Raw genomic sequence first — 71,824 nt, 5'->3', positions numbered from 1 at the left:
GAACAAAATGGTCTTGTTGAGAGGAAAAATAGAACCTTGATTGATATGGCAAGATCAATGCTCTCCGAGTATAATGTTTCGGATAGTTTTTGGGCCGAAGCAATCAACACGGCTTGTCATGCCTCAAATAGATTGTATTGCCATAGATTTCATAACAAGACCCCATATGAGTTGCTCATTGGAAGGAAGCCAAATATATCATATTTTAGAGTGTTTGGTTGCAAATGCTATATTCTCAAGAAGGGAACTCGGTTATCAAAGTTTCAAAGCAAATGTGATGAGGGTTTTCTTCTTGGATATTCATCTAGTAGCAAGGCTTATCGGGTCTATAACAAAACACATGGCATTGTTGAAGAAGCATATGATGTTGAGTTTGATGAAACCAATGGGTCTCACAATGAACAAGAAAATCTTGATGATGTGAGAAGTGATGGTTTGAGAAATGCAATGAAAAATATGTCAATTGGTGATGTTAGACCAAGAGAAGAAGATGAAGATGAAGTTGGTCCTTCTATCTCTATTAGAGTTAATCCTTCAACTTCTATCTCAAATGATCAAGCACAACAAAATATACAAGATTCAAGTAATGATGATTCTCAAGTACAAGATCAAGTTGGTTCATCTAGTGCACCTTCTTCATCAACTCAAGAACCCATTATTCCTCAAAGAATTCATCATGTTCTTGCAAAGGATCATCCGGTGGATCAAATCATGGGTGACATTAATAAGGGTGTCCAAACTCGATCTCGCATTGCTTCATTTTGTGAACATTATTCTTTTGTATCTTTTCTTGAACCTAACCGTGTAGATGAAGCATTGAGAGATCCGGATTGGGTGAATGCTATGCATGAAGAATTAAATAATTTCACCCGGAATCAAGTTTGGGATTTAGTTGAGAGGCCCAAGAATTATAATGTTATTGGCACTAAATGGGTCTTTAGAAACAAGCAAAATGAAGATGGAATGGTTGTGAGGAACAAGGCAAGATTGGTCGCTCAAGGCTTCACTCAAGTCGAAGGTTTGGATTTCGGTGAAACTTTTGCTCCCGTTGCTAGATTAGAAGCTATTAGAATTTTATTAGCTTATGCTTGCTCTCACAACATTAAACTTTTTCAAATGGATGTGAAAAGTGCTTTCTTGAATGGCAAAATTAGTGAACTTGTTTTTGTTGAGCAACCTCCCGGTTTTGAAGATCCCAAGAAGCCAAATCATGTATACAAGCTCTCTAAAGCTCTTTATGGTCTTAAGCAAGCTCCACGAGCTTGGTATGAAAGATTGAGGGATTTTCTTATCTCTAAGGGCTTCAAAATTGGTAAGGTTGATACTACCTTGTTCACTAAAGATATTGGTAAAGACTTGTTTGTTTGTCAAATTTACGTCGATGATATTATCTTTGGTTCAACTAACCCAAGTTTTTGTGAGGAATTTGGTGAAATGATGTCTAGGGAATTTGAGATGTCCATGATTGGTGAATTGAGTTTCTTTCTTGGACTTCAAATCAAGCAACTCAAGGAAGGCACCTTTGTGTGTCAATCAAAATATGTGAAGGATATCTTGAAGAAATTTGGAATGGAAGATGCAAAACCAATCAAAACTCCTATGGCCACAAATGGGCATCTCGACCTAGATGAGGGAGGTAACCCGGTTGACCAAAAGCTTTACCGTTCTATGATTGGTAGTTTGCTTTATTTGACCGCATCTAGGCCCGACATCATGTTTAGTGTTTGCATGTGTGCACGATTTCAAGCCGCACCTAGAGAATGTCATTTGACCGCCGTCAAGAGGATCTTGAGATACTTGAAATATTCTCCTAATATTGGCTTATGGTATCCCAAGGGTGCTCATTTTAATTTGGTTGGATTCTCGGATTCGGATTATGCGGGGTGCAAGGTTGATAGGAAGAGCACTTCCGGTGGTTGTCAATTTCTTGGAAGATCTCTTGTATCATGGTCATCAAAGAAGCAAAATTCCGTGGCTCTTTCAACCGCCGAAGCGGAATATATCTCGGCCGGAAGTTGTTGTGCTCAATTATTATGGATGAAGCAAACTCTTCTAGATTATGGTGTGAAATTTGATGAAATTCTCTTGTTGTGTGATAATGAAAGTGCCGTGAAGATTGCCTCTAATCCGGTTCAACATTCAAGAACCAAGCATATTGATATCCGCCATCATTTTCTTAGAGATCATGTGAACAAGGGTGATATCAAGATTGATGGTATTGGCACGGATGATCAATTAGCCGATATCTTTACCAAGCCTTTGGATGAATCTCGGTTTTGCAAGTTGAGAAATGAGTTAAATATCATTGACTTCTCAAACATGGCTTGAAAACTAGCACATGTGGCATATGGTTCTTTCATGCACTTCTTGTTTCATTTTTATGAATTTTTGAGGTATTTTTGAGCCATTTATGAGTTTTCATGATTCTACTCGATTTATTTTTGAATTCTTGTTGAAACTTGCTCATATAAGTCGTTTGAAGGTTTTCATGCAATATTTGAGATTTTTGGATTTTTATATGAGCAATGATCCCAAATTGGAGTTGGAATTGAGAAAATTGGCAGAATTCAGACTTGTCAGATTTTTGGTAGCGCGGACGGTCCGCGGGTAATAGGCGGACAGTCCGCCGTTAATTGGACTTGTTCACCAGAGGCTCTGCAGAGAAGTTGTCAACCGCAGAAATTCATTGCGGACAGTCCGCAAAAGGACCGCGGACGGTCCGCGCATGTTGGGTAGAGGAAGTTCAGTCAGTTGCAGTGTAAAAAATTTCAAAGGCGGACGGTCCGCCAAAGGACCGCGGACAGTCCGCGACTGGATAGAATTGTGGGGTCGGCCAGACTTGACTTATATTGGATGTCCCCCTCACCTCCCCCACCAAACCGAACACATACTCCAAAAGTGTCTCTCTCTTTCTCTCTCAAGCACGTGGGGAAGACGACAAGGTCAAGCCCTTTTGGAGTGGTTCCCGGACGGTCCGAGCACATCCCCGGACTCTTCTCAAGATAGTGCATCATGTCCTCGCGGTATTTCAATGAATCCCTAACTCTTGTTCTTGGATTTCTTTATTGGAAAGAGTTAGGGTTAGATGCTCCGATCTATTTTTTGGCCATGGATTCTTGAAAATACTTGGGGGATCTTATTCCTAGTGATGAGGAGATGCTATAGTTTATTTTTGGTTGATGGATTTGAATCGAAACTCAAAATGTGGATGAATCAAAGATGAGGGCGATTTTGTGTTCCTGCGCAGAACAGATGGGTCGCGGACAGTCCGCCTGCTGGACGCGGACGGTCCGCCGTGGTAGTTCATGAACCGCGGACGGTCCGCGTTCAGAAGTGCGGACGGTCCGCTAGTATCAGATTTTTCAGATCAGTGCTGAATTGAGTTATATCATTAAGGATTCATTCTATTGCTTTAGTAATTGTTCTTATGGTTAAATCTTGATCTCAGGCCACCCCGGAAGATCATCAAGGTAGCTTCTAAAATCAAGAAGGCTATGTCTTCCAAAAGACAAAGAGACAGTGATGACTCGGATGATGTGGACTATGCTCCAAATGTCAGTGAGATGGCTGCAGCTTCTTCAGTAGGAGATGCAGGTGATGAGTCTTCAGAGGAAGAGACTGAAGGGGTTGATGATGATATTACAGATTTAATGGGGCTAGATCTACCTAGCCGTCAGTGGACTGCAGAGAGCTATGCCAATGCAAGAGCAGTGGATCAATTCAGCTTACCTCGTGACACCAACATTCTTTTCTTCAAAACCGAGGTACAAAAAGATGTTTACTTTGGTCATCTAGTTAAGAAAAATGTATTCAAACATCAGACCATTGACATAGGCTACATGAGACAACAACAAGTCATGACTGATCTAGTAGATAGATTTCAGCAAATGGGGTTAGCTAATTTTCTGCAGCATAGGTGTGATTGGAATGAAACTGTGATACGCCAGTTCTATGCCACCCTAGAGATCAACATGGTTGAGGAAACTTTTAGGTGGACAACTGGGAAAAGAACCTATGGTGCTACATTTGCACAGTTTGCTGAGGCAAATCAATTGGATTATAATTTCATCAATAGTGAGCAAAGCATGAATGTTGTGTTAGAAAACCCACTAGATGAAAATGACTACCCCATGTTCTATGAGCCTGCACATCTTGGAATTGCTAGAACTTTTGGGGGCACTCAGGGTCTGAGGCATCATCCTGCAGTGATCAATAAGATTGCTAGAGTCACATTCATGCCTAAGAGTGGCAACAAGGACAAGATTAGAGGACACTATTGGAATGTGATATCTCATGTCATGAATGGAAATAGAATCAATGTCATTGCTCTTATCATGGATCAGCTTGCAGACTTGAGGCTTAACATGGAGATGAACTTGTACTTTGCTCCATACATTATGTCCATCATCAAGGTTAAGACTAGCTTCAGAGGGTTATGTGAAAGCAAGCACACTCCTTTCAGGCCATTCAAGAATGACAATGCTTTTCTCTTGAGGCCTTTGACTCCCTTCCCTGGAGATGATATGGATGCCGAAGCACAGGGGCAAGATGATAGTGATGATGATGCTCATATGGGAGCAGCTGCAGCTCAGCATGCCATGCCACCACCGCATCCTCCAGCACAGCAGCAGTGGGCTCCTCCAGCTGGCTACTTTGATCCATACTTTGCATCCATGCAGGAGAGCATGTCCTCTCAGATTGCGGGGTTGGCTAGTCAGATGCAGAATCAAATGAACCTCAACTTTCAGAACATGCAGCAGCAGATGTTCCAGCCCATGATGACTCAGATGCAGGGGTTTCATGAGAGCTTACACTCAGATATAGCAGCCCTTGACTCACGTTTTGAGGATTTGCCCTCCTCTGAGCAGTTTGAGCAGCTTGAGCAGAGACAGGAGCAGCTAGAGCAGCGCTTTGATGCTTTCAGCACAGCCTTCACAGGGTTTTCTGATCATTTCTACTCAGTGTTTCCAGCTCCAGTGCCGCCTCCAGAGTTCTACCCGCACCAGCCGTTCTACCCACCGCCACCTCCTCCACCAGCCGTTTGACTTTCTTGGCAATTGATGCCAAAGGGGGAGAAGAAGCTTTGGAGTGCTTGGCTTTGGAGTGCTTGGATCTAGGGGGAGCTCATGGACATCTCATGGAGATCATTCGCTTTTGGCTTCCGCTTGCTACTCATGCCTATTTGTGTCTTGTTTGATCTCTATTTAAGACTTGTGTTTGGATTTGAACTTTTGGGTTGTATTGTGTGATGAACTATGTTGGTTTGTGCTACTCTTATCTATTTATGTTCATCTTGTGGTTGTGAGGTTGTGCTAACCATGTTAAAGTTCATATCATATATATCTTGTATCTTGTATGCCTCGATTTCCACTTGTAGGGAAAACTCCGTCAAAAGTTTCAAATATATATATGTGTGCTTGGTATTCATGAAAATTTATATGCACATATCAAGGGGGAGTTCTCTCTACTCTTCGAACTTGGGAAATTTATTCATACCATATTCTGAAATTTTTCAAGAAAATGAGTAAGTTCTTCCAAAGTTCAATTCCAAGTCCACCTTATGCCTAGTGTATAAAGTTGACTTGAAAACTTCTATCACTCCAAAATTTAGTGTTGTCATCAATTACCAAAAAGGGGGAGATTGAAAGCATCTAGGCCCCTAATTCGAGTTTTGGTAATTAATGACAACGGTTTGTGGATTAACGATTTCATTTGAGATAATGAGTATAGGTTGATCCACGGATAAAAGAGATTCGGTTGTGTACGTATGGAATTTTGGAGATGATGAGCAAAGCTCGGGCTCAAGGCAAAGGTATAAAATAGGGCCTTTGTATTTTACCGGTCACAAGGCGTTTAGTGGTTGAAAAGTGATCGGATTTGTTGGATAGTTAGCCGTTCTATCAAGAGGGGTTGTGTACTCATGCTTGACGGGTCTTTAGTGCCATTTTGCTCAAAATGTCTAGTTGCATGCATGAGGGCTAACGGCGTTTTGAAAAGATTTGAAATAGACTAAGTTCGAGAGCTCACTGAGTAACGGCGGACAGTCCGCACCTGAGGGGCGGACAGTCCGCGCCCGTTCCAGAGAGCTTGCAGAGGCTCTGGTGGGCTGGCGGACAGTCCGGCCCAGAGGGGCGGACGGTCCGCTACTGTATTTCATTTTTGTACCAGAAAGGGTGTCTCTCTGGTGTGGGCTTCAAAGTTGAATGGCGGACAGTCCGGCCATGGGGCGCGGACGGTCCGCCGGCTAATTTCAAATTTGTACCAGAGACGTTGTTTCTCTGGTTTAGGCTGAAAAGTTAAACTGCGGACGGTCCGCTCCTGAGGCGCGGACGGTCCGCAGGCTAATCTCAAAGTTGTTCCAGAGACGATGTTAGTCTCTGGTGGGTTGGAACTCTTAACTGCGGACGGTCCGCCACTGGGGAGCGGACGGTCCGCCAGGGCTTAACGGCTAGTTCTGACATGCATTAAATGCACTCTGACTCACTGGTTTATAATGGCGGACAGTCCGGTTTTTGAACCGCGGACGGTCCGCGACTTCGCAGAAAAGAGTGTAACGGCTAGTTTTTGGAGGGATGTCTATATATACCCAATGCCCGGCCATTGGGTGACTGTCTTGGCCATTTGGATAGCATTCTTGACACATTAGAGCTAAGGCATCCCTCTCTCACACACACTTGCTTAGAGATTGCATTTTTAAGAGTGTGAGAGCTTCCTAGTGCATTGCATCAAGAGTTTGAGCTTTGTGGCATTAGGGAAACTTCAAGCAAGCGTCATCAACTTGTTACTCTTGGGAGTTGCCGCTCCCTAGACGGCTTGGAGAAGTGGATTTCGTGGAGCACCTCCAAGGAGATTGTTGAGGAGCCCCGATTTCGGTTGTGAGAGGTCTTGTGCTCACCTCACCGGAGTGGTGAAGAGCAACTCTAGTGGAATCGAGGTGTGGAGCGGTTCCTTGATTCAAGCCGGCTCAAGATCAAGAGGTTCTTGATAGAGGAGCGGTTGATTCTTGGAATCCACCTCAACGTGGATTAGGGGTGACCGGCAAGTCATCGACACCACGGGATATATTCTTGTGTCAAGCTCGGTTACTACTCTTGCTCTCTTTTATTCTTGTCTTTACTTTGAGCAATTTACTTTACTAGAGCTTGATTCGTGTCTTGTCACCCTAGGTTGCAAACCCATCTAGAGATTGTAATAGCTTGACATAGGGCTTTCCTTTGTTACTAATTAAATTTCTCTAGTGTTGTTGGTTTTAGATTTTAAACCGCCTATTCACCCCCCCTCTAGTCGGTGTTCTTGATCCTACAGTTCCCCACTGGGAGATCTTAGGTGTACCCTTGAGTGCAAAGGGGTGAGGATCATGATACAAGGAATGCCTTTCGTGGCTGACCTGACTGTGCTAACATCAGAAGGGATAGATGTAATTTTGGGAATGGATTGGCTAACCAAACATAAGGGAGTCATCTCATGCTCACCTCGTCTTGTAACCTTAGAACACCCCAGTGGAAGGAAAATAGAGGTAGAACCCCTAAAATCCCGAGAGGTACCTCGGATGTGCCACCTAGATAGTTCAGAAGAGCAAAAACTACATGATGTACCAGTAGTATGTGAGTACCCGGATGTGTTTCCGGAAGAGTTGCCAGGACTACCGCCTGACAGGGACATCGAGTTTGCGATCGACCTAGTACCAGGTACAGCTCCGATCGATAAACGGCCCTATCAGATGTCGGTGGAAGAACTGGTAGAACTAAAGAAGCAGCTGAAGGATTTGCTAGATAAGTGTTATATCCGACCAAGCGCTTCACCATGGGGATCACCATTCTTGTTCGTAAGGAAGAAGGATGGGTCCATGAGAATGTGCATTGATTACCGCTCCTTGAATGCGGTAACCATCAAGAACAAGTATCCGTTGCCAAGAATTGATGATCTGTTAGATCAACTCAAGAGGGCCAAGTTCTTTAGCAAGATAGACTTGAGGTCCGGTTACCACTAGATGAAGATTCACCCCAAAGACATTCCGAAGACAGCTTTCGTGACCAGATACGGCCATTATGAGTTCACTGTTGTGTCCTTTGGGCTGACCAATGCCCCGGCCTACTTCATGAACATGATGAACAAGGTGTTTATGGAGGAATTGGATAAGTTTGTTGTGGTCTTCATTGACGACATTCTAATCTATTCCGAGACCACAGAAGAACACGCAGAGCACCTGCGGATTGTACTCGAGAAGCTAAGGCAGAACCAGCTATACGCCAAGTTCAGCAAGTGTGAGTTTTGGCTAGAGAAGGTTGCATTTCTGGGACATGTCCTGACAGCCGAGGGTGTTGCAGTGGACCCCGCTAAAATAGAAGCCGTAACAGAGTGGCAGCAACGAAGGAACATCACTGACATCAGAAGTTTTCTCAGATTGGCCGGATACTACCGCCGATTCATTGAAAACTTCTCAAAGATAGCGAAGCCAATGACAGAATTGCTCAAGAATGGTGTACCTTTCGTTTGGTCAGAAAAATGTGAAGCCAGCTTTCGAGAACTCAAGTCCAAGCTTACTACTACCCCGGTCCTTACACTCCCGGATATCCGGAAGGACTTCGTGGTGTATTGTGATGCTTCTCGCCAAGGTCTTGGATGTGTACTGATGCAAGAAGGCAAGGTGGTTGCCTATGCTTCGCGCCAGCTTAGAAAGCATGAAGAGAACTACCCGACGCATGACCTTGAGCTCGCAGCAGTTGTGCACGCGTTAAAAATTTGGAGGCATTACCTGATTGGCAACAAATGTGACATCTACACCGATCACAAGAGCTTGAAATACTTCTTCACCCAGTCAGAACTGAATATGAGGCAGAGAAGATGGCTAGAGCTGATCAAGGACTATGATCTCAATATCCAGTACCATCCCGGCAAAGCCAACGTAGTGGCAGATGCGCTCAGCAGAATAAGTTATTGCAATAACGTGAAGGTTCGTGAAGAATAACCTGACTTGTGTGATGAGCTAGATAAGCTGAAGCTAGAGATAATCAAGCAAGGGCAGCTGAACAAAATGATCATCAAATATGATTTCGAGGACAGGATTCGTGAAGCCCAGAAGTAGTGTCCCGAGATTCTCGAGATACAAGAACTAATGAAGGAGGGAAAAGCAGTCGACTACAGAGTTGACGAGCAGGGAACCTTATGGTTGAAAGATCGCATATGCGTACCCAAGGATGAACAGATTAGGGGAGAGATCCTAAGGGAGGGACATGATTCCAAGTATTCCATAAACTCGAGGAGTACGAAGATGTATCAAGACCTCAAAGACCGATTCTGGTGGAAAGATATGAGGACAGATATAGCCGAGTATGTGGCTAAGTGTGACACGTGCAGAAGAATCAAGGCCGAGCACCAACGTCCGCCAGGACTGCTCAAGCCTTTAGATATTCTAGTATGGAAGTGGGACGACATCAGCATGGATTTCATCGTGGGATTACCCCGTACCCAGAACGGACATTATGCTATATGGGTGATAGTTGATCGGTTGACCAAGGTGGCTCACTTTATACCCATTAAAGAAACATGGGAAAATTCGATTCATGCCACCACAACTCCGTGAAATTGGGTGTCATGTTGAAAATCATGCCACTCAATGGCATGATTTTCAACATGAGATCCAATTTCAAGAAATTGGAGTGGCATGGATCCAAGAAACATACAGAGTCGCCAAGTTATCAGAATTGTACATCGACAACATTCTGCGACTGCATGGGGCACCCAAGAGTATAGTATCAGATAGAGGGCCACAGTTCACCGCCCGGTTCTGGCAGAGCTTGCATGAATCCATTGGAACCACACTAAAGTACAGTTCTGCATACGACCCCCAGACAGATGGTCAGACGGAAAGAGTCAACCAAATACTCGAAGATTTGCTGAGAGCATGTGTTCTGACCTACGGCACAGACTGGGAAAAGAGCCTATCATATGCAGAGTTCACCTACAATAACAGCTTCCAAGCTAGTCTCAAGATGTCACCTTTCGAGGCATTATATGGCAGAAAGTGCAAGACACCACTGATGTGGTCAGAGGTCGGAGAACGACCCTTCTTCGGACTAGAGGCGATCGAAGAAGTAGCCGAGAATGTGACCAAGGTTTGGGAGAACTTGAAGACAGCCCAGAGCCGACAGAAGAGTTACGCAGACAAAAGGCGGTACGACCTTGCCTTTGAAGCTGGAGATCATGTGTACCTGAAAGTATCACCACTTCGTGGAACTCGAAGGTTCCAAGTGAAAGGGAAGCTTGCACCAAGATACATTGGCCCATATCCAGTAATTCAGAGGATCGGAGAACTAGCGTACAAGCTACAGCTACCAGAAGAACTTGCCGGTGTACACCCAGTTTTTCATGTGTCTCAGCTACGCAAGTGCTTACGAGTCCCAGATGAAGCTATACCGGCAGAAGCAGTGGATTTGCAAGATACTCTAGAGTATATGGAATACCCGGAGAAAATATTAGACAGAGCCATCAAAGAGACAAGGAGGACCTCTATAACCTACTGCAAGGTTCTGTGGAGCAATCACACAGAATGAGAGGCCACTTGGGAGAAGGAGGCCGACCTGAAGGAGAAGTAACCGCACCAGTTCGAAACCCAGGTAAATCCTTAATCTCGGGGACGAGATTCTCGTGAGGGGGGAAGACTATAACATCCCGTAATTTTACAGAATGTTATGATCTTCAAAAGTACGAAATTTCAAAAACTTTTTGCGTGGAAGTGTTAGCAGCTAGGATCACTTAAGGGATAATGCTATTCTTTCCCCAAATTCTTAGAATTTAAACTATAACTCTAACACAAGGACCTAAATGATAGTGTGCCACATTTAGATTTGGAGTTTATTGCCTCTACTTGTTTCAAATTCGTTTGAATGGTTTTTTCTGAATTGTGTGGTATTTGATTTGAATTAAAACCATTCAAATCAAATACAAAAAGCTAACCTAACTCCCTAACTAAGCCGGGCCTAAACCCATCAACCCAGCTGACCCCGCCGGCCCGACCAGCCTGCTCCGCCCGGCCCGAAGCCCCCACGCGCGGACGCGCACGTCCGCGAGACCGCCCCGGCCCGCTTTACCTCCGTCCAGCACCGGCCCGGCTAATCCCGCACACCCGTTCGCTGCCGATAGCCACTGACAGGCGGGCCCCGCCTGTCAGCTTTACCCCTCACCTCACACCCGCCGCGCCTACCCAGCTTTTCCCCCGCGGCGCATCGCGACAGCGTGCGGAGCGCGACTCCCGCCGGCCAACTGCCCTGCTGACGCCCGCGTCTGCCCCCGTGGTCAGCCCCATTTCCTTGCCGCCCGCGTTTCCCCCTTTCCCCTCACGCACGAAAGCCCGCCGTGGAGTCCTGATGCTGCCAAGCGTCCGCCCGGCGAGCCCATCACATCCGCACCGTTCCATGGCGTCCGGGCCACCCCTAACCCTAGTGCCTCGCCTATAAAACCCCCACGGCCGCACCCTGAAAACCCTAGCCACCTAGGGGTTTTCCCCTTCGCCGCAGCCGCCAAGAGAGAGAGGAAAACAGAGGAGGCTAGGAGGAGAGGAAGGGAGAAGAGAAAGGAAGGAGAAGGACCCGCCACCAGAGCTTCCCCACGCCGGCGACCCGTACCCCTGCAACGAAGTTGCAGCTCGGCATGGCACTGCCTCGGCCCGCCTGCACCGAATCGCCGCCACACCGAGCACATCTTTCTCATACCCGACGGGTGAGCGCCGTTCGCCCTTTGCCCAAATCCCAGCTCCGGTGAGCCTTGGCCGCCGTTGAGCCGCCGGTAGCAAGCCCTAGGAACCCCGTTCTCCTTGTTTGTGCGCCTGCAGGAGCCTGACGAGCCGCGTCGCCGTTCACCCCGCAACCTGCCGTTCCCCTGTCCTAGCGCCGCCGTGCCTAGCGCGCGGCCACGCCGCGGCTCGGGTAAACCTGATGCCCGCGCGCGTGCGCACAGCCACGGCCAGACCACCAGGGCGACGCCCTTGCTCGCCCTGGAAGGGTCCTCGCCGATTCGCCCCGCTGGCATGCCATGGCGCCGCCGCGGAGGTCACTCGCCTTGACCCGCTCCGCCGCCATGGGCCCGCCATGGCCTTGCCTGGTGTCTGCTGCATGTGCGCGCATACAAGGGAACCCGAGGGCTGGATCTTGCCCGCCTCGGCGCTGCAATCCCCGCCGTCGCCTGACCATGCCGCCGCCGGCCCGCCATGGTCTCTCAATGACCTCGCCGGCGTGCGAGCGTACGAGATCGGCCTAGAGCACCCTTGGCCCTCCTAACCTGCGCGCGTTCACGCCCGAGCCAAGGTGGAGCTTCTCTCGCCTGGACGTCAAACCGCAGCCGCGTGGCGCCATTGCCATCGCGCTGCCGATGCGCCGTCGCCCTGCCCACGCCACGACGTCGCGTTCGCGACGTGGCGAGCCTGCCCAGCACACACAAGACACACACACACACACGCAGACACGCACTAGAGTTCGCACTGGATCGAGAGGAGGCCGCACGGGATCCCAGAGACGTCAACAAGTGGGACCAAGGTGTCAGCCGTAGCGGGAAGAGAAGAAAAAACAGGACGGGACCGGCCCAGCAAGCCCAAGGACGAGAAGAGCCCACAAGGACTTTCGGCCCGAAGACGCGATCCCTTTTTCCTTTTTCTTTTTGCATGGTAGTGACACGCGGGTCCCACCTGTCGGTGAGACCCGCTGACTGACCAGGGGGCCCCCTGAGACCGACGACCGCTGACCGTTGACTGGGTCAATGTTGACCTGGACAACGATGACGTCAGCATGGGCCATGCTGACGTCATCAAACCCGACCCCCATGCTGATGTCATGCTGACGTCAGCATGCCACGTGGCATGCCCAGAGGCTACCACGTGTCACTGATTTTCTTTTATGTTTTCCGAAATCCTTTTATTATTTCCAGAAATGCTTTTTGGCTTAGAAAATTGATAATAAATCAATCGTAACTCCAAAAATTATGAAACTAATTTCATAATTCTTCTAAAATCATGACCTACACGTTAGAATTGGAGTTGCTATGTTTTGGATCTTCTTTTGAGGAGTTTTGTGCATCTTTGCACTTAGACCCTTATACTTTCCCGTAATTACGATTAGGACCTGACGCCGAGGAGCAGACCGGAGGCTACGACTACCCCGACTTCCAGGAGCACTACGAGGAGACCCTAGGTTCACGCACATCCATGTTTTGAATACCTATTAGGCATTGCTTGCTAGACACGCTACGCCCCCAAATCGAGTGTTGAGATGAGCTTGCATAACCATTTATTACCGTATTCCTTGTTTCTCATGTTTATCATTTGTTGATGTATGCTATTGCTACTATATGTGTGTGAGATTGAGGTATGGGAATATATATATGGTATAGTCCTTGCGTGCTGGAAGATGCCTCCACCTATACAGGAGTTGGGGATAGGTTACAGCGGGGCGAGCGGACCCTTTCTCCAACCTTAGGGTCGGGAGCTGGGGGTTGTGAGTTGGGCACAACCCTGTGAGCACCTGTGATGGGTGACGAGCACCTGTGGCGGGTGCAAGGCTGTTCCCGTGGGAACATGAGTTGAGGAGTTGAGGTGGCGATACTTGTAATGGGTGTCGATCGCGAACCGTGTTTACAGAACGCAAACTGTGGACGAAGACGCTCGCCCTTGCGGGATTAAGGACTTGACTTTGTGGCCCTGGTGATGGAACTATGTCAAACGTGCACACCACTTATCCTTTATGAGGGGGGACCCAGCCCGAGCTAGCTACGCGCGGCACCATTACTGCAGGAGGAGAGTGTTTCATTGTCAGGGGGAGTGGGCAGGACCCTTTAGCCCCGATCGCAGGATCCATGGAGATTCCATTCTAGATAGCTTCACAGCCCCGGGCGACCTACTGCGGGAGGACGCGCCCTAGACCAGGAGTAGGATGGTGCCGTAGCCGTTAGTTTCATTGACTGGTGCCTCAGAGATAGTCGGAGTTGCTTGCCGGCTGGATTCAGGGCGAGTGGGTACATGTGTACAACCCCTGCAGGGTGAAAACTATATATATAGCCGCGTATTCGGTCATGTACAACTCTTGATCTGGCACCACATTGTAGTTAGATCCACATATACTCTTCTACCTTCCTCTAGTCCACTTTCCTGCTCGGATAGCAGTTGAGGTGCGGGGAGAGGGAGTTCCCGCACCGAACTTGGGTAGTTGTTGTAGTGGAAGTTAGTTGACTGGGAGTCCGGGTGACGGAGCTTCCCGCGTCTGAAGGTGAATGGATGACTTGTTATAAATGCTTGCATAGGAAACCATAGCCTTTTCCTTGGCATTGTTTTTACCTTAATGCATCCACATATTGCTTCATGCAGATGGTGACGTGGACCTATCCCATCCTTGGGGATAGACTGGATAGATGCAGGGTATGACTCGAAGTACGATAACAACGACGACGGGTGGTACGACTGAGGGCGTGCTACACTCAAGGATGCTTGTGGAGAAGAAGATTCTCGGAGAAGGACCAGCATGAAGACCTAGTTACCATTACGCTTTCTGTTTGCTCATCATTTAGCCCAGCGGGCTTGTACTCGGAGATTATTACTGTTATCCCGAATGTTGTAATAAGTCAAACACATGAATGTTCTGTAATCGCTGGTATGACTGTGATTTCTGCCTGAAATGAGTTCTGTATGTGATAGCGACTGATCCAAGGACTATCACGACGATACAGGGAGTCGGGTTGCCCTTTCGGGAACTTGGTCCATTTCAATGCACCTCTTCTGGCTTGATATCCCCAATGGACATCTTCTTCAAAGCTTCTTCAATCTCCTCATCACCTACATTGTCATAGCCAACAACCTCCTCTTGGGAGCCATTAGATTCATCAAACTCCACATCACATGTTTCTTCAACTAACCCGGAGGTTTGATTGAATACTCTATATGCTTTGGAGTTTGATGCATAACTACGAAAGATTCCTTCATCACATCTACTCTCAAACTTACCGAGCCTTTTCTTCTTATAAATGAAGCATTTGCAACCAAAGACTCGAAAGTAGGATATGTTTGGTTTCTTCCCGTAGATGAGTTCATATGGCGTTTTCTTGAGGAGTCGGTGGGGATACACTCGGTTGGATGCATGGCAAGCCGTATTGATTGCTTCCGCCCAAAACTTCTCGGACGTGCCATAATCATCCAACATTGCTCTTGCTAGAATGATTAGTGTCTTGTTCTTTCTCTCCACCACTCCATTTTGTTGAGGCGTGTAGGTGGAGGAGAACTCATGCTTGATGCCTTCTTCATCACACCATTCTTCAATCTTCATATTCTTGAACTCGGTGCTGTTGTCACTCCGGATCTTCACAATTGGGGAATTATACTCCCTTTGAGCTCTTCTTGCAAATGTCTTGAAGACTTCCGGAGTTTCACCCTTATCACCTAGAAACATGACCCAAGTATAACGTGAAAAATCATCAACGATTACTAGGCAATAGAGGTTACCACCAATGCTCTTGTATGTGGTTGGACCAAAAAGATCCATGTGTAGTAGCTCGAGCGGCTTGGAGGTAGACAACATCGTCTTGATGGGATGATGTGTTGTAACTTGCTTTCCATCTTGACATGCTTTACATAATTTGTTCTTATCAAAGGTGACATCCCTCAAGCCGGTGATCATCCCTCTCTTGTGGGCTTTCTTGAGGTTGCTCATGCCAATATGAGCAATTCTTCTATGCCAAAGCCACCCAAGAGACGACTTGGTGAAGAGGCATGTCATGGAGCTTGTTTGCTTTGAAGAGAAATCCACCAAGTAAATGTTGCCATGCCTAAACCCCGTGAATACCAGTGAGTTGTCTTCTTCAAGAGTTACTACAACACCATTCTTGTCAAAGGTACACGTTAGTCCAAGATCACATAATTGAGCAATTGAAATAAGATTAAAACTAAGTGCTTCTACAAACAAGACATTAGAAATAGATAAATCTTTAGAAATTGCTATTCTACCCAAACCTAAGACTTTCCCCCTTGAGTTATCACCATAGGTGACATGTTCATGATTGCCGGGGTCTTCAAGAGAGATGAACATGCTATCATTGCCGGTCATGTGTTGAGAGCAACCGCTATCAAGTACCCAATGTTTTCCACCGGCTTTGTAGTTCACCTACACACATGAGAATTCACTTTTGAGTTTTTGGAACCCAAACAAGCTTTGGGCCTTGCACATGTGTGACAAGAGCTTTTGGGAACCAAAGTTGCTTGGGTAGCTTCTTCTTTGACTCCTTAGTGATTTTGCCAATGAATTTGGCCTTCACCTTGCCCTTCACTTTACTCAAAAGAAAATGGTTATTTTGAAACATTGATGAGTAATTCTTTGGTAAAGTGGGAAAAGGGCATGATGGTAAGGTGCACTCCCTAGTGTGGTGCCCGGTGACTTGGCAATGTTGGCAATATGAACCAACTTCCTTGATGAAGCTAGTCTTGATCTCCGGAGAAGGAGTAGTGCCTTGATTTGGCTCCAGAAATGAACCAACACCTCTCTTGCCATAGTCACGAGCATTGTTGAAGAGAATTTCCTTGTGGATGTATTCTCCTCGTGAGAGTTTCTCCACACTACCCTTGAGGCTTGCTACTTGATCCATTAATTCCTTTTCCCTAGAAGGAGCAAGCTCGGGCACAACATTAGTAGCACTTGCATCAATGAGTAGGTCATCACATGAAGTAGAAGCATTGACCTTTTCAATATTTTCATTGAAAGAGTTCTCAAGACTTGGGTCAATTGCTTCATAGGCAAACTCAAGCTCTTGATATTTGTGAGCCAACTCCCTATGCTCTTGTTTAAGCTTTTTGTGGCTCTCTTCAACTTGTTTATCAAGTACAAGTGACTCATTGTGCTTTTTGAGCAAGTCATTGTACTTGCCAAGCAAATCGGAGTGGGCAAGCTCTAACTTGGCATGAGTGCTCTCAAGAAGCTTGACTTTGCCCTTTTCCCTCTTGATAACGGATGTATGCTCATTAATGAGGTTAGTAAACTCATAAGGGTCAAGCTCATTATCACTATCTTCTTCACTCTCACATACCTTAGAGTTACCTTTGGCCATGAGGCACATGGGATGTGGAGGTAGTGATGGTTCTTCATTGGTGAGAGCAATGGTGATAATGTTTTCTTCATCACTTGAATCTTCACTTGATGAGACATCGGTCACCCATTCTTGTTTTTCCATCAAGAAGCTTCTCTTGGTGTGGCCTTTCTTCTTTGGGAAGAGCTTGGTTTTCTTGTCATGGCTCTTCTTCTTCCCAAGCTTCTTGTTCTTCTTTTCATCTTCATCATCATCGCTTGAATCATGGCGATGCTTACTCTTGTTGTCCTTCTTTCTCTTGTCCGGCCTGGGGCAATCGGGAGAGATGTGACCTTTTTCTCCACAATTGTAGCATGTTTTGTTCTTGACATCTTCCCTTGGCCGGAACATTCTTCTTTTAGGGTCAAAGTTGTAATCCTTCTTGTTTATCTTGTCGCTCAAGCGTGTGAACTTTCTCATCATGAGAGCAAGTTCTCCATCTTCTTCATCATCGGATGAGCTTTCATAATGATCTTCTTCTTCATTGCTTGAGCTTGATTCTTGCTTGATCATCTTGAGCTTGCGGTGCTTGCTGGCCTTGGTTTTGAGAGCGATTATTTTGCTTGTAGTTGGTCTTCGGACATACCAAGGATAACCATTTCATGAGTGCGAATTTCGCCCACAAGCTCTCCCACTTCTATCGTATTAAGATTCTCCTTTTGAAGCATAGCATTGATGATGTTGTATTTGGGCTTCGGAAGGAGCATGAGAATCTTGCGGTTGATGGATCCACTGTCAATTTTAGATACTTCAAGAGCATTAATGTCCTTGACAATGACATTCAAGTGAGAATACATATCATTGCAATTTTCATGAGCTAGCATTTTAAAAGAATCATACTTAGCTCTAAACAAGTGATATTTTTGCTCACGAATTTTTGTGGAGCCTTCATGAATTTCAATGAGCTCTTTCCAAATATCACTTGCCAAGTCCATGCCATTAACTCTAGCAAAGACTTCCTCACTAATAGCTTCGAAAATTGCATTTCTATCCTTAGCATTCCACTTTAATTGTTCGGGAGTGGGATTTCCGGTGAACCCGGTCTTTGTTGCTAACCACACTTCGGGGGCAATCGCATCAAGATATGCGGCCATGCGAACTTTCCAAAAGGCAAAGTTCTTGCCCTCGAAGTGAGGCAGCGAACCACCCATCTTGGCCATAGCTCTAGGCGGTGAAGCCTAATGATCCAAATGAGCAACGTGGCTCTGATACCAATTGTAAGGATTGATGGACCAAGAAGGGGGGTGAATTGGTCCTTTTTCAAATTTCTAAGACAAAGTAAAGCAACCTTAACCTATGCAATCCTAGTAAGGCTCAATTCACCAACCGGCTAAGTAAGCAAACTACACAAGCTATAAAGGATATAACAAGATATGAAAACTAAGCAAGGTAGAGCTAAGTTACGATCTCTAAGGTCAAGCACATGAATAATTGCATGAAAGTAAGTGCTTGAAAGTAAAGAGTGGGCAAGAGACAACCGGATTTTTTCCCGTGGTGTCGATGTGTTGGCACACACCCCTAATCCACGTTGTGACACTCACTAAGAGTCTTGTCACCTCCCAAGTCACCGAGACTAAGGCGCTCACTAAGAGTCTCCGTTCACCATCCTGGTGTGGTGGAGCTCAAGCCACGTACATAACTTCTTCGGGCTCCAACAATCCTTGGCAAGCTCCGGATGAAACACCTAAATCACCAAGATCGCCTAGGTGCTACCAATCACCAAGAGTAACAATTTAGGGCCTTCACTTGAGCAAGAACCGATCACCAAGAACGGGTGCACACAAGCTTCTCTCTACTCAAGTCCTTAGTCTTGCTTTTTGAATGATTGAATGAACAAGTGTGTGAAAGATGAAGCTCAAGGTGGCTCTCAACAATAGTATGAGTGTATGAATGTTGCCTGGTATCAAGAGAGAGCAAAATGACCCATTGGAGGGGTATATATAGGCAGCTCACACGAATAGAGCCGTTGGAGAAAAGCTGCCAGAAAAGTACACAACGCCAGTTAATTCGACGGTCCTCCAATTTCCATCGTCGGTTTAACCGATGAATGTAAACTGCCCATTTGGAAAACTAGCCGTTACAACTCGGGCAGATTAACCGACGTATCATCGGTTTAACCGGTGAGTGTAGTTGTCCACTGATCAACTGAAAACCAATTCTCTGGACAACTGCACAGACGTTAACTCAAATACATCGTCGGTTTAACCGTTGAGTATAACTTCTGAAATCCCTGGAAAAACCAACTCTTTGGACAATTGCACCGACATTAATTTCAAAAATCGTCGGTTTAACCGGTGCATGTACCTGTCCAGACTTTGACAACTGCGTTTAACTGACGTATAGAAAACTGGAGTCGTCGGTTAAACCGGTGTATAGACTTTTTCTGATTTTTGCCTTTTCTGATTTGAGTCTTGAATGAAATCCAAATATTCTTGAGATATAAGTTGAAAACCACTTATTTGAACTTCTAGGAACCTGAGTGACCATAGTGTGCATCCATTTTTGATTGACCATGTCCATGCTCAAGTTACTTTAGCCTTAACCCCTCTTAATAGTGCGACCTCTACAAAACTATAAAACCTATACTAATCTAAGTGTCCTTCTCAACCTTACGACACTTAGGACTAGAAAGATCCTTAGTCTTGTTATATATATGAGTTGAATACCGAGATCGCCTTTTTGAATAATGAAATTGAGGGGCCTCTTTAACAAATGACCAAATGAGCGATAATGTTTCATTAAGCTGCACAAACTCATTAGTCACAATAATGGTTGTCATTAATCACCGAAACAAACCTTGAGGGCCTAGATGCTTATGCCATGCCTGTCGTGCTAGAAGGGCAAGATTAAACATCTCGATGTCTCTGAACCCCAAACCTCTAGCATATTTTGGCTTTGTCATGTCATCCCATGCTACCTAGCATGTCTTACGCTTCCCTTCTTTGCTCCCCCACCAAAAGTTCCTGAGTAGGCTGTCTATATGTTTGCAAAGCCCACGCGGGAGCTTGAAACATGACATCGAATAAGTTGGGATAGCCTGGCCTACCGCCTTGATGAGTACCTCTTTTCCTCCTGCTGAAAGTGTTTTCTGCATCCATCCTTGAACTCTAGCCCACACCCGGTCCTTTAAATACTTGAAAGCCCCATTTGATGAGCTCCCGACATTAGTGGGCATGCCTAGGTATTTCTCGCTCAAGGCCTCATTGTCCACCCCCAGAATTCCTTTGATTTCCTCTCTTAAACTGCTTGGGCATCCCTTTGCAAAGTGAATGGATGACTTGTCCATGTTGACTTGTTGTCCTGATGCCTCGCAGTAAACATGTAGAATGTCTTTCACTTCCTCTGCACTCACCCTGTTAGCTTTGAACAACAACAGTCTGTCATCCGCAAAGAGCAGGTGACTCACCGGCGGGGCCGATGGAGCCACTTTGATACCATTGAGCTGCGAAGACTGAACTCTTGAGTTTATAAGGCACGAAAGGCCCTCTGCTGCTAACAAAAAAAGATAGGGTGAGATAGGATCTCCCTGGCGAATACCTCTTGATGGTTTGAAAGGTTCTATACGCTCGCCATTAAAAAGCACCGAAAAAGAGACTATGGATGCAAGACGCATGACAGTCTGCACCCACATCCTATGAAAACCAAGCCGATTCATTACCGCTTCCAAATATGTCCACTCGACTCGATCATAGGCTTTCCTCATGTCCAGCTTGAGAGCACAAAATATGTTATTGAGTCCCCTCTTCTTCTTCATAAAATGCATACACTCGTAAGCTGTAATAATATTATCCATGATCAAGCGACCCGGCACAAAGGCAGATTGCTCCTCAGCTATAATTTCGGGTAGTATAAGCTTCAATCTATTAGCCACCGCCTTGGGCGCAATCTTATATATCACATTACAGAGGCTTATTGGCCTGAACTGGCCAAGCTCCTCCGGTTGCTCCACTTTGGGGATTAACACAATGCATGTGTTGTTGATAGCCGATGGGTCATCCTCTCCCTGCAGTAACCGTAGCACCACCCCTGTTACTTCATCTCCACAAAACTCCCAGTGTCGCTGAAAGAAGTGAGCTAGAAAGCCATCCGGACCCGGTGCCTTGGTTGGGAACATCTGAAAAAGTGCTGCCTTCACTTCTTCCTTTGTATACGGGCGCAACAGTTGAGAATGCATCTCTGCTGTAACTTTGGACAGTATAGTATCAAGAACCCGCTACATACCTATTGTGCCCTCTGTTGTGTAAAGCTTTTGGTAAAAAAGCATTGCCATTTCACTCATCTCCCTCTCAACTTCTGTGAACTGACCATCAGCTTTCTTTAATTTTGTAATCTTTTTTCTCCTCTTACGTTGGCTGGCCCTTAAATGGAAGAACTTTGTGTTCTTATCACCCGCCGTCAGCCACATTACTCTTGATCGTTGCTGCCACATTATTTCTTCTCTATGCTGCAACTCAACAATTCTATCCACCACCTTTATTTCCTCATGCGAGGGTGCCGTGCGAGCCAGTGCAGACCGTAGCTGCTCCAATCGCGCGTTAAGGTGTCAAAGCTCTTTCCGTACATTTCCGAAAGTATCAGATTCCCACTCTCCTAGACGTCTTGACACAGTCATGAGTTTTGAGAGTAGCTCCTCCATCGTGCTCGCCTTTCCTTCATCCTGCCACATCTGTGCTAGCATTGGGAAGAAATCCTCATGAGATTCCCACATTAGCTCATACTTGAACACCTTCTTTCTCTTCTGTTTCCGAAGGTGATCCAAGTTCTCTCCCCACTGTAAAACAATGGGTCCATGGTCTGATGATGCCGCGGTAAGGTGAGACACACTCGCCGATGGAAAGCGCAAACACCAGTCCGCCGTCGGGAGGGCTCGGTCAAGTCGCACTCGGCAAAAACCACCTCCTGCCACCTTCTTTTCAAAGGTCCAGTTGCGACCCTCAAAACCAAGATCATAAAGCCCGCAAACATCAACCATCTCCTGAAAGCCTTCGATTTGGGCCAAGCTCCGATCCTGAACACTGACATGTTCAGATCTGTGCAAGACTTCATTAAAGTCACCTATACAAACCCAACTTAAAGGAGACGTCGCCTTAACGAATTTTAGCACATCCCATGTTTTATGACGCTCTGCAACCTGTGCCTCGCCATAAACACACGTCAACCTCCAGGGGTCACGCCCATTCTCCGTAACAATAGCATCGATATGGTACTGGGAGAATGGTAAGATCTCAACTCTAGTATTATTATTCCAGTAGATACTGAGTCCACCACTGCGGCCAACACTACTTATAGCAAAAGCATTATCATACCCTAGAGTATTCTTCAAACCCTCTACTCGTGCCTTGTGCACCTGAGTTTCGAGCACACACAACACGGTTGGGGCAACCTTCTTCGCGAGATCGCGAAGTTCCTTTACTGTCGAGGCGTTGCCCAGTCCTCAATAGTTCCAACTTAGACAATTCATTGCTCCTGGCGGCGTTCTGACATGGAGCCCATCTCATCATGTGAAAACTCACCCACAGCGCTCTTCATGCTCTTCTTCCTGTCTCCCGACGAGACGTACACTGCAGTCATCCACTTGATCGCCAGTAAAACCGTGCTGTCAGCCTTCTTCAGCAACACCCCCTCTCGATCCGTCTCACTGAGGCGGAGTTTCTGCTCATCCACCTCGACGTCCTGCTTCCCCGCCTTCGTGTGCGGTAGTCCGGCTACCATGGTCACCCTCGTCCTCACAGATTGAAACTGAAACCACCAAGGCCGGGCAGCTGAGTCAGATCAGCCCCTTGGTCAGCCCGAGTAGGAACAGATCGAACCCAGGTGAGGAGGAGGTGCGGCGTCGGTGGAAATCCTTCGCCAGCGGGGATCGCCAATGGAGTCACCTAGGACCCTAGCGGTGCACGAGAAGGTTCAATTAATATTGCTTACGCACCACATATGTCTTGAGTGGCCCAGGCCCCTCAAGACTGTTGGACCGGCGCTGTGTCAAGGGCCGAACCCCGCACTTGTATATGAGGGCTGGACGGGCTCGCCCTTGGTAGCTCAATGAGACAGTGATGTCTCAAATTCTCATCTACGCCGCCGCCCACCGCCGCCCGCCGGTCCTCTGCCTCAACCTCATCGTAGGCTGCCGGCGGCTAGGTGAGGACGTCTCCCAGCGAGAGGCGACACCTGCGCACTCCTATTCCCGTTGCTTCCACCACCCTTCATCGCCTAACGGTTTCATGTCCTCCCACAGGCCACAGCGTGCATCGACGCCCGTGGACTGTTCGACAGAATGCCTCGAAGGAGAGGAGGGAGCAGTGGCAAGAAAGCGCCGACGTTGGCGCGCCGTGAGGAAGGCTTCGACGCCCTGCCGGACGTCATCCTCCAACACATCCTCGGCCAGACGTGCGTGCTCGCCCGGCGCTGGCGGCTGTGCAGACGTGCGTGCTCGCTCGGCGCTGGCGGGAGCAGTGGAAATCCGTGGTGAGGCTGCTTGTCAATGGCGACGATTTCGACGAAGTTGAGGAGCTCCGGATCTTCATGGAACACCTCCTGCTCCTCCGTGGCGGCGCGCCTCTCGAGACCTGCGAGCTCAGGTTCGGTGATATCACCGATGAATACGACGACATCGTCCGTGCAAATCTCTGGTTCAGGCATGCTATAAGGTGCCAGGCTGGGGTGGTCCGGCTAGTAAACAGTTCGCCTGACGAAGTCATTGAGTCGGATAATCTCCGCCTCGTCTCCCAGCACTTGATGGAGCTCGAGCTTGCTGGCGTAGAGGTGCTGAAATGTGCCCTAGACTTATCGCGCTGCCCGGCACTGGAAAAACTAAAGATGGATAACTGTGACTTGTCCCGTGCCATGAATATCTCGTCTGCGTCCCTAAAGCGCCTGAGCATTACTGGTTGTGAGTTCAGTCCAAGTTTCCGCGCTTAGATTTATGCCCCGTCCCTGGTTTCTTTGCAGCTACATGACAACACTTGGTTCGACACTCCTGTGTTTGAGAGAATGCTATCGTTAGTGGATGCATCTGTCAGAGTCGCCGATGAGGATGTCACAATCCAAGGAAAAAAAGAAGGAAAAGAAAAGAAAAATCCCCGCCAGGCCCCACCTGTCAGCCTCTCACTCTCCTCTCTTTGTTTTCCTCCACGCGCCGCGCGCACGCGTCGCCTTTGCTGGTTAACCTTGGCTTCCGTGCCACGTGCCGGCCATCCTCGCGAGCCATGCCAACCCCTCCCTCCTCTCATCGCCTCAAGAGCTAGCCCCGACCCCGTTCCCCTCCAACCCTAACCCTAGCCCGATCGCCCTTGTCCATTAACGCCGCCACCCCCGAGCTCCGCCCGCCGCCGCGATTCGGCCGCTCCAGTGAGCCGCGGCTCAATCCCTCGCGCGGGGAGTGTCTCCTCCCTTCCCTCGTTCGACTTCGCCCCTAACCCGGCCCGTTCCCCTCCCCTGCAGGGCCGCCGCCGCGCCGGTTCGCCGCGCCGCCGCCCCTGCTCGTCGCGCCGCCCCTCCGCTGCCGCTCCTCGCTTGCGCCACCCCCGGTGAGACTCGTCACCACCTCCTTCTCCCCGTGCGCGCATCCCCCTGGCCGCTCCGGCCCCGCCTCGCGGCGCCGCCGTCCGCCGGCGCCGCTGCGTCACGCCGCGCGCGCGGGCTGCGCGGTGGCCGCGCCCACGACGCGCCCTGGCTGCGCCCCGCCGCGGGTCAAGACCACTGGTTGGCCTTGACTCGGGCCGGTGGGCCGCTGGCCAGCGGGCCCCACCCGTCAGCGCCTGCGGGTGTGGGTTCCGGGTGTACCTAGCGTTTTGGTTAGGGCTTCTTTAGGGTTCATTTAAGCAGCAACCTTGTAAAATCCCTAGAAATTCATGTTTAGCTCCAAAATTTATGAAACTTGTTTTGTTGGATTCATCTAGCTGAGATCTACTTAGGAAAAATATTGTTTTGCATGTTACTTTGCTTTATATTAATCTATATTTTTATTTTACAAAAGTGAGTTTAATGCTTATTTATTTGTATGCTGCTCTAAAAATGTCAAACTAAATTTTGTTAGACTCCTTGTGAGGTGTAGATTTCAGTGGTGCAACTTGTTCACATGGTTCCTTGCTGTTTATCAAAGTTTTAGTTTGTTTTCTTATACTTTGTCTGAAAATGGTTTAATATAGAACTTTTTTCTGGAAAATGGTAAAATGGCAAAACCAGTTTTGTTAGCCTTGTGTTCCTGCCTAGTTTCTAAGATAATTTTCTTGGATTTGTTTAGATAAGTTTGCATGCCTTTTTCGATTTATCTTGCTTAGAGTAGCTGAAAATTGATCTATTTATGGTTATTTATAGGAAAATGCTTTTGCTGTAAAACCAGTTTTCTTGAGTTCTTTGCATTGTCATCTGCATGGTCAAATTGTTTCTTGATTTATGCTTGTTGTTTAGTTTGTTTCTTAATTCTTGCATCGCATTCATGCATTTTAGTGACCGAGCCGTCGGAGAACGAACCCGTGGAGGCCGCCGAGTCCGTTGAGCCCGAGCCTGGAGTCCCGTTCGTGGTCGAGCCCGAAGTTAACCAAGGCAAGCAGCTAAGCATTTTCCTTGCACCTATTTAATCTGATTTAGTTAGCTATCTCACCGGGTACTGTTGGGTTATATATTATGTATGTATTGCATGCTTGTACCTACTTTGATGCATTCTCCTTCCTTGATTCATTTATTCATATCCTTGGCACTAGTTAGACAGTTAATAACTTAATCTGACTAGATGCTTAGCCCTACTTAGAATACTCATTTTGCTTGCTAGAAAGGATTGGTTTGGAGTATCACACTTACCCGTTTATCCTTGATCGCACTTGAGCATCTGGGGCAAGTGGAGTGCAGTATCGAGATTCGAGCGGAATGTTAGGGCCTAGAGAATGAAGTCACATGGGCATAGTCCGCTTGGATCGATTAAGGACCGAGTGGACGACGTCGGTTTTGAGCACCTTTCCGTGCTACCACATATCCAATATAATGGAACGGATAAGACAATTACCTTCCTTGACTTGATCATTGATGTGCAGTCTTAGATACGTGGCTACGGGCTATGCAGAGAGGCTTAGTGTGTCCCCAGGTGGACCTATGTGTAGGAAAGTTTAGAGATGTCCCTGGTGGAACTAAGTCTCTACTCGTAATCTAGGTGTGAAGTTCAATGATTGAGCCATGTTGGGAACGGTTGTCGCGAGTGCCCCCTTATCCAACTTTGGCCGGTTGGGTGAGTCGCATGGTCCTTGCGTCGTGTGGGTAAAGTAGTACACCCTTGCAAGGTTATAACCAATTCGAATTACCACGCTCTCGGTTATGAGCACGCTCTTTAACCCATGAACTCCTCATAGATTATCGTTTATGATGAGAATGGTTCATGTTATAGCTATGAACAGTTATAGTTTATATTACTCTCTTAATCAACTAAAATGGTTTGGGGTTGGGCAAGATTAATTAATTCTGCTAGGTGATAGTGTAGAGAGCTAATGCTTATGCAATAATTACTTAACCTTAAAGCTTTTACTAGAGCCATTGCATGATCCTTGTATATGTAAACGCGTAAGTCTTGCGAGTACCTTTTGTACTCAGGTTGCTTTCTAAACCTAGTTGCAGGTGAGCCCGAAGTGGTGTTCGGCCACTTCTACCCAGCTGATCCAAACGCGGGGAAGGAGTAGGTCGTGGTGGCTGTAGTGATGTCCTTGAGCAAGGCATCATTACTTTAGTAAGTGCTTATCGTATCTGAGCTTCGTGAGAGTATGTGAATGCAATAAACTTTACGTTTCTGTTTAATATGATTTTCGTGAGCCCAAGGCTTGTAATGGAACTTATTTGAACCCTCCTATATTGAATTTGTAATGTTAAGCTATGAACTCTGGTAATGTAAAATTGCTCTTTGTGGAATAATGGCAATGTATTCGATTGTAAACGGTATGTGCATATGCTGATTCTGGGCGTATGTTGGAGCACATACCGGGACTACCGGATTTGATATTATTTTGGATGAATGACGTGTCGGTTATTCGTGTCTCTAGATGTGGGATAACACGCGTCATGCTCTCCGGCAAGCACGTGTTAACTCTCATCTGGATAATAATGACCGGCAGTTCGTTTAAAATAGTATCAAATTGGGCGGTTCTCACAGAGGATGTGGGCAATTGTGGTAACTGTGACTCAGGGGATTGTGATGTTTGTCTTGGTATCATACGCCGTAGGAGCAATTGTGTTCTTCTCGAAGATTTATCAAAAGTCAAGAACTTGGCCTTGATGTCCGAATCCAAGGCGGTATGCCCTCACTCCTAATTTACCTCAATTATAATTATGCCATCGTTTCTGTTGCAGTACCAATATCAATATTTGATATTAATTAAACATTTAGACCAGATTTTTTGTATGCATTGCTAACATGGTGCATGGCGTCATTGCGAACATAGGCTGTGAATTTGCTAGCATCGGCTGAGTACCAATATCAATGAGATATAATTAAGACATTTAGACATAATTTTTGTTTGCATTTTAGTAATGATGTCATGGATACTTTATTTAGCAGTACATAACTTAAGTCAGAAGAAGCATATGGAAAAACTCATATTCTGTTAGTTTGCTTCAGCCGCAGCATCTTCCACTCTGATCTTCCATGTGAAGGGTATTTATTGTTTAGGGGATGATAATTGGATTTGCCAATGTTGATGGGTTTGCATTCGGTGTTCAAGCAAGAAATAAATATTATATTTTTATTTCCATTACATTGATATATCCTGAGACCGGCACACCAGGAGATATAGGATATTGGTACGGATACCATTTTAAAGTATGAGTGACACATAGGCTCATATTTTAAGTTCTTTAAATAAATCACACATTTGGACTGAACCTTATTTTTATTTTTCTGTGTACATGTTATGGCTGTTGTTGGATAGAGGGATTGGGGAGCCAGAGAGGGGTTGATGTGCTACAGTGCCCACGGAACTGTTCACAGCAGTGCTACAGCGGCGGATAGGGTTGTGGGGGCGCTAGGAACGCTGGCCGCGGGATTTTGCCCATGGCCGGCAAGAGAGAAGGGATTTTCTTCTAATCTTTTACTTGATTAGATTGATACATCTCCTCTTCTTATATAGAGAGATTTGACTTTGCCCCTAAACAAACAACTAATTAACCCTAATGGGCTAAGGCCCAACATGCCCTCGATCCCTCTAACACTACTCTCCACCCGGACATGCAGCTCGTCCTCGAGCTGCAACCTAATGATGACGTTGATGATTCGACTCGATATAAACCTAACACCTAAAAATAAGCCTTTTACATCTCGGCTTATTTTATTATTCTCAACCTGAAATAGTTTGGGACTCTTGGCCTCCTGAACAGAAGGTGGACACCATCTACGAACCGGATCTATACGTCTACAGCCACCTAGATCCCAGGGAGACCATCGCAACGAGAGGGGAGGACAAGTATGGCCACCGAAAATTAGTCGCAACAGCAACCAGCGGAGACGTCCTCGTGGCGGCCGATGACGGAACATGATGGCGCTAGGTAATGTGCCTCCGCTGATGACAAGGAGGAAAGCGCCTCCCCTATTGCTGCTGTAGAATTGGAGCTCGCTACCATACGAGCGCTTGAAGATAGCGGCGAGTTGGCGTGAGCGCTGGTGGCCGTCCGATGGGGCGAGGTCGCGCCCCCATTCGCCGAGGTCGATCGCCGTCAAAGCCGCCTCGTGCATCTCCAAGCACATCTTCTGCAGCCGGCGCCGCGCTAGGAGGCCGCGTGCTGCAGCTGCAGCCGCACCGCCGCCGATGCCTGGATGACATCCACGCCCTCGAAGAAAGCGCGTGCGCAGTGCTGTTGCGGTGGCGCGGGGCTAGTGGCGGTGAACGGAGGGATTAGCGCAGGAGGGAAGGACAACGGCGCCGGATTGCTGCTCTCCGCGGCAGCCAGGAGCCCGTAGGCTGGTTGCGGGACTTGCGGCGCGAAGAAATCCTCCGGGATAACCGGATCTAACGGCCGAGGTGGCTGCGCTGAGGGTGATGGCGTGCCTTTGACCGCCGCCAGCCGCGTCAACTGGTGTGAGGTCGCCGCGATGGAGGAAGGCGGCAGGCACTCACCCGGCGCAAGGACTGCTGTCGGCGGCCACCCGGGTGTGGATGGCGGGCACACGGGCATCGAGGGCGGCAACCAGACGGGCGGCGATGGCGGAGACCACACGGGTGTCGAGGGTGGCAACCAGACGGGCGGCGACGGCGGCGACCATACGGGCTTCGAGGGCGGCCATGCGACTGGGGCCAGGGCCGCCATCCGTGCGGAGAAGTCGTCCACCTGACGCTGCAGGCCGTAGATTGCCGCTGCCAACGCCGCCAAAGCGTCCGTGGGCGGCGCAGACTGCTGTACAGGCAGCGGCGGCGTGGTGACTGTGTCGGTGTTGAAAACTGGCGGCGCGGCGGGTGAACAAGGGCCGGCCATGGCCGCTGTGGTGGGGAACATGGACGTTGCAGTAGAGTGGCAGATCGGGGCCTGAGCTCTGATACCAGATGTTATGGTTGTTGTTGGATAGAGGGATTGGGGGGGGGAGAGAGGGGCTGCTGTGCTACGGTACCCGTGGTACTGTTCACAGCAGTGCTACGGCGGCGGCTAGGGTTGTGGGGGTGCTAGGAATGCCGGCCACGGGGCTTTGCCCACGGCCGGTAAGAGAGAAGGGATTTCCTTCTAATCTCTTATTTGATTAGATTGATACATCTCCTCTCCTTATATAGAAAGGTTTGACTTTGCCCCTAAGCAAACAACTAATTAACTCTAATGGGCTAAGGCCAACATGCCCTCGACTCCTCTAACAATACATTTATCTAGTTTATTTCTCAAGAGGATTTGAAACGCTGCCCAACATTTACCAATTTGAAGACACTGTTACTCAGCGACTATTGGTGTGTGACTCTCAACATGGACGCACTAACTCGGATTCTCAATCAGTCACCACGTTGAGAGAAGCTAACGCTCGAACTTTTCTCGGAGGTATATATTTTATGACTGGAAATTGCTCTGTTTCACAGCTATTATACATTATATATTCATCTTAGTGGAATTATTTATGTACTACAGGGACCTTATCATCAAGTGGAAATGAAAGGAAGCTACAGTTCAATACAGAGATCAGCTGGAATATCTGAACATCTTAGGATAGTGGAGGTCAAATTTGAACAGATTGATGCGAGAGTTCTCAAAGTTTTGAAGCTCTTGTGTACATTTAACATACGTAAGATAACTAGCCCACTACTCATTATTTCAGTATTTCTTTAGTTGATCTTCACCTTCATACTAATGGATGGAAACATAGAAACAGCTACGTTTGTTAGAACATCATATATTGGGAATATCAAATTAATGAGAAATTGAAACCACATACTTCATTTCGTGGGGATAAGGGACACATTTTCACCTGTTCTGTTGTTGGGGTACTATCTACAAAGCTATCAAGAGAGCTGTTGTGCTAGTCCAATTGAATCGCATGGTCATATGTACAGCAGTCTTACATTCTGATTTGTTCTGAATACTCTACTAGTTCATTTTTCATTTGTTCTTAGAGTTAGCACAAATAATTCAGTTTAATATTTATGAAAAAGAATGTTATCTTGCTGATTAGTTCTGAACAGTAGCCCAAATGTGTAAATTTATAATTCTAAGAAATAGTATAATATGATTACTTGTTGCCGTATTGCGTCACTTTTTTGTTTGAAGGCTAACTGCTCTTATTGACCGTATTATTCATGGCCCAGTTCCTCATAAAGTTGATTGCATGTATTAAAATAGACAGCATGGCCAGGGCCATACATTAGCATGGCATCATTACATTGAAGCTCTTTCTTGAATATTCTGTTTGTTGCTTGATATCTGTACATTGACTTCATAATCAGCTTGTATTATTTGTTTTTCTACAACAACAACATAGCCTTTTGTCCCAAGCGAGCTGGGGTAGGCTAGAGATGAAACCCAAAAGACACAAAGGTCACGGTTCAGGCATGTTGATAGCTAGTCTCCAAGCGCTCATATCCAAACCTATCTCTTTAGAGATATTCCAATCCTTAAGGTCTCTCTTAACCGACTCGTCCCAAGTCAGTTTAGGTCTACCTCTACCCCTCTTTACCTTATCGACACGCTTTAGAACTCCACTACGCACCGGCGCCCCAGGAGGCCTCCGTTGTGTTGGTCCAGTGATAAAGCCCCCCTCTCCCCCACTCTAACACCTGGGTTTTAGGGTCGGAGTGGCTAGAGGGGGTGGTCTAAGTTGGTACCAGAGCCAGGTCCCGGGTTCGAAACCCACCGGCCACACATTTCTTCCGCTGCGTGATTTCCCCTGCGGGGTTTGCTGAGACCAGCAGCCAGTAGCTAGCAGCCAGCAGCCACAGGCGCGGCGCGGCGTGGCACGGCGCGGCTCGCTCGCCGTAGGGGGAATGTTGGTCCAGTGATAAAGCCCCCCCTCTCCCCCATTCTAACACCTGGATTTTAGGATCGGAGTGGCTAGAGGGGGTGGTCTAAGTCGTTGGACATATCCAAACTATCTCAACCGATGTGTTAGTTAAGTTTCTCCTCAATTGGTGCCACCCCTACCCTTTCCTGAATAACTTCGTTCCCGCAAAACCACCGCTACATCCGCATCTCTGCTACACTCAGTTGCTAGATATGTCGCCTTTTTTTACCGCAACATCCGCATTATTTGTTTTTCTATTCCTCGTATTTCTGTTTTTTTTCCTGGAACTGACTGCCATTTTTGTTACCTGATTATGTTGCAATAGTTTTTGAAACCTATACTCTGACGAGTTTAATTCTTTGATTTCATTTTTCTTTGTACTTGTCCAGTTTACATTTGCTAGCTAGTTTGCTCTCATATGAATGAAAAATCTTAACTGTTATATTGAAACTTGAAGATCTAATTTGATGAGAAATCATTGGTGCTCACATTCTTGTTAGGGTGCTGTTTACCCAGCTTCATTAATTGTAAGATGTAGGTGGTAGACGATATAGTCAGTAAACTAAGATTTTTCTAACAAACATCGAAATAATCAGATTAAGATGCAGCCTGGTAAGGTGAATTCCTTTTTTGGCTGAAGTCTGTCCCAGTATCTTAAGTTATTTTGTCAAGTAAATTCGATGTTTTTATTTTTACAAATAACTTAATACACCTTCAATTTTTTTCACAGGTTTCAGTTTCTGAGTAGGTTGGGAAAATATGTGCTGGCTTTGGAGTTTGGATTTACTCACTCTTGACTACTCACAAGGGAATGTCTAAGTTTGGTTTGGCGAGGCTATAGTTATCTTTCATAAGTTATAGTCAGGGAAACATTTTAGATTTGGCAGCGCACTTGTAGAGAATTTTAAATTATCTTGTCGGAGCATTGTTGCAATGGTAAGGTGAATTCCTTGTTGACTGAAGTGTGTGTCCCACTATTTTGTCAAGTAAATTCGATGTTTTTATTTCTACAAATAACTTAATACACCTTCAATTTTTTCACAGTTTTTTTCGAGTAGGGTGGGAAATATGTGCTGCCTCTGGAGTCCCTGGGTCTACTTTCTCTTGACTACTCCGAAGCATATGGCTAAGTATGGTTTGGCTAGGCTTTAGTTATCTTTCGTAACTTCCAGTCAGAGAAACACTGCAGATTTGGCAGCATCACTTGTATAGACCTTTAAATCATCTGGTCGGAGCATTGTCGGACCAGGTTTATGATCAAGTCGTCATTACATTTGTGTCACACTTTTGGTTCATGCGGATGTATTTGGCTATCACGACTTGGACATACATGCATTCTTAAGCGAATTTTTCATCAGCGAAGAACTGGTACTTTGGCGGCCGCAAGTATGAACTTGGGTCTAATCTACTATATTCTCTATTCCTGTGTACCAATTCTGTACCCTTGTGCGGCCACGTCATCGGCAAAAAACTGCCTGATCGTACATCCAAAGGCTAGCTGTGGTTGCTTGGATCAGCTTCCACCCGAGGCGGCTTCTCCGAACTCTTCCTAACTTATCCTGCTTCTGCCCTCTCTCCGCGCCCGACATGTCTCGCAGACCCGATGCTTCTTCAGTTTTTCTCCCACCTCCGCCACTCCTACCCAGCGGAGCGCCGCTGCTTGGCGCCACCGACGCCGCCGTGCCGTGGCTCAGCCTTCTCCGTCTTGGCTTCGCGACGTGCCCCGCCTCTCCCAGCAACTCCCAGCAACAGCGCTCCACCCCCTCCCTCTTCCTGGCTCTGTCAGCCCGACGTTGCCAAGCCAGCACGGGAGCCTTGGCGCGGCCAAACCCTAGCGGCGCAGCCGGGCTCCATCACGCCCGCGCCGCTCGACCCTCTGCCGCCTCTGCCCAACACCGGCCTCCTAGCCGGACGGCCGACACTCACGCCGGACGCGCCGCCGTAAGTATGTCCTTCATTTTCGCCTGCCCTGACCTGTTTGCATCTACCATTGCTTCTATTTTTGATGTCTCCTGTACATGAATCGTCGTCATCCGGTCTTCTAGCTGCTGCAGAAGAAGGCCAGAGCCGGAGCCATTCGCCGGCCACGTGCCACCCCGTCAAGAGACGGACCAACAACCGCACTACCATGGCACGGTGCGACGAGGTCATCCGCCGCGCTGTCTACGTCTCCGATATCTATCACCAGGTCCTGATCCATTCCCTCCCATGTGTCGGCGTTTACTCGCGTTAATTGTGAATTTTTTCCCCTGTGAATTTTTTTGGTAAGCCCTGCTCCACACCTTGATGAAAATCAGTTTTACAACACGGCTGATGTACATTTGTGAATTACCAACAACTAAGTACTGTTGCTCCATCTACGTCATCTTCAGGTTTAGGAAAGCCAGCCTTAGAACCCCTGCTTCCACCACAGTGAGTGTTCCGACGACAGCTTTGTGATTCCATATCTATATGTTTATTCCCCTGTGATATTGTGTGCTGCTATGTATACTACATCTTATACTTTTTCTGCCTCTGATGATATCAAATTTCCAGTATTCGTAAACCGTTAATTACCATCCAACAAAAGGACAACAGTACCCAAGAGATTTTGTATGCTTGCAATTACATTCCCTATTACTATAACACTGCACCTTTAAAAAGGTACCACATAGATCAGATATGTGGACAGCAGCAGCCCAGCCTGCTAATGATAGTTCCCTACAAATGTTAAAAATGGATCAACACATCAACAACAACATAGCCTTTTTTCCAAGCAAGTTGGGGTAGGCTAGAGATGAAACCCGAAAGAAATAAGTTCAAAGTTCAGGTACATTGATAGCTAGTCTCCAAGCACTCCTATCCAAAGCTATCTCTTTAGAGATATTCCAATCCTTAAGGTCTCTCTTAACCAACTCATCCCACGTCAGTTTAGGTCTACCTCCACCCCTCTTTACATTATCGACCCGCTCAAGAACCCCATTACGCACCGGCGCCTCAGGAGGCCTTCGTTGGACATGTCCAAACCATCTCAGCCGATGCTGGATAAGTTTCTCCTCAATTGGTGCCACCCCGACCCTATCCTGAATAACTTCGTTCCAGACTCTATCCCTCCTTGTGTGCCCACAAAACCACCGCAACATCCGCATCTCTGCTACACTCAGTTGCTGGACATGTCGCCTTTTTTAGGCCAACATTCAGCACCGTATAACATCGCCGGACGAATTGCTGTCCTATAGAATTTGCCTTTTAACTTTTGTGGCACCCTCTTGTCACAAAGGATGCCAGAAGCTTGCCGCCATTTCAACCAGCCAGCTGAAATTCTATGCCTAACATCTTCATCAATGTCGCCATCCTTTTGTAGCACCGATACTAAATACTGAAAAGTATCCTTCTGGACCACCACTTGCCCATCTAGACTAACGTCTCCCCCCTCATGCCTAGTCGCGCTGAAATCGCACATCATGTACTCGGTCTTGGTCCTACTAAATCTGAACCCTTTCGACTCTAACGTGCGTCTCCACAGCTCTAACTTCCTATTAACTCCTGCCCTAGTCTCGTCAACTAGCACCACATCATCAGCAAAGAGCATACACCAAGGGATCTCACCTTGTATATCCCTTGTGACCTCATCCATCACTAAAGCAAATAAATAAGGGCTCAATGCTGACCCCTGGTGTAGGCCTATGTTAATAGGAAAGTCAGTGGTGTTGCCATCACATGTCCGGACAAACGTCGTCGCATCCTTGTACATATCCTTAATGAGGGTAATGTACTTAGTTGGGACTTTGTGCTTCTCCAAAGCCCACCACATAACATTTCTCGGTACTTTGTCATATGCCTTCTCAAGGTCAATGAAGACCATGTGCAAGTCCTTCTTCTGTTCCCAATATCTCTCCATCAATTGTCGTATTAAGAAAATCGCCTCCATGGTTGACCTTCCAGGCATGAACCCAAATTGGTTTTGGGTCACAGTTGTCACTCTTCTTAGGCGATGCTCGATAACCCTCTCCCAAAGCTTCATCATATGACTCATTAGCTTAATCCCACGGTAGTTAGTACAACTTTGAACATCGCCCTTATTTTTGAAGATAGGTACTAATATACTTCTCCTCAAAAATGGATCAACACATGCATGAAAAAAAAATTCTGCTTCTTGCCCCAGCTGTTACATTGCCACTGCTTTACCCACTTCAGGTCTCTATCTCCAGATATGGAATACCTGCTTTTCCTATGATTAGTAAAATTCATCCATCTATGCCTGCCCAAACTATGTTTGACATCATACTGACAAGTCTCTGTTCTTTGCCTGCAACACACTGGGGTATATATCCGCTCGGGCTTATTTGGAGGCACTACAGGTGAGAACAATATGGTGGATCTATTGATTATGTCAGGTGTATTCTTCTCTATTCATTTTGAATGGTTGGATTGTGGATGTGTTGTTGCAGATGCATGTATTTTAGTGGTGCCCTTTGTGTTGTTTCCTCCTGTTGAGATTCGGCAAGCACTTCCTTCTTGGCTAAATCATCTTGCTCTCCCCCCCACTGTGGTTGGACTGACAACCTTTTAGGAAGATAAACAAATATCGTGCTCTATATGTATTCCTTTTACATTTCCTTGCTGCAGTGGAGCTGATCTATGCGGACGGAAGCGTAGATTTCTGATGCTTCACCTACTCAGTCAGCATTTGCCAATATGTATTTCCTTGCTGCAGCAACACGTACTCATCAACCAGGTGCTTAATTAGACGTAAACTACATCTCCATGAATCAAGCCAAGTAGTACTTTCTTTTTAATATTCACAGACATTGCTCACTGTCCTTGCTCCTTTGTTAAGAGATATGGACCTTTGGTGTATAGGTTCCTGCTAATATTGAGAGGAGAGATCCAAATGTTTCTTCATGTAGCTTTTTTTTTTGAAATTTTTCATGTACCTTTGTTGCTTGGAATTTTTGGCGACACATATCCAGTTTCTTAGATTTTAAAACATTTCATATCAGGTAGCTTATTTCATTGGGTGAATACGGGAATAAACACCTGCTCTAATAGCTTACATTTGTAAGTGCCGATCAGAGGCCTGCGGAAAGTTCCTGAGATCTTCAGCTCAAATTTGTTGCTGTGGTTGTGTGATATCCAAGGGAAAGAGGAACTTCAGATGCTACATATAATTTGCTCCTCATGAACTGTGATTCATTGCAATTTCTATGAAAGGTTCTTAGGTTCAATTGTTTCAGAAACTCTGTATGCCATTGTTAGACAAATAGATTGTCTGTCTTGCGTATAATGGGCTTGGGCTGTGTCACGCCTAGGCCCATGGGCGGCTCATCCGAGCCTGCTAGATGATAGGGAGGGCAATCTCGTGGGATCCTATTTCTATAAACCCTAACCGAGATTGCCCTATATATGTACACCCTTGTATACCCTAATTATCAATCAATATACGCAATTATCATTGCCTTCATGGTATCAAGAGACCGAGCGCTTCCCGATCTCACTTCCGCTCCCTAGCGTGCGCTGCTGCCGGCGCCGCGATTCGCACGTGATTCCCTCGCATTGCGTCCACCAGCCCCATCTCGCACCGGCTCCTTGCTGTCGCTGCCCGATGGTTGGCACCCTCCTTGCCGCGGAGGCCTCCCAGCACGGCGCCAGCGACGCTGCTGCAGAGCAGGCGCGCGCCGCCCGCCATGCGGCCTGCCAGGCCGCGCTCACTCGCGCCCCCGAGGCTGAGCAGGAGGCCGCCACCACCGCTCAGGAACAGGAGGCTGCAGACGCCCGCGCGCGAGATGCCCTAGCCCGCGCGGCTGCGGAACGCAAAGCGGCTGCTCCTTCGGACGACGAAGATGGCGATGATTCCTCCGCCGTCGACTCCGAGCCCCATGCTATTCCCGATCCGCTCCTCCTTCACGAAGCTGCGGCCCTCCTGAACCTCCACACTCAAGTCGTCGCCGTCCAGAGCATCTGGAGCCTCGTCCCTGTCGTCCTCGACGTCAATCCGGCAGCTACTCCCGTTGGCGTGAGCAGTTCCTCCTCACCCTCAGCAAGTACTCCCTCTAGATGCACGTCTTCGACGACCGCCCCACGCGCTCCTTCTACTGACTGGACCCGCATGGATTGCGTGGTTCGGTCATGGCTCTACGGGACCCTCTCCGGCGACCTCGTCGACATCGTCTTGGCTCGGAGTGCCGGCGGCGCCACCGCTCTCTCCGGTTGCCTCGCCATCGATGCCCAATTCTTGGGTAACCGTGAGGCTCGCGCCCTCATCCTCGATGCCAAGTTCTGAACTTTTGTGCAGGGTGATCTCTCCATCACCGATTACTGCAAACAGTTCAAGCACATGGCCGACGACCTCACTGACCTTGGCGAAACTGTTCAAGGCCGCACCCTTGTCCTCAATGCCATCCGCGGTCTCAACGAATGGTTTGCATCTATTGGGCATCACCTTCGGTGTGGCCATCCATTCCCCTCCTTCATCGAGGTCTGCGACGAGCTGAACCTTGAGGAGCTCACCATGGCGTCCCCGGCATCCGCTTCTTCCACCGCGCTCTTGGCCGGCTCCACCTCTGGCGCCCCCTCTGGGTGCGCCTCTGGCCAGCCCTCCCAGCGCACTTCTGGGCGCAACTTCGGCTCTGGGGGTGGCAAGGGCATTGGTGGTGGGGGCTCCAATGGCTGGAAGGACGGCCGCGGCAAGCGTCGCGCCAACAACACCAAGGGTGGCTCCAACAACACCGACTCCGCAGGCGGCGGCAAGAACTCGAGCTCTACGGGCGCCACCTTGTCCTCTGCTCCTCGCCAGGGCTCCGGCGCGCCCTGGCCCTCGTTCTTCAAGCCGTGGACTGGGACGATCGCCATGTATCCTGGTCTGCGGCCGTCCGTCACCCTGCTCCGGCCGCCAGTCCTGCTGGTGCTACTGCACCCCACCAGCAGGCGCTGATCGCCTAGCAGCTCGCCATGCAGGCGCCCTTCTCTTTGGTCGTGCAGCACCCCTACTACAGCATCGTCTCGTAGCAGTTCTACTACGGGTCGGCCCTCCACCGCAGGCCCCAGCACCTGGATCGGCCAACCCCACCACCGGCCTTCCATCGTCCTGGGATCAGCAGTCTCTCGCGTCGACTTTCAGCACCATGACGCTGCAGCAGCAACCTCAGACCAATTGGTTCTTCGACTCAAGTGCTACCTCACATATGACCTCTCACCCCTCCACTCTTTCTCATATTTCATCCATGCGGTACCCTTTTCCTTCATCAATTGTCGTCGGCGACGGTTCCTTACTACCCGTCACTGCTACGGGCTCCACGTCTCTTTCTGGACCCTTGACTCTTAATAATGTTCTTGTTTCTCCTAGACTTATTAAGAATCTTATCTCCGTGTGCCAGTTTACCACCGATAACAATTGCTCTGCTGAATTTGATCCTGTTGGTTGTTCTGTGAAGGACCTGGAGTCTCAGAGGGTGATCATCAGGTGCAATAGCTCCGGTCCGCTCTACCCCTCGTGCCTTCCTGCTGCGCAAGCATTTGCTGCTTCGTCTTCTGCTATATGCCATGCTTTTACCGTTTTAGTGGCGTCGGTCATTCCTTTTTGTAATAAAGGACCCAGCACTATATGCCATGCTTGTCAGCTTGGGCACCACACACATTTACCGTTTTAGTCATCGTCTTCTCGTGCTACTAGTATTTTTTATCTAGTTCATTGTGACCTATGGACCTCGCCTGTTCCTAGTGTTTCTGGATAGAAATACTATTTACTTGTCCTCGATGACTGCTCTCATTATTTGTGGACTTTTCCTTTGCGCCAGAAGTCTGACACTTTTGCCACTTTGGAGAACTTCTTCGCCCATGTCCGTACTCAGTTCGGTGTCGTCATCAAGGCCGTCCAATGCGACAATGGCCGCGAGTTCGACAACCTCAGCATGCACACATTTCTCCTCACTCGTGGCGTCCATCTCTGCATGTCGTGCCCCTACACTTCGCCCCAGAACAGTAAAGCCGAGCGTATCATTCGCACCATTAATAATGCTGCCCGCTCATTGCTGTTCCAGGCTAGCATGCCTCGCTCCTACTGGGCCGAAGCTCTTCATGTCGCACACCAAGACTCTGAAGTCCTCCACGCCACACCTCAGTCTGTTTGGCGTGCAGCACTCTTATGAGCATCTTCGAGTCTTTGGTTGTGCTTGCTACCCTAATATTTCAGCAACTGCGTCCCATAAACTCGTTCCTCGCTCCACTCTGTGCGTCTTCCTTGGCTATTCTCCTAATCACAAAGGGTACCGCTGTCTTGACCTCCAGTCTAATCGTGTCATCATCTCTCGACATGTTGTCTTTGATGAAGACTCCTTTCCTATGTCTCGACAGTCCTCCATGCCTCATGCCGAGGAGTTTGAGTTCCTTGATCACACTAATTTTGTACCAGCCCCTATTGGTCCCATACAAGTGCCTACTGCTGCAGGTCATGGCGCTTCTGCATAGCCACGCGCGGCCCCCGGCGTTCCCGCACAGCCACGTGCGGCCGGCGTTCCCGCACAGCCATGTTCGGCCCCTGGCGTTCCCGCACAGCGACGTGTGGCCGGCGTTCCCGCACATCCATGTGCGGCCCCTGGCGTTCCCGCACAACCATGTGCAGCTCCGTCATCCTCTCCGGTGCGGCCAGGGACCACGCCCGTGCGTCCCAGGCCTGCTCCTGCTGCAGCTCGGCCGACTCCCAGTCCGGCTGCCGGCCACTCGCCTGCAGGCCGCACTGCTGGTGCGCCCAGCCCTGCTGGTGCTCGACCTGCGCCCCTACAAGTCTACTCGCGCCGTCCCCGACCTGCGCGAGTCCTTCCTCCTGGAGCTGTCCCGATGCCGCCCGTGTCTAACCAACACACCATGGTGACATGCGGGAAGGCTGGTTTTCGACTGCCGGCCATCTACCACGTGGCTCCTCTGTCGCCCGTGCCTCGCACCTATCGTGGGGGTCTTGTTGATCCCAATTGGCGCCAGGCGATGCAGGAGGAGTTCGATGCCCTGCTGGCCAATCACACGTGGGACTTGGTTCCACGTCCGTCTCAGGCCAATATTGTCACCGGCAAGTGGGTATTCAAGCACAAATATCAGGCAGATGGTTCTTTGGAGAGGTACAAGGCTTGTTGGGTGCTCCGTGGCTTTACTCAGCGTCCAGGGATTGATTATGATGAGACTTTCAGCCCTGTTGTGAAGCTGGCTGCCGTGCGCACAGTTCTCTCCTTGGCACTCTCTTGTTCCTGGCTGGTTCATCAGTTGGATGTGAAGAACGCATTTCTTCACGGCACTTTGTCTGAGACTGTTTACTGCTCCCAGCCCACAGGTTTTGAGGATCCAGCTCACCCTGATTATGTTTGTCGGCTTAATCGCTCTCTTTATGGTCTTAAGCAGGCTCCACGTGCTTGGTACAGTCGCTTCGCCTCTTACCTCGTTCAGCTTGGGTTCGTGGAGGCTAAGACGGGCACTTCTCTGTTCGTGTACCACCAGGGCGCAGATACTGCTTACCTTCTGCTTTATGTTGACGACATTGTCTTGACTGCCTCCTCGACTCCTCTTCTACGCCGCACCATTGCAGCACTGCAGCGAGAGTTCTCTATGAAGGACCTGGGCGCCCTTCATCACTTTCTGGGTATGCATGTGCAGCGTTCTGGCAGTGGTTTTTTTCTATCTCAGAGGCAGTATATGATGGATATTCTGGCTCGTGCTGGTATGGCTAATTGCAAGTCTTGTTCTACACCGGTTGACACCAACAGGAAGATGTCTGCTGATGATGGTCCCCTCATGGCTGACCCTACAGATTATCGCAGTCTTGCTGGTGCCCTACAATACTTGACCTTCACTCAGCCTGATATTGCATATGCTGTTCAGCAGGTGTGTCTCTATATGCACGATCCTCGGGAGTCTCATCTTGCCGCTCTGAAGCACATCCTGCGCTACATACGCGGTACAGTGCACTTGGGGCTTCTCATTCGGCCTTTTGTTGAGTCTGATCTTGTTGTCTATTCAGATGCTGATTGGGCTAGCTGTCCTGACACTCGGCGCTCTACTTCTGGCTATGCAGTCTTCTTGGGAGATAACCTGGTTTCCTAGTCTTCCAAACGTCAGAATGCTGTGTCTCGATCTAGTGCAGAAGCTGAATACCGGGCTGTTGCCAATGCGGTGGCTGAGGTGTCCTGGTTGCGCCAACTCCTGGCAGAGTGGCATGCGCCCGTCAGTCGCGCCACTCTAGTTTATTGTGATAATATCAGCACAGTTTATATGTCTTCCAACCCTGTCCAGCATCAATGCACCAAGCATGTGGAAATTGATCTTCACTTCGTTCGGGAGCGTGTTGCCACTGGAGCTATTCGTGTTACACATGTTCCTACCAGCTCTCAGTACGCCAATATCTTCACTAAGGGCTTGCCATCGTCGGTCTTTGCTGATTTTCGGTCCCGTCTCAACGTCCAGGCTGCCGACGTTTCGACTGCGGGGGGTGTTAGACAAATAGATTGTCTGTCTTGTGTGTACTGGGCCTGGGCTGTGTCACGCCTCGGCCCATGGGCGTCTCATCCGAGCCTGCTAGATGATAGGGAGGGCAATCTCGTGGGATCCTACGAGATTGCCCTATATATGTACACCCTTGTATACCCTAATCATCAATCAATATACGCAATTATCATTGCCTTCAGCCATATTTCGGAATTCCTGCCCCGTGCAGCACGGGGGTACCTTCTAGTAGTATATATATTTTCATGCTTCATTTGTTATGGGACTATATTGCAATTATCCATGCTTTCTTGCACGCATGCTGGCATGCATATGGTTACTTGATCACACCTCATGGTAGAAGGCATCTTCGTTGAATTATCTTGCAAATTTCATGACCTATCAGCTAATAGTTAGTATACTAGTATGGTTCTTTTTTTTTTACTTTTTCATAGTATCATTTCCAACTTTTTCTTTAAACGAATCAGGCAGGAGAAATGCTGATTACATTAAAACGTAAATGAAGTGCAGACGGGAGAAAAGAAACATCAATGGGCACCGTACACGCACTTAGTACATTTGCCTTGAAAAAAAATCACCTTCGTATCTTGAGAAATGTTAATTTCATTCTTCAAATATGATGTTATATGGATACATTTATTTGAATATGTAGAAATGAAAGTATACGTATGTGATGGTATGCAGTTTGGCATGTTTCTTTGCCTATAACTACTTTTGTGTAACCTGATAAGAAAAAATACTTCGACATCAGCATGTGTTCTAAAATGTAATTTAATCTCTAATAATTTATATAACAATGTACTCACGAAAGAGCCTTTTAGGAAAGGAAACCCGAATGAAACTACAGTATATTTCCCACTCCAGTCAAAACAAAAGGAAAACCAGCTGCTCCTCCCTGGCTTCCATCCTCCTCCGTAGCGACGCCGAGCTTGGACTCCGGCCTCGGCGACCCTGCCCACCGGCGTCTCAGATCTGTGCCTGGTCGGCGTCATCATTCCATCGCCGGTCTTCTCCGACCTGGCCTGGCCGTGGAGGCCGCAAAATTGACCGCGGCCGGGTTTCTAGGCTGACGGAAGGCGAGCAGGCATGGCCCCGGATTTGGGTTTCTCTTCCTTCTTTTCTTTTCCCCATTTTTTTTTAATTTTCGGGTTCCCAAAGGGGTCACTTTTGCTTCCCGTCCTGCAGGAAATGTCGGGCCGCGAGACGAAGAAGGCGGCCACGGAGGGCGGCGGTGACCGGATCAGCGGCCTGCCGGACGAGGTCCTCCACCGCGTGCTGTGGCTGCTGCCGACGCGCGAGGCCGTGCAGACGAGCCTGCTAGCCTGCCGCTGGCGCCACCTCTGGAAGTCCACCCGCCGCCTGAGCGTCTCCCGCTCCTGGAGGTCCGAGCGTGTCGGCCGGTCAGAGAAGCTCGCGAGGTTGATGGCCCAGACCCGCGGGCGGCCCCGCATTGGCAGCCGCAGCCGCAGCCGCAGCCGCAGCCGCAGCCGCAGGCAGCCCCGGTTGAGCCTTGCCCGCATGCTGAACGTCGACGCTGAACGGGATCGCGGTGGCTATCGACAAGCTGAACAAGTTCGTGAACCGCCTGCTGCTGATCCGCGACTCCGTGCCACTTGATGAGTGCAAGTTCAGCTTTCATGGTTTCCCTCGCGTGGATGGTGCCGAAGTTGACATCTGGATTCGGCATGCTCTATCTCTGCAAGTTCGGGTGGTGCATGCCCATGTCGGCACTAACGTTCACACTACACTTTCGGACCAGCCTTTCGTCTCGGCCTATGTTACTCGGATACCGTTACGAGTATCAGATACGATACGTATCGGATATGCGGATACGTACTTTCTCAAAAAACACCGATACGGGAATACGGTTAGAATAATTTAATAATAATAATTTGTACATAAAATAACACACTCATTAGTCATGAGAGTAGCATTTACATGAAACTAGTAGTATTGCAGTAGCTAGAGTCCTACTCAACCGGAGAGAATTAAGTGCATCTGAACAATCAAGTGCATCTGGACTCTCCGGAGAACCATCCCCACATCACATGAAGCAGGACAGAAGAAGTGAAATCAATAAAAAATAACCCCACCTCCTCTGCTCTTCCGCCTCCCCTTTCTCCTCCACTGCGGCGGCGCAAGAAGCGCATGGCACTTCTCCGCCTGCTCCTCTCCGCCCGCCATTCCTCCGCCAGCCCCTCTCCGCCACGCAAGGCCGGCCGCGGCGGGAACGCGCGCACGTGAGGCCGCCGCCGCCCCTCCTGGAGCTCGCGGCTTCCGCCGCCGCCGCCCCTGGAGCTCGCGGACCCGTGCTCGCCGCCGTCCCCTGGAGCTCGAGATGCCTCCTCGTCCGGCGGGCCGGCTCGTGCATGCTTCCGCATCGCGGGTGCCTCGCTTCGACTCACCCCCATGCGGGGACCGCGGACGCCTCCGCCGCGAGCTCGGCGGCGTCAAGCTCGCCGACCTCGAGCTCCGCCGCGCCGAGCTCGGGCGGATCTGGCCGGGGTGGGGAGCGCGGGCCGTGGAGGCCTTCCTTCCTCCTCCTCCATCCTCTCTCCGACGCGAGCTCCACCCTCTCAAATACGTGTCCCATACGTGTCGGATACCCGTATCTGAGCCAATACGTATCCATATTTTTGGGATATGGTTGAAAACGTATCCGAAGCATATCCAAGGCATATTCGTATCCGATACGTGTCAAATACGGATACGCCACTCCCCATGCGTATCCACGTAACAGAGGTCTCGACACACTTGAAGGGAGCTAAGTGAGGTGATGTTAAAGGGCGGCTCTCTTGATTTCTCAACTTGTATAGCCTTGGAGGATCTAAAGATGCATGCTTGCATTATTGCTGTTGATAAGATCTTTTCACAATCGCTGAAAAGGCTGAGAATCACTCGCTGCAACTTCAAATTTGGTGCCATAACGCATATTTCTGTCTCAAGCTTGCTTTTTCTAGGATTGGCTTACTGTGAAGTTCAAACTCCTTTGCTTGAAAGTATGCCATTTTTGCAAGCCGCATTTGTCAGACTTGGATGTTTCGATGAGGATTACTGTGCTAAAGGTACTGATAATGATCGCTGCGGTGAAGTTACTGATGAGGATCACTCTGAAGGTAGCAATAAGCGTAACTATTGTGAAGGTACCAATGAGGATTGTCGCAGTCTATGCGAAAACTGTTGCGGTGCATGTGCAAACTGCTGTGATATTGGCAACAGTTGCTCCTGTGTGCTTCTTGGGGGTTTGTCAAGTGTTAGGTACTTAACTTTAGATCCTTCCGAGAATATGGTATGGTTATTTTGTAACGAACTCGTGTTTTTGCTTGACTGCCATTGCAAACAATACTCGAAAGTAACCCTTACTTCTTGCACTTTGTACAGTACACCATCAAAAGGGATCTGCAATGCTGCCCCATAATTAGCAAATTGAAGACTTTGGTGCTAGATAACTGGAATCTGAACACTGGCTTCCAAACGTTGCTATGTTTTCTTCAACACACACCACTCTTGCAGACGCTTATTGTTAAAGTGCCAAAGGTGCCCAGACACACAAATGCACATCTATATGAACTTACTTTACTAAATTTATCATATATGATTGATCTCTGAGTTTTGTTTTCATCAGGTTAACGACAGCTATCATGTGGACACGGAATTTAGCAATCAAGTTAACTATTTCATTTGTTTACCACATCTTATGACTGTTGAAATTACATATAGGAAGTCTGGTCACAAGGTTTGCCTTTGGGAACTTCGGAGAATCTTGGAAGACTGTGCGGGCAATGTTCGGAAATCTAATATCATCAGAATTTTAGGATGACGGTTTCATTGTAAGCTTATTCCTATAACTTACCTTTATTTAGTTGTCCACTTTCTGTGGAAAGTGCTGTTAGTTTAGATTTTGTTTGTGTGCATTGCATATTCAGGGTTTCAATTGAACTACATTGTTCTTTAACTTAATTGTGATGATGTGCAGAGAGTCCTATGTTTCTGCACAGTTTTGAGTTGATAGCCTAGTGGCATTAATTATTATTGGTTGTACTGTCATGCTATGGTATTTTCAAAAATTACGTTATAGGCACACTGGAAAATTTCTTAGAACTATGGAAACTTCTCAAATGTTAGCTAAACCATGTATAAGGATATTAACACAAGGAGGGTCCCACAAGTGCATGTGCCTTCATATACTGTGCTAGAGGACCGGGGATAAGTAAGGAGCTGAAGAACCGATAACGAGGATGATTAAGGAAGGATACCTAGTTGGAGTCTGAGTTAAACAAGAATAGGAGCTATAGTCAAGGGGTTGTTGAAAAGAATAACCAATAGTGCGACTGGCACCACTCATGGGATAAGCCAATTGAGAAGAAATAAGCTCTAGTCTCGTTGAGATGAATCCATCCAATCTCGCTGAGTAGTTAGTTTAGTCTGTGAGGCCCAACAATGAACCGATAAAGTTTCTCAATTCACTCCACTAATTCCACCTCTCATTGGGAGGCACATGAGTGAGTACATATAGGGGAGCAAACTTGGCAGCCAAGTCTCCCTAGCCAACTTGGGAGCCAAGTTTGCCCATTGACTCTTTTGACTAGGTCTAAAGTGCCTAATGCCTAGGTTGGCTGAAAGACCATCGTGTGATTCTTATCAACGGCCTGGATTACCCCGAGGGGGGGGGGGGCTGTACCTAGCCCTATCTAGTAATATAGATAGATACAAGGACTTGGATGTAAGAGACTTATCTAACATTTCTCCCCCTAAGTCTCATACACCAGTCCGGGTCATGCCGAGTCGACCTCGTAGCTCTTGAAGCTTGATCCGACCAAGGGGTTTGGTCAGGACATCGACGAGTTGGTCCTTGGTGCTGATGAAGTCGGCCTTGATGCTCCCCTCCTCCAGACAGTCGCGAATGAAGTGGTACTTCACTCGGATGTGCTTACTCCTGTCGTGGAAGATGGGATTCTTCGCGAGTGCGAGCGCCGACTTGCTGTCGACTTTGAGCTCCACAGCACCGAGTAGGTCGCCGAGTAGTCGAGTCAACCGGAGTGCTTGAGCTGATGCCAAGGCAGCAGCAATGTACTCAGCTTCACAGCTGGAGAGTGCCACCACTTGCTATTTGACTGACTGCCAACTGACAAGGCACCGGCCAATGAAGAACAGGCTTCCGCTGGTACTCTTGCTCGTGTCGATGTCACCAGCGTGATCGCTGTCGAAGTAGCCGATGAAGTGCATCGCGCCGGGACACCGAGGGTAGTGCAGGCCATAGTCGAGGGAGCCCGCGACGTAGCGGAGGATCCTCTTGACCGCCTGCAGATGCTCCGCCGTCGGTCGCTGCATGAACCAACTGACGTAGTCGACGGAGAACGCCAAGTCTGGCCGCGTGTGGACGAGGTAGCGAAGGCTCCCCACAAGGCGCCGGTACTCGGTGGCGTCCACCTCCTCCGTTGTGGTTGTACTGTTTTCTTGGGTGGTTCTCCATGTTCCAATTAGAAATATGATCTTGTAATTATCCAGATATAACAACAAATAAAGTCATGTTTAACATTTCTCAAAAAGTTCATTATATCACTGTGCCAGTACCGCCCAAATTAATCCGGCTCAAGTGCGCTAACCATCTTCATAAAGGCAATACAAGTTAACACACACTTGAAACGGAGTAATCCGGCAGTGCAGTCGGGTAAAATCCCGATTAAACCACTTGAAACAGGATCGACAAAATAGTTCAGAGCGTACAACATTCCGCAAATTTTACAGCGCAGAGTATGAAACTAAATTATTATTACAAACCGAATTTGACTTTATAAAAGTACAAGTGAGTTCAATTGTGACGGAAAAAATAAACGATAGTCTAGCGACGAAACCAGACGTCATGATGAAGCCCGTACATGACGTCAACCATATCCTCAGATGTACCACCTGAAAAACAAAGCCACAAGCAAGGCTGAGTATACTAATACTCAGCAAGGCTTACCCGACTAAGGGTATACTTAGCCCATTATCTAGACATGCAAGGCTTTTGGTTTGAGGGGTTTGGTTTACTGAAAAGCAATAAAGAGTAGATCCTTAATTTCAAGTTTTAGCTTTAAGGTTCTAGTTCAATTAACCACTCTAAGTGAGTATCTATCCAAAAGCATACATGGTGGAAACAATTATCTTTCATCATCCAACCAGCCATATTCATCATCATCATCTTCCACTTCTTACTCTATGTGGCAAAAGGGTTAAGCAGTCTCATTGTCTGTGAGTGGCGAAACGATTCGAATCGAATTTGTTAACCTGGCCAGACAGACCTAAACACACGTCACTTGGTTACTCCCAGAGTCACACGTGTAACTTTTCCCTTCAATTCCCGCTTCACGGAACAGGCCCACCGCCCTCGACTACAGAGCCCGGCTCTGCACCCGTCATTCCAAATGAGACCGAAGTCAAGACAGTGAGAAGGTATGTTCCGGCATCGGTTCAATCCAGTACTTAAGCTTACCGATTACTATATTCTCGACATCTATCTAGTACGTTCAAATGCTTAACCACCACTACCACACACTGCGGCCTTAGCATCTTTTCACTAAACAGACGGGGTCTCATCTAGAAACATAGTACCCTGACCCCGCCCGTAGATCTTATATTTTCGCAGTAGGTAGTAGACATTCAACTCCTATAATTCTCGCGAGTGACAGGAAATCACTCGACTTCTACCGAATCATTAGCATAGCCAATTAGCGACCTACACATACTAGTTTCAAGCAACTCCTGTAAACTTAAATGCACAAGTAGATAGTAATAATAATAAGTTGCATAAATTTAAAATAGATAGGACATGCTCCGGGGCTTGCCTGGGATTAACACTAGGTCAGTGTTAGTTAGAGGATAATTGCTCGGCGAGCATCTTCCTTCGATCGTCACATCGGGATCCATCCGTCCATCTTCTAGATGTGTCCACCATTCACCGTCTTCTGGCTCGGCTCCACATCACGTCATTCACATGGTTCATCTATCGTACCTAAATGAAATGCAACAATGCATATGTATGAATGCAAAGTTCCGAGTTGCGTAGCGATTTAGGCATTATTTTATTTCATGATAAAGTTGCAGTCCAACATAATGTGAGTTGGTATGTGAAACTTCTTAATTAACATTTTCTGGGTAGTCATTTATAGAGTAGTAATTTTATCTATACTAACACATAAAAGAGCTGGGTGTGCTATTTTTCTTTTATATAAGTGCAGAAAAAGCATTTCTACCCAAAAATAATTCTCTAGGCTAGAGAATGTAAGTGCTGGTAATGATGTTTTAACTGAAGATTATATTCCTTAAGATGAGCTTGTGGTAAATTTTCCAGAATTAATGGAGCTACACAGTAAGCATGAAAAATAAGATTCCTTTCGAAAGCATGTGTAAAGATAACTTCATATTGAGTAAACTACTAAGTTAAAGAAGCTCAACATTTGCAGGCATGCTTAGATATTAAACTATAAGCTCCAGTAAAAATATCAGATTTTTCCATGCACAGGAACTATTTTTCATTATTTAGTACATTTCTTCCTACCATAAATCATTTGAGTCAGTTTAACTTTATAAAAAATGGTCAAACTTTTTCTACAATAGCTAGACACTGGCATAGAGGATCTGTAAAATTTTTAGCTCATGAAACACATCATAACAACTTTAAGAAATAAATCTATTTAACTTATGCATAAATCAAGATTTAATTAAAACTAAAGCTAAACATAAGAAGTGACTATGAAATTTTTGTAATAACACTAGAATCACATGTACATATTACCATAAAAATTTAATAACATGTCATGGCTCCCAACATCAGTTTTTAAAAAGGTAAAAAAACAACTAGTCTTTATGCATGGTTAAATATAAATCTATTTTTTCAGCAAAAATTTCTAACTAAAATATGTCATATTATGGTTCCAGAGGGTAGAGATTTTGATAAGGATTCCAAAAAGTCTTCATTTGCTATTTTAGGATTTTTCTATGATTTTAATTAAATTTCCATGTTCTCTTCAAAAATATAGAAACAAACTAGATATTGCATATGGGTCCCTGGTTTTTGCGTTGGGGTCCCTAGAAATATTTGGGGCCTTGCAAAGCGGCCCTTGGCCGGTTCAGGAAACAGAGGAGGGGCGGCGGCCCAATTTCCGGTGAAGTAGCTCACCGGAGGCGAGCCACCCCGGGGTGGAGGAGCTAGAGGAGGTCCGTGCGCACCTGTGGGTGGTCTTGGACGCGGGGAGGTGCTCGGAGGCGGCGGCTCAATGGAGCAGGGCGGTTGACGGCGATGGCGGCTCGGCGCAGCGGCGCTCCGGCGAGAGGGGGTGGTGATGGCTGGGCTCAGAAGCTTCACGGGGACAAGGAGGTTCCGTTCCCGGGGTCAATTGGAGCCGGGGAAGGGCGGACAGGTGTGCTCCACGGCGAGCTCGGCGGGGCGGCAGCCTTGAAGGCGGTGGGAGGTGCTCCGGTGGGCGAGGACGAGCGGGAACGAGCCGGTGAGGATCAGTGGGAGGAGGGAGAGCTTCCTGGGGGCGCAGTTGCGGCAGCGGAGGGCTAGAGAGGGGACCTCCATGGCGAGCTGGTGGCTATGGCGCCGGCGGCGCGTGCGGCGGGCGCGAGTAGGGGATTGGGCGAGAATGGAGAGGGGAAATCGGATTTTGCTCGCGAGCGAAATGGAGATGGCTTAAGCGGCGGTGAGATTGATCGACGAGGCGACGCGTGGTGTCACCGACGTCGAGAGCGGTGACGGCTTCGGCGGCGGGTCAAGCAGAGAGGCTGTGGGGCGTGTAGCAGCTGCGCGTGACTCCAGGAGGGAGCGGTTTTGGGCGATACCGCGGGCGCTGGGGCAGGTTTGGTCGAGGCACTGGTCGGGGAGGGCCTCTTCACGGCACAGCGTCAAGAATCCGCGGCGAAGGGGTCACCATGCCCTGCTCGTGGTCGGGGCAAAACAGAGGAAGGAGGGAATAGAGTGGAGAGAGAGAGAGAGAGTCAACGTCTTTGACTTGCGGTTTTCTCAAAAATTTCCTTTAAAATGCGAGTAACTTTCAACATGAAAGTTGTAGAAAATTTCGAAATCTACCATTTTCGTTTTAGGCACATATTGATTTGATGCTTAGTTCAACAGTTAAGTTTAAACCTTGGTGCATTTGAATTTGGTCCCATTTGATTCAGAATTCGAGTTTTTTATACTTTTTGTACAGTAACTTGAAAATATTTGAACATGAAAGTTGTTTATCTTGCAAAAACCTACAACTTTGGTTTTGGGCAAAAGTTCATTTGAGCTACAGTTCAAATTACTTTCAAAATCTGTTTGCCAAGATTCGAATTATTTCATCATTTCATGTGACCCTATTTAATTTGCATTTGACTATTCTTGAAAATATATAAACATGTCTTAGGGCTTATATGGATGCATTTTATGTGCCATTTCATGGTGAATATGAACATTTATATTTTCATCGGTTTAAATGTTATTTAAGTTTTCTCACCTGTGCTCATATATACATAAACACACATACACATAGACATTCATGCATACACATGCATTCATTTCAATGCTTCTTGGTTAATGATGCATGATGACAGGTTTAAAATTTCTTGCTTAGCATTTTAAGACTCTGGGATATCACAATCACCATCCCAAAGTTAAGCAACTAAGCATTTCTACCCAACAGATAAATTAAACCCGGTGTTGAAGGTTTCAGGAATAAAAGACTAGATGAATCCTTAATAGGTGTCCCTTCAAGTTATGCATTTCAAACATAAAGTAAAGTGTATTATCATGCTATTATTGGGACCAAATAGAATATGCAGGGGAAGAAGTCCACTTGCCTTCCTTGCCAAACTGCTTAAACTCTTCCTCGGACCGCGGCTCGTGTCCTTCCTCGAATGTCGCGTTGTCTACACAATCACATAAGCAAAAACATACAACAAATAAGAAACAACATCACAAACAGTACAAACAGAGAGAGATATGGTGATAAAGATGTTGCATGTGTTGCAAGGATCGCGTGAGTGCGAGAATCGATGAAAACGGAGTTAAAATAAGGAAGATATGGCTAAAACAGGGTTCTAGGGCTTATTTGCAAGAGATTTAAACTTCCAGGGGCTAGATCTAAGGAAACCGAGGGCCAAAACCTAATTAAACATATAACTAGAGGGTTTAGAGTGCAAAACTAAGGTCCAGGGACGGCGGGTTCAAAAACCAGAAAGGTCAGGGGCCTAAACAGAAGAAAAAGGATCTTTTTGCAAATACTTTTGAACTGGACAGGACTACGGCATAATTTTTATAAAATCCAGGGGCTCTTTTGAAAAGAAGGCCAGCGGGCGGCTCGGGTTTGACCGGTATTGACCCGGTTGGATTAAACCAGGGCCGTCGGATCTTGATCGAACGGTGGGGAGAGGGTTGGGTGGCTTGGCTCGCGGGCGGGATGGCTCGGCGGGGCTCAGCTGCGGCTTGACTGGGGCTCGGGCGCGGCTACGGCTTGGCGGGCGGCGACTGGCGCTGCATGCCGGCGGCGAGCATAGGCTGCGGTGGGGGTCACCGGAGTTGCTCGAATTCGAGCGCTAGGCCTCAGTTTTGCGCGCGGAGAGGCTGGCGAGAACGAGGGCATGACGGCGAAGGCGATGGTGGTGCCGAGTGTGCAGTGGCATGGCCAGGTGGAGCCGACGGCAGTGAGGGGCTGTGGAGCTCGACGGTCTTCACCGCAACGGCATTTCGGCGCTCGATTCGGGTGGCGATTTGGTGCAGGAGGGAGAGGGACCGACGACGAACTCATTGGCGGGGTTGGAGAGGGGGTTCGGTGCGGCGGAGGTGCTCCATGACGGCGAGTGGCGGCGTCGCTACTCCGGCGAGCACTCTAGTGCAAGGGAGGGTGGGAGAGAGAGAGAGACAGAGAGAGAGAGGAAAAGAGACCGGGGCTTCCCCAGCATGGCACGAAGCTCCAGCGGCAGCTTGTCATTGAGAGGGAGCGGCGAGGCGGTGGATCGACGACGGCGGTGCTCTGGGCACGTGGCGGCGGCATTGCAGAGCAAGACAGAGTGAGGGTGAGGCATTAGGGTTTGGAAAAGGAGGAGCAGCGGCTCGGTTGCCCAATTTATATGATGAGGAGAGGAACAGCCGGGGATCGGAGCTCGACGGCCAGCCATGATGGCCATATTGGCACGCGGCCGTTACGGGCTGAGGGAGGACGGAAGGTGAGGGGGTGGTGGCGGCTCTTCAAGAGCATTGAAGAGGGCGGCAGTGAAGGGCAATTAGGGGGGAGGGCTAGCGGGCGTGGAGGAGATATGGCCAGGCGGCGCGCACCGGGGGGCGAAGGTGGCCGTCAGGAGGAGGAAGACATCCCTGACGGGTGGGGTCTGCCCGTCAGCGGGTGGAGGAGACGGGGTGGCGGACTGGGCCTGGAAGTGGTTTGGGTGGTGTCGGTGTCTGGACCTCACGGTCTAGCACCAACTAGTGATGATGCTGCATGTCCCAGCCTCTAGATGGTTGATGCAAGAGCTATCACAATGACACAAGGTTTATCTTGGTTTCGGCCACGTGGCCGTACGTCCAGCAGGGTGTGCGAGCACTATATTATCTTGCACCGGGGTGCTTGTAGTAAGCGGTACAAGCTTGGTGAGAGAGGGAGAGAAGCTCCCAAGTCTCTATGTACACTAGGGTTGATTGAGGCAAGTGCCAATATCAGGGTGAGAACGAGCTCAAGTGAGCGTGTGCTCAGAGAGGGTGTTTGTCTGAGTTCTAGTGTCCCCATGTGGGGTTCTGCCCGTGTTCGCCCCCTAGAAAGAAGCCTGCCTCCTCATTTTATAGACTCAAGGAGGGGCGGTTACATGCGCAGGGTGATCACTGATGTCATCATCCTCTCCCCGAATCGGGGGGGAGGAGCAGTAGATAGTTGTTGTTGCCGGGCACTGTGGAGCATGGAGTCGGGCGTGGCCGTCGTCCTTGGAGGCCTTTTAGCCATGCGTGGAATGCACTGGTGTCCTGTGGCGCCAGTGGGTGGCGTGGCGACTTCTGTAGGGCATACTGTCCTCCGCGTCTGACCGGGCGAAGTGCCGAGGGGTGTTGCTGACGGCGGTCTTGCTCTGGCCAAGGGCCATACATCGTCCGAGGGTTGTCCCCATACTCGCTGAGGGTCCTGCAGAGGAGGAAGTACACGAGTTTGGCAGCACAGTGGGGGGACCAGCGTCAGGCATGTCCGCACAGCGCCGGGGATGGCGGCACAGTGATCGGAGTTGGCGGACGGGACTCCAGTCATGTTTGCTGTGCGGCGTGGACACTGACACCGTCTGACTTCCGCGCCCCGCGGTGGAGTGGATGGTAATAAATGCGCCTGTCTATTGAGCGGGTGGGTTGCAGTATCCGTCTGCCGAGGGGTAGCCTCGACCGAGGCCCCTGTGGAAGGCTCGGATGTGGGGGGTCTCGGACGAGGCGGAGTTTGTCTCTCCTTCAAGGGTAAGCCCCCTACCCTCGACCGAGGCGGAGATGCAGTGCGCTGCCGGAGGCCTTGGTGGGGAGGCCTCGGGCGAGGCGGAGATTGCTCTGGGTTCCGAGGGGGCCTTGGATGGGCCGCACTTCAGAGTTGGGCCATGGGCCATGGGACGTTTGGGCCTCTTTGGGACCTGGAAAGGATTTGGGTGTCGCGGAAGAGCTAGAGGCGCTCCATGGTGTCCGGGTGTAGTGCGATGACGGAGTTGTCATCGTTGGTGGCCTTGTCGACCTCCAGCCGGTTCGGCGACTTCTTTCTCTCTACGATCGCCGTCGAGTAGTCCTTCTTCCCCTTCGGATCGGAGGAAGACGTCTTGCCTTGGCTCGCTATGGCTGTAGAGTCCGACGAGGCGGTTGGTGCTGTTAGCGAGATTGCGTTTTGCGCTTTTGAGGGCGTCTTTATCCGTAAGTTAGGGTGCACCATATTGTGGTACCCGATAGTAGCCCCCGAGTCTTTGTGGGAGTGAGCACCAGTCCTGCAGAGGCTTGAGCCCTCAAAGTAGTGACTTAGATGCTAACTTTTGGGGTTTGGTTCCTCGAATGTGTGAAGTATCCTCCGTGAGGGCATGTCAGCGCACCCGCGGGTGTAGCCCCCGAGGCATTGGAGGAGTGCAAGCACTCGTCCAAGGGCTATGAGAATCGTGTTTGTATGGTCGATCGGGAGATGCAGCCATTCAGCATTCGTTTCAGAAGGACCTCGGCATTCCTTTCAGCCGGCTTCAGCGTTCTTTTCAGCTAGTAGGGCGGCCCTTGCCCTCTTTGGACCAATTCAAACGGCTCATCGAGCGTGCAAGGAGGCTTGTTTGACATGGGGGATTTCACAATTGGGCGATAGCCGATTTATTTGACGGCAGGGCCTTAGCCGGGGTGTGTGAGGAGCCCCCTTGCCCCAGCCCATGTGAGGGCGATCAAGGAGAACCCTCGACTTGTTACGACCCTCGTCGCCCTTTCGCAGGGAGGAGGGGTGAAGCAAGCCATGCTACCCTTGCCCGGGCCTCGAGTCATGGAGGCTTCAGTGAGCTGTTAGCGGGTGGTTCAAGTGGACGTCCATGCCCCATTCGCAAAGGTCCGCTAGGCAGGGCTCGGACCCATTAGATAGGGTCCGAGGGCTCGATGCTATCCCTCGATGGGATCCCTCTTACTGGGAACCCTCGTCCGGCCGCGAACACAATGTAGGACGTCTCTAACTCGCGTTCGAGGCTAGGCTTTTATGAGCACGTCCATGTTGTCCCTGACTCTGTTGATCTGGGGTGTCTGTCGAACCCTCAGTGGGTCAGCCTTCGAAACCCTGATCAGTAGGGCTCGGAATAACGTTCCTTCGTTAGTAAGGAACACCCTGGGGGAATATTCCGTCAAAGTCTGCGCGCGGCGTGGAGTCGTGGGTCGCGCGCGGGTCGTCCGCCGGTCGTGCGAGATGTGGCCCAACGCGTGCGGTGCGGGCATGCCTTTTCAGGCGGCGGCCTCAGGCAGACAGAGCGGTGTGGGAGGTGGCCGATTGACGTGACGGCTCTACAGTGCCCCTGTAGGGGTTATAAAGAGAGGCATTGGGGCGTCTGTCTGGCTTACCTTGCCTTTGCCTTTGCCTCCTCTACTTCCCTTGCCACCGCCCTGCATCAGACCTCAAAGCCGAGAGGCGAGAGGAAGAAGAAGAAGAAGAAAGCCAGCGCACCTTTTTCTCGTTCGAGCCCTTCCCCCATCCTCCTTTCGTCGTCACCATGGTGCAGCTGGTTGATCCCGTGCCGTGGGGCAAGTCCACCGCCGACAAGGTGTTCCTGGAGTCGCTGGTAGCCACCGGGGTCCTGCCGCCAAACACCGACCCAGCGCGCCCGGTGTGGATCGCTCCGGCGCCGACGGTGACTGACCCGAAGCCCCCGAGCGGCTACGTCGTTAGCCTGGCGCGGCTGCACGAGCGGGGATTCAACATCCCCCCCAGCCGATTTTTCCGCGCGCTCTGCCACCACTACGGGATGGAGCTACACAACTTCTCCCCCAACGCCATCTCGCAGGCGGCGGTCTTCGTTGCCCTCTGCGAGGGCTACTTGGGGGTGAACGCACATTGGGACCTGTGGAGGCACCTGTTTCGGGGCGAGCTCTACACCAAGTACGTCTCGACGGGGGTGCGGAGGCCCGTCCGCATCGGCGGCTTCATGCTTTAGGTGCGAGAGAGGAGGAAGGACCTGTACATCCCTAGCACGATGACATCGAACAATCATGACTGGGATAAGGCATGGTTCTACCTCCGCAACGACGACGGGCGGCTCCCGGCGTTCACCGGCTGTCGGTATTTTTACCGCTCGCCTACCTTGGGATGCCCCAAGATAGGAGATGGTTGGGAGTAGATCGCTGAATCTGGAACTTGAAGGTAAACGCAAGGACACAAGACACAAATTTAAACAGGTTCGGGCCGTCGGAATAGCGTAATACCCTATGTCCTATGTGGTGGTTTGGTATATTGCGCCCTGCGCTGGTTCATACCGATCTAGGTACCCTGCCCTACTTTATATAGTCCAGGGGTTGGAATCCTAGTCGGTTTACAAGGTAGGAGTCCTAGGAGGATTACAAAGTAGAGTCCTAGAGGATTATAATTTCTTTCTTCCTTGTGTGTATCCGGAATCATCTTCATATCTATGCGGTGTGCACAGTCCCATGGGCCCGGGTCTGACACCGGCAAGGTCCTGACAGATAAGCCAGATTGCTGGGGGCACGGGGTGTCCCCCCTGAGCGCCAGGCCAAGCTCGAGGTGTTCACCAAGGCACTGCGTCGCTTGACGGACAAGGGGCTGACCGCGGCCGTCATCGTCGCCAACTTCCACCGGAAAAGGGTGCTCCCCCTCATGGAGAGGAAGCTCCCCATCTACCAGCAGATGCCCCAGGCCTCGTCTGAGGGTTCGCAAATGGAGGTGGAGCTGCTATCCCATGACGTCAACGCCCGGAGGGCGAAGCGCACAGTGGCGGTTCTCCCACCCAACCCCACAGACCTCAGATCGATCAAGATGCATCCTGAGGCGGGGGTACATCCAGCTGGTACGGATTGTTTCGATTATCAACGGTTTTGTGTCGTCCCCTTTCCCCTTCTAATCTTGGTTGTGCTCGCAGGGGATGACCCGGAGCGGGTACGTCTCGGACCCTCCACTCCCCGAGACTCGCGCCGTGAACCGCCAGCACGCAGAGGCAGAGAAGAGGCAGAAGGATGCGGAGAAGGAGAGCCACGATAGGAAGAGGAGGAAGAAGGAGGAGCACAAGAAGGAGAATAGGACGCGGGAGAGGAAGGGCCTCTCGCCGCTGCTGACGCCTGAGTCCACGCTGGAGCCGGATGATGATTCTTCATCCGACGACATGGACCTCGCGATGTTCGAGGAACCCGACACGGGGGTGGCTGGAGGCCAACCGCCAGTCCAGCGACAGGCTGGCATCGAGGCCTCGGCATCGGTGGCGGGCAAGAAGGTGCCCGCGCCGACGGCGGGGGGCGAGAGGACGCCAGCGTCGGCGACGACAGCGGGCGAAAGGACGCCCATGCCTGCGACGGTGGCAGGCGAGATGACGCCCGTGCCAGTGGTGGGTGTGGTGACCCTCGGGCGGGCGACGCCGCCGAGGGGACAAGTTGTCTTGGGGGTGCCGCCCTCCGGCCAATCGACGGGAGCCGACTAGGTGATGCGAGCCCCAAGGAGCAGCTCGAGGAAGGGCAGGATGAGCGCTATTTTGGGGTAAGTACTTCTTCATTTGTTCTTTGTGCATGTCTGTTTCCCTGATCCCTGCTTATCTCGATTCCCTTCCTCGCTCTGTTCAGCCTGAGGGTTGCCCCAGCTGCTCCCTCACTGGCGCCAACCAAGGCCCTCAAGTCGGGGGCAAGCGCTACGCCACACTCGGCGGCACAGCCCCCAATCGGAGGGCCTCCGTCGGCGGAGGAGATCACCGCGCGGTACCGGGAGGCGATTGCCTGGTGAGCTGCGGCGGTCCGGGCGTAGGCGGATGCGGGCGACACCGGCCGGAGCAGCGTAGCGGATGCTGCTCGGCCGGGTGCCGAGGGAGAGGCTGGCCGGGGTGGCGCGGAAGATGCCGCCCGACCGGGTGTCGAGGAAGATGCCGGTCGGGGCGGCGCGGAAGACGCCGCCCGGCGAAAGGTCGAAGAATGAGGGGAGACCGGCGGGGCCGCATCGGAGCAGCCCGCCGGCCAAGTGGAGGAAGAGGTTCCCGTTCTAGAGCCCACGAGTGTCGGGGATAAGGAAGCCGCGGCGGCAGTGATGGCACAGACAGCGCCGGTGGAGGTGGTGCCGGTGGTGGAGATGCCGGCGAAGATGTCGGAGATGGGGGCGCTGGGGCGGCTCGAGGACCTGAGGGAGGTCGCCCTGAACATCGCACCTGGTGCTGTCGGCGCATTCGCTGACATCACCTCCACCTCCGAGGGTGGCCTCGGTGCCGGACCTTTCGAGGGGCCCGGTCACGGGGTCAACTTTGCGATTATCCAGCCCGGGGTCCCCTCGGATTTTGCCCGTGCCGAGTGGGAGGAAGACGATGTGTGGCAGTCGCAGTTCGATGTTGGCGCTCAGATCGAGGCCGACATCGCTCATGCCCTGTAGCTTCACAGGGGGAGAAATTTCAGCATCAGCAATGTAAGTGCCTCTCCCGTGACTTATCCATTTCTCATTGCGTTTATATGGCATCCGCTCACGTCTTCCTGTTCGCAGCAGCTAATGCAAATGTCACGTGACAAGAGCGTTGAGTTGGCCCGGCAGTACTCCAGGGTTAACTGGCTTGAGCAGTACAATGCCAGCCTGGTCGCACGGCTGGGCGAAGCCAATGCTCTGGTGTCTGGCCTGGGGGCGCGAAACCGCGAGCTGGAGCTCAAGCTGGCCTGAGCCAACGGCGAGCGTGATGCACAGAGAGCCGCGGCCAAGCAAAAGGCCCAGGAGGTCGAGTCGCAAGCGGCCACGCTGCGTCAGAACACCGAGGTGCTCGAGGCGAGGGCGGCTGAGCTCCAACTCTATGAGGATGCCATCGCGACGCTCTCTGACACCCTGGTGCAGAAGGACGTCCTTTTCGAGGCACAGGGGGAAGGCCTCCCTGTCGGCGCTCCAGCAGTAGGTGAACGCCGCACGAGCACAGCTGGAGAAGGAGAGGGAGCGTACCGAGGGTAAGTGCCAAAGGCATGATTTGCTTAAGTTATTTTTAGTTCGCCAGAACTTATCTTCATTTCTTGCTTAGCACTACGAAAGGCGGTGGCGGACGAGACCACGGCGAAGGACGCCCTCCAGGTTGCGTACACATTGGCGCAGAAGGATTTCGAGGACCTAGAGGGAGCCGCCGTGTCCGCGTGCCAGGAGCTCGAGGGGGATGGGACGTCTGGTAGCTCGCTGGCCAGTTGTCTGAGGTCCTTGGGCAATCGGGTGACCGAGCGCCTCAAGGGCTCCCTCCGCCTCGGTGTCCAGAAGGCCCTCGGCGTGGTGTCGACGCACTACATCGTCAACCTCAAGCAGGTGGCCATGGGCTACGTCATCCCCGACGGCGCCGACGAAGACACCGCGGTTGCTGCAATGGAGCAAGCAGATGTAGTCGTAGAGGGTGCCGCCTCCACCTTGTCCGCATTCTTCGAGGGCGACCTCCTCCCCGACGCCGAAGACGAGGGTCCGCGCGACGGGGAGAGTGATCTGTAGAGAGCTTGGGCTGTGGAGCCCAAGTAGATAGTTTACAATTTTATTTCAATCGTCTTTTTATGTAAAGAAATTGGAGATATAAATTTGACAGTGCAGCCATTCAAGGCTTTGTGAATTTGTGCCATCGTTTTGTTTACTACATTTTCGTGCTCTCGTGTGCGCCTAGGATAAACTTCTACAAGGATTCTCGCATTCACAAGCAACCTAGGCGCAGGGAGGTGAGCGGAGATGCCGTATCCCAGAGGCGTAGGCGGTCCCGCAGCTCGGCTGGCCTTGTGCCATACTTGCTTGCACCTTGCGTCCATTTTTCTAAGTGCACGAGAGGCTTTAAAATTTCTGTGAGGATTTTCGCATTCATAAGCTACCTAGGCGCAGGGAAGTGAGAGGGGACGCTGTATCCCGGAGGCGTAAGCGGTCCCGCGGCTCGGCCGGCCTTGTTCCGTAGTTTCCTATGCCTCGTGTTCATTTTTCTAAGTGTTCGAGAGACTTAGATACGAAAATTTTTCAAAAAAACGACGTCATTTTGGGGATGTTTGGGGGTTCCCCCCGTTATAGCCCCCGAGGGAGGCTTGGCTTTGCCAAGGGCAAAGCCAAGTCTCCCTCAGTGTTGTGCGCACATCCGAGCCCCCGAGGGTTCGGATGATTCCCGAAATATTTGCAAGTAAAACATACTCTTTATTATTTCGGGAACCTCAAAATACAAGTACAAACTATATACAAAGAGCTTGGAATTTCAAGGATAGAAGTGACGTAGCTGCTGGATGTTCCAAGCGTTGGTGAAGACTTCACTCTTCTCATTTGCTAGCTTGTACGTGCTGGGCTTGAGGACCTCAGCGATGATGTATGGGCCTTCCCAAGGCGGGGTGAGCTTGTGGCGCCCTCGACTGTCCTGCCGAAGTCTCAGCACCTAGTCCCCCTTGTTGAGGTCTCGGCGTCGAACCCTTTGTGCCTGGTATCGCCGCAGGGACTGCTAGTACCGCGCTAAGAGTAGGAGCGCCACATATCGAGCCTCGTCCACCTGATCCAGTGAGTCCTCGCGGGCTTGCTGGTTCTGATGTTCTTAGTAAGCTTTGAGCCTCAGCGACCCGTACACCAAGTCAGTGGGGAGGAAGGCCTCGGCGCCATAGACAAGGAAGAACGGGATGAAGCCAGTAGCTCTACTCGGGGTTGTTCTTAGGCTCCAAATGACCGATGGTAGCTCTGTGAGCCATCTCTAGCCAAACTTGTTTAGCTTGTTGAAGATTCCTGGCTTGAGGCCCTGTAGGATCATGCCATTGGCACGCTCTACTTGACCATTTGTTTGTGGATGCGCCATAGCCGACCAGTCCACACGTATGTGGTAGTCGTCACAGAACGCAAAGAACTTCTTTCCTGTGAACTAAGTGCCATTATCTGTGATGATCGAGTTCGGGACCCCGAACCTGTAGACTATGTCGGTGAAGAACAGCACGGCTTGCTCGGATTTGATCTTGCCGATGGGCCTAGCCTCGATCCACTTGGAGAACTTGTCGATTGCTACCAATAAGTGGGTGAAGCCCCCGGGCGCTTTTTGCAATGGCCCGATGAGGTCCAGTCCCCACACGGAGAAAGGCCATGTGATGGGGATGGTTTGCAGAATGTGAGCCGGGAGATGCGTCTTTCGGGCGTAGAACTGGCAACCCTCGCCGGTCCGTACGATTTCGGTGGCATCGGCGACTGCTGTGGGACAATAAAAGCCCTGTCTGAACGCATTGCCCACGAGGGTGCGTGGCGCCGCGTGGTGGCCACAAACCCCGGCGTGGATGCCTCGGATTAGCTCCCTGCCCTCGGGGATGGGAATGCAGCGTTGCAGGATGCCCGAGGGGCTGCACTTGTATAGTTCCCTATCGATCAGGATGAAGGACTTGGCCCGCCTGGCGATGTGCCGCGCCTGAGTGCGATCCAAGGGTAGCACCCCTCGGATTATCCAGTCGAGGTACTGGTCGCGCTAGTCTCGCGAAAGCGGGGCCCCGTCGATTTGCATTGCCTCGGCCTCATCCGCCGAGGACATGTCGGTCTCCGTCTCCATGGCCTCGGACCCCTCCGCCGAGGGGCCCTCGGCCGAGGGCTCGGTGCCCATAGCCCCCGAGGGTTCGGCGGTCATGGCGCTAGCTCCTGCTGGGTCCTTGGAGTCGACGGATGATTTGGTGATGTCGCAGGCGAAGACGTTCGGAGGAACAGTGGTCTGTCCGGACACAATCTTGGCTAGTTTGTCCGCCTCCTCGTTGTACTTGCGCGCGATGTGGTTGAGCTCGAGCCCGTCGAACTTGTCTTCGAGGCGACGTACTGCATTGTAGTACGTCTCCATTTTTGCGTTGTGGCAGCTGGACTCTTTCAGCACCTGGTCGATGATGAGTTGAGAGTCTCCCCGCACGTCGAGGCATTTGATGCCAAGCTCGATGCGATACGGAGGCCACTGAAAAGGGCCTCGTACTCTGCTATGTTGTTGGACGCCAGGAAGTGCAGGCGCACCACGCAACGAATGTGCACTGCGAGGGGTGAGATGAAAAGAAGCCCAGCACCTGCGCCGGTTTTCATCACCGACCCGTCGAAGTACATGATCCAGCATTCTGCTTAGATTTGCGGTGGGGGCAGCTGAGTGTCGGTTCACTCAGCAATGAAGTCTACTAAGACTTGGGATATGATCGCCTTGCGGGGCGCGTAAGTGAGAGCTTCTCCCATGAGTTCTGCTGACCACTTGTCTATCCTACCTGTGGCTTCCCTATTGTGGACTATCTCTCCCATTGGGAAAGATGAGACCACGGTGACGGGATGAGCCTCGAAGTAGTGGCGCAGCTTGCACCGAGCCAGGACCACTGCGTATAGCAGCTTCTAGATCTGTGGATACCGTGCCTTGGTCTCAGACAGCACTTTGCTGATAAAGTACACCGGCCTCTGGACAGGCAGAGCGTGTCCCTCCTCCCGTCTTTCCACAACGATGGCTGCGCTGACCACCTGGGTCGTTGCTTCCACGTATAGGTAGAGGGGCTTGCTGCCCATTGGTGGTGTTAGAATTGGAGCGTGAGTGAGCGATACCTTATGCTTGTCGAGGGCTTCCTGAACCTCGGGGGTCCACGAGAAGCGCTCGGTTTTTCTCAGGAGTTGATACAAAGGTAAGCCTTTCTCGCGCGAGATGCGAGATGAAACGGCTAAGGGCCGCCAGGCAACCCATGACCCTCTGTACCCCGTTTAGGTCTTGGATCGGCCCCATCCGAGTGATGGCCGAAACATTCTCAGGGTTGGGCTCAATGCCTCGCTGGGAGATGATGAAGCCCAAGAGCATGCCTCGAGGCACTCCGAACACGCATTTTTCTGGATTGGGCTTTACCCCCTTGGCTCTAAGGCAATCGAACGTGATCCTGAGATCGGCTACCAGGTCGTCCACCTTCTTGGATTTTACAATGATGTCGTCGACATATGCCTCTACGGTTCGCCCGATATGGTCTCTAAACATGTGGAGCATACATCGTTGGTATGTAGCTCCGGCATTTCTAAGGCCAAATGGCATCATGACGTAGCAGTAAATGCCGAAAAGAGTTATAAAAGAAGTTGCGAGCTGGTCTGACTCTTTCATCTTTATTTGGTGGTAACCGGAATAAGCATCAAGAAAGGATAAAAGTTCACATCCCGCAGTCGAGTCAACTATTTGATCGATTCGTGGCAAAGGAAAGGGAAGAACATGCTTTATTTAAACTGGTATAATCTACAGACATCCTCCATTTCCCATTCTTTTTCCTAACTAATACAGGATTAGCTAGCCACTCGAGATGGAATACTTCCTTGATGAATCTGGCCGCCAAAAGTTTATGCACCTCCTCGCCGATCACCCGGCGCTTGAGCTCGTCAAAGCGTCGCAGGTGTTGCTTCACCGGCTTGGAGTTAGGCTGGATGTCAAGGGAGTGCTTGGCGACCTCCCTCGGTACGCTAGGCATGTCCAAGGGGCTCCACGCGAAGATGTCTGCGTTGGCACGAAGGAAGTCGACGAGCACCACTTCCTATTTGTTGTCGAGGGTGGCGTTGATCTTCAGCGCTTTGCCGTCGGCGCAGTTGGGGTCAAGGGGCACGTCCTTAGCACCCTCGGCAGGCTCGAAGCTGCCCACGTGTCGGTACATGGAGTCCATGGCCTTGTTTGCCATCTTCTCCAAGTCGGTGGCGAGGGCCTCATCCTCTGCCAGGGCCTTGGCGTGCTCGACGCACTCGACATCGCACTCGTAGGCGTGCTCGAACGATGGGCCAACGGTGATGATGCTCTTCGGACCTGGCATCTTCATCTTGAGGTAGGTGTAGTTCGGGACCGCCATGAACTTGGCGTAGCATGGTCGTCCCAAAATGGCATGGTACGCTCCATGGAATCCCACCACCTCGAAGATGAGCACTTCCTTGCAGAAGTTCGCCGGAGTGCCGAAGCAGACAGGCAGGTCGATCTGACTGAGGGGCTGGACTCGCTTTCTCGGAGCGACACCGTGAAATGGCGACGTGCTGGGGCATAGCTTGTCCAGGCTGATCCCCATGAGCTCCAAGGTGTGCGCGTATATGATGTTGAGGCTGCTACCTTCGTCCATGAGCTCCTTGGAAAACAGCGTGTTGCCGATGACCGGATCAACGACAAGTGGGTACTGTCCCGGATTCAGGATGTAGTCAGGGTGGTCCTCGCGGCCGAAGGAGATGGTGTCCTCCGACCAGTCGAGGTAGGACGGCGTGGCCTTGCGGTTGGAGAAGACTTCTCGGCGCTCACGCTTGCGCTACCGAGAGGTCATGTTCGTCGTTGGCCCACCGAATATGAAGAACACATTCTCCACCGAGGGGTAGCCATCGCCACCCTTGTCCTCCACGTCCTTCTTTTTGTCTTCATCCTTCTGGCCGAGACAGTTGAAGTACTTGCGGAGCATGTCGCACTACTCGAGGGTGTGGTTGACCAAGCCCTTATGATAAGGGCACGGCTTCTTGAGCATGTCATCGAATAGGCCACCGCCCGAGTTGGGCCTCGGGGACCTTTGCGATCGGGGGTGACGGCAATGGCTTCATCGGAGTCCTCCTCCTGTCACTGACCACGCTGGTTCTGCGGGCCTTTCTTCTTTCCTTTCTTCCCCCACTTCTGCTTCTTCGCGGGGGTCTTGGTCTTGCTACCCTCCACGGGTGCCCTCCTCCTTGAGTTTTGCCTTCTTGCTGTTAAAGATGGCACCAACCGCCTCCTCGCCGGAGGCAAAGTTGGTGGCGATATCGAACAGCTCGTTCACACTGGAGGGAGGGCTCCATCCCAACTCGTGCACCAGGTCCCTGCACGTCGTGCCCAGATGAAAGGCGCGATGATCTCGAAGTCGGTGACACTGGGGAGCTCGGTGCACTACTTGGAGAAGCAACGGATGTAGTTGCGCAAGGGCTCATCAGGCTACTGACGGCACCCTCAGGGATCCCAAGAATTCCCAGGGCGCACGTATGTGCCCTGGAAGTTGCCCACGAAGGTCCTGACCAGGTCGTCCCAGTCGTGGATCTGATTCGCGGGAAGGTGCTCGAGCCATGTCCACACAGAGTCTGCAAGGTGCAGAGGGAGGTTGCGGATGATCACGGCGTCATCACTTGCACCACCCAACTGGCAACCCAGGTGGTAGTCATTGAGCCAGAGCGCGGGGTCTATCTCTCCCGAGTACTTGGTGAGGGTAGTGGGCTATCGAAAGCGTGGGGGAATGGAGCAGCGCGGATTTCCCTGCTGAACGCACGAGTGCCCGGAGGCTCCGGTGCCACCACGCCGAGGGTGGTAGCCATGGGCCGCACCGTCCTGCTTCTTCTTGTTGAGGATGTTATGGGCGTCACCATCGCCGGCGTGCCGACGTATGTCCCGGATGCGCTCCTTTATAGGAGGCATCTTGACGCGGTTGTGCGCCAAAGGTGCCTTTGTCCCGACCACTGGGCGTATCAAGAGTGCCTTACCTCTGTCCGCTGGTGGGGTGTGCACTGAGTCCTCACGGTCTCGTCATGCAGTTCCGCCAGCTTTTTCCGAGGCCGCCGAGCGCATACGAGACGCAGAGCTTTCCGCCTGCTGCACCGCAGCAGCTTCGAGAAGAGCTTGCGCTTCCTTGTGCAGGTTGCGACCCTCGGGCGTAGAGGGTTCAGGCATTGCGCGGAGCAGAATAGCCGCAGTGGTGAGTATTTGGCTGGCCCTATCTAGGGCCAGTGGGTTTCCCACACCGTCATCTGCCATGATGTAGTCCCGGGCGATGCGTCCTGCCTCTCGGGCTCCCGCACCGCGGCTGGAACGCTCCTTCTTGAGCTTGGCGCGTAGCTTTTGCGTCTGCTCGCGCTCCTCCTGGAGCTTGGCCTCAAGCTCCTGGAGTTGCGCTAGCTGCGCTTGCTGCAGTCCCAAAGTCCGCCGGGGTGGCCGGTCTGTGCGCCGCAGGCACCACCGGCAGTGCTACCGGTGCATTTGCTGCATCATTCGGCGTGTCGTCGTTCTGCTCCTCTAGCTCGATGATGAAGCACTCCCGAGTGGGATCGTAATCCCCCTCGCTAGAGTCATCGGAGCAGGTGAGGCAGTAGTTCGCCGCAGCCTGAAACGACAGAAAAGCCTCGCGATCGTGAAGCCCATAGTAGTCCCACTCTGGGGCCGTGCAAGCGCGCACGAAGACGTACCCATCGTCCGCAGAGTAGGGGTACGAGTTGTTGGGTGAAGACGCGACAAGGTTTCGGATCGAGATTAGCTGATGCTCGGGCAAGTCCTCATACGCGCTCAAGTTGGTGCTAACGGATGACGCGTAGATCGTAGCAGGAGTGCGCATCCTGAAGGGAAAAGAGTGGCGACTTAGCCACGTTCTCCTGGGGAGGCACTATTGCTGCCTTTGGTGGTGAAGAGGTGGTATCCTCCACCACGGCGCCAAGTTGCGGTACGCCAGCCTCAACCCACGTGGGGGAGCTGAGGCGAGCCGCTCTGCGCCGCTCCAGGCGCGCTTGCCGCGCGCGCTGGCCCGAGCGCCATCTGAGCCGGGGTGGTGAAGCCGGAGTGTCGAGGTTGGCTCTGGGCGGGAGGAGCTCCATGTCGTAACCGTTGCTGGTTGCCACGAACTCAAGACTCCCAAACCGGAGCACCGTGCCTGCCAGGAGCAGGCGTGGCCTGTCTGCCTTCTAGAGAACGAGAGGGAACAAAGAACGATTGTCACGCAGCGGCCCCTACCTGGCGCGCTAACTGTCGGTGTCCAGACCTCGCGGTCTAGCACCAACTAGTGATGATGCTGCGTGTCCTAGTCTCTAGATGGTTGATGCAAGAGCTAACACAATGACACAAGGTTTATCCTGGTTCCGGCCATGGGGCCGTACGTCCAGCAGGGTGTGCGAGCACTATATTATCTTGCACCGGGGTGCTTGTAATAGGGGGTACAATCTTGGCGAGAAAGGGAGAGAAGCTCCCAAGTCTCCATGTATGCTAGGGTTGATTGAGGCAAGTGCCAATATCGGGGTGAGAACGAGCTCAAGTGAGGGTGTGCTCAGAGAGGTTGTTCGTCTGAGTTCTAGTGTCCTTGTGTGGGGTTCTGCCCGTGTTCGCCCCCTGGAAAGAAGCCCATCTCCTCCTCTTATAGACTCAAGGAGGGGAGGTTACATGCGTGGGGTGATCACTGATGTCGTCATCCTCTCCCCGAATCGGGGGGGGGGGGGAGTAGTAGATAGTTGTTGTTGCCGGGCACTGTGGAGCATGACGTTGGGCGTGGCCGTCATCCTTGGAGGCCTTTTAGCCATGCGTGGAATGCGCCGGCATCCTGTGGCGCCAGTGGGTGGCATGGCGACTTCTGTAGGGCGTACTGTCCTCTGCGTCTAACCGGACGAAGCGCCGAGGGGTGTTGCTAACGGAAGTCTTGCTCTGGTCAAGGACCGTACATCGTCCAAGGGTCATCCCCATACTCGCCGAGGGTCCTACAGAGGAGGAAGTACATGGGTTTGGCAGCACAGTGGTGGGAGCAGCATCAGGCATGTCCGCACAGCACGCCGCATGTCCGCACAGCGCCGGGGATGGCGGCACAGTGATCGGAGTTGGCGGACGGGACTCGAATCATGTCTGCTGTGTGGCGTGGGTACTGACGCCGTCTGACTTCCGCGCCTGTGGTGGAGTGGTTGGTTATAAATGCGCATGTCCAATGAGCAGGTGGGTTGCAGTCCCCGTCTGCCGAGGGGTAGCCTCGACCGAGGCGGAGTTTCCTCCGAACCGAGGCCCCTGCGGAGGGTTCGGATGTGGGGGTCTCGGAAGAGGCGGAGTTCATCTGCCCTTCAAGGGTAAGCCCCCTACCCTCGACCGAGGCGGAGATGCAGCGCGCTGCCAGTGGCCTCGGCGGGGAGGCCTCGGGCGAGGCGGAGATTGCTCCGCGGGTTGCGAGGGGGGCCTCGGATGGGCCGCACTTTGGAGTTGGGCCATGGGCCAAGGGACGTTTGGATCTCTTTGGGACCTGGAGAGGATTTGGGTGTCGAGGAAGAGCTGGAGGCCTTCCATGGTGTCCGGGTGCAGTGCGATGACGGAGTTGTCATCGTTGGTGGCCTTGTCGACCTCCAGCCGGTTTGGCGACATCTTTCTCTCTAGGATCGCCATCGAGTAGTCCTTCTTCCCCTTCGGATCGGAGAAAGACGGCTTGCCTTGGCTCGCCATGGCTGTAGAGTCCGACGAGGCAGTTGGTTGTAACACCCGGTTTATAAAAGGACATAAACCGAGCAATCATATACGTGCCAGGATCAAGTCACACGTATATACAACAGAATGAACAGTATATCATAGCACATATCATGTAAAAAGATATAATAAAGCGAGTACGAATGTTGTTTATTACATTAATGACAAAAATGTCTGATACAGTGGAAGCGAAGTACAAATACGATAAAAACTCTCCGAAGCTGAGCAGGGCGCCACAGGGACGTCGACTGGGAGACGAACGCCTAGAAGTCCTCGTACTCCTGGTAGCGCTAAGCGAGCTCCCTCGTGTCGGCAGGAACTGAGCAGCAGAAGAGTGTCCCAAGAGGAAAAAGTATAGAAGAGGCAAGAGTGAGTACACAACCGTACTCAACAAGTATAACACAAACTATGAGGCTCTAAGGTTGGCTGACTCAACTGCATTAGCTTTTAAGTCTTGGCAGAATTTTATTAAAGATAATTACTACAAGTTGATGAATTACCATAAACCCAGTTACATAGTAATTAATCAAAATTAATCACGTTACTACTGAGGACCAAACCGAAACCACCAAGGTAACCCCGAGAGGCACCCCCCTCGTCGGAAGGAGATAACCCCACTAATCAAAAGGAGGATCTGGGCCACTCATGACCGTGAGCACGGCTAGTATACCAGTTTTACACTCTGCAGAGGTTGCACATCTTTACCCACAAGTCGTGAGCTACGCTAGTTGTTCATCACACTTCCTTAGGTGAAATGGCTAGCAAGCACACTACGAGGCCTTTACAAAAGAATCTCGTTGGTAAGGAGTAACCGCGAGGGTGGATCGGCAACTATGGAGCAGGTCTAGTGGGCGTCAAGACACGAAGCACAGACGAGGCCACTCAGCACGAGGGCCATAGAAGCTTACCGCCCCTGCACCGCAGGTAAGTTACTCCAAACCAAAAAGACCTAATTATTACGCTAAGACCGTCCCATTCCAGTCTTGTGGTAGCGCTGTTGTCCCAGGTTGTCGCTCTATGAACCGGTCCTTATGTTGAGTGGCCAACCAAGCACTAAGCACCGTGCTGGCCCCCTAAACCATGTTTCTAACAAAACATATTTTAACGAGACGTGAGCCACCCAAGCACGAAGCACAGAGGGCCACTCCCAGAATTAAGTTGCATAAACCATTAATCAAATTAATTAAAAAGGACCAAGTGTGTTATAGCGTGGCACCTAGTACAACTAACCAAAATGCAACCCAAAGGTATATATAAAGGATATAAAGTGGCTAGGAAAGTCCTTATAGGCATACAGTATTAAAATGCAGTATGAAATTGTATTTAAAAGTGATAGGTTGTTCATGTTATACTTGCCTTCCTCGTACTGCTCCTGCTGCTGCTCAAACTGGTCGGAAGACGGCTGCTCCGGGTACTGGTACTGGGGCTCCTCAGATGGATCGACGTCTACTCACGAGCACATGGCCAAAAACAAGGCACACAATAAGCATACAAGCAAACACTAACAAAAACTAAGAAATAGTACATCAATACATAAAAACAGCACAATAAACTAGTCTAAAACTATTCTACACATTACAACGATCCCGAGGATATAAAGAACGCCTAAAACGGAGCTAAAACGCATAGTCTAGGCCAAAAACAAGTTCCAGGGACCTATTTGTAAGAAAACTGGAGTTTCTAGGGGTTTTCTGGGCAAAACCGAGGACTAAAATGTAATTAAACTAAAACTCTGGGGTCTAACTCGCAAAAATACTAAGCCTGGACAGCGGGTTCTATTCTGAGAAAAGCCAGGGGGTCCGTGCAAGTTTCTGGGCCGAACTGTAAATAGTTTTGAACAGACTTGGAGTGCGGGTTGATTCTACTAAAGACAGAGGGTTCTTTAGCAAAAATGCCAGGCCGAAGGGGTATGTTTAGATCTAGTCCGCTGAATCTCGATCCGGCGGCTCAGATCTGCTGGCCTCGGTTTCTAATCACGGACGTCGATTTCAAATCGGGTGGCTGGGGTGAAAAGGGGCGCGTGAGGCGGCGGTGGGCTGCCGCCGGCGATGAATCCCATGGCGGTGCAGCACTGGGCTTGCCGGAGTTCGGCATTTCGTGTGCTCGCGGGCTCAAATTGACCCGTGCGAGGGTCTAGGTGTTCAGCGCGGCATGGCGAACACGCCTGGGCACCAAGCTGGGACGGGAAAGCCCGGAGCGGCGCTAGCAGCTGCGGCGGCGGGTTGGCGGGGCGAGGCTTTGCCGGTGCGTGCGTTCAGGCCGTGTTTGTGCCAAACCGCGGGTGCAAAAGGGAAAGCAGGTCGGTGTGGTGCTCACCTAGGCTCGAATCGAGCTGTGAAGGCGTGCAGAGTCGACGGCGTCAGTGACGAGCGGCGGCGCACGGGCGGGGCTCGGGGAGGTGGCGCCGTAGGGGTCCTCGGGACTCCTGGATCCCCACGGCCAGCTTCAGGGTCGTGCTGCGAAACCAAGGGAGGGGTCAGCGAGACCGGAGGGGTCAGCGAGACCGGAGGAAGACTGGCGGTGCGGAATCGACCGGGAGGAGCTTCTCACCGGCGGCGGGTCTCGGTGGAAATCCAGCCGCTGCACAGGCCGGGGTCACGGTTGGAGGCTTCGGGGAGGTTCCTGGCATCGGGGTGAAGCCGCGGCGATGGTTTGGAGGAGTTGGGGCGTGGCGGTGCGGCGTGGGTGGGGTGGAACAGAGTTTCTGCGCCGGGCGGAGCAATGTGGCGGCGGCGGCTAGGGTTGGTGGCGGCACTTGGCGTGGAGGGTGAGGATGGGGCGCAGGGGATCGCAGGTGGTTTAAAGGAGCAAGTCCGGGGATCTCGGGGGAGGTGCCCGTCATGATCCCGGTGGGGATTGCGGCGCGGCCATTGCAGCGCGGTGAAGGCGGAGGTGTGGGATGACAGGCGGGACCCGCTGGTCAGATGTAACACCCTAATTTAAATTTCAGCATTTATTAATAAATTTAATTGGCTTTATTTAAATTTCTAAGGTTTATTTTGTTTAGTTGGCATTTAATCTAATTTTTTGTTCCTT

The 71,824-nt window shown here is 50.4% G+C and overlaps 1 protein-coding gene and 2 long non-coding RNA genes across 3 annotated transcripts; 2 read left to right on the top strand and 1 right to left on the bottom strand.

Moving 5' to 3' along the window:
• The first annotated feature begins 27,229 nt into the window (after positions 1 to 27,229).
• On the top strand, positions 27,230 to 32,463 carry LOC120683738. Its single transcript, XR_005678898.1, has 4 exons — positions 27,230 to 27,360; positions 29,917 to 30,078; positions 30,166 to 30,319; positions 32,262 to 32,463. It is a non-coding gene; the product is annotated as an uncharacterized LOC120683738 (long non-coding RNA).
• A 3,101-nt stretch (positions 32,464 to 35,564) lies between these two features.
• On the top strand, positions 35,565 to 36,415 carry LOC120683157. The gene is made up of 2 exons (XR_005678686.1): positions 35,565 to 35,871; positions 35,962 to 36,415. It is a non-coding gene; the product is annotated as an uncharacterized LOC120683157 (long non-coding RNA).
• Positions 36,416 to 47,101: 10,686 nt separating this feature from the next.
• LOC120680950 (secreted RxLR effector protein 161-like) lies at positions 47,102 to 47,610 on the bottom strand. The gene is made up of 2 exons (XM_039962516.1): positions 47,602 to 47,610; positions 47,102 to 47,488 (listed from the first exon to the last, which is right to left on the bottom strand). The coding sequence occupies exons 1-2, from the start codon at positions 47,608 to 47,610 to the stop codon at positions 47,102 to 47,104; spliced, it is 396 nt and encodes a 131-aa protein (XP_039818450.1).
• Positions 47,611 to 71,824: the final 24,214 nt, after the last annotated feature.

This window comes from Panicum virgatum, chromosome 7N, assembly GCF_016808335.1.
Source record: "Panicum virgatum strain AP13 chromosome 7N, P.virgatum_v5, whole genome shotgun sequence".
In the NCBI taxonomy this organism is placed as follows: Eukaryota; Viridiplantae; Streptophyta; class Magnoliopsida; order Poales; family Poaceae; genus Panicum; species Panicum virgatum.
This window is presented reverse-complemented; position numbering and strand designations above follow the sequence as displayed.